Genomic DNA, 72,089 nt, shown 5'->3' with positions numbered 1-72,089 from the left:
ATGAGTATGAAGTGTCCTTCCTCATCCCTTTTGATTAATTTTGGTTGAAAGTCTATTTTGTTCGATACTAAAATGGCTACACCTGCTTGCTTCTTGTGACCATTTGCTTGGAATATTTTTTTCCAACCTTTTACCCTGAGGTAATGCCTTTCATTATGGGTGAGATGTGTGTCTTGGATGCAGAAGAATGTTGGGTCTTGTTTATGTACCCATTCAGTTAGTCTGTGTCTTTTTATTGGAGAATTGAGGCCATTGATGTTGAGAGATATTAATGACCAGTGACTGTTAAGAGTCTTAATTTTGATGTTGTTTCCAGTCGAGCGTTTGTGTAGTTGTGTTTTTGCCATGGGATAGTTATCTATTTCCTGGGTAGTTTTGGTTGTAGCTCGACCCTTTGGGATGGAGTTTTCCTTCTAGTACCTTCTGTAAAGCTGGGTTTGTGGATAGGTACTGTTTGAATTTGTTTTTGTCATGGAATATTTTGTTTTCTCCATCAATGGTTATTGATAATTTTGCTGGGTAAAGTAGTCTGGCCTGGCATCTGTGTTCTCTTAGGGTTTGCAGGATCTCTATCCAGGCCCTTCTGGCTTTTATGGTCTCTGCTGAGAAGTCAGGTGTAATTCTGATAGGTTTACCATTAAATGTTATTTGGCCCTTTTCCCTTGCAGCTTTTAATATTTTTTCTTTGTTCTGCATGTTTTGTGTTTTGATTATTATGTGGCGGGCAGTTTTTCTTTTCTGGTCAATTCTATTTGGTGTTCTGTAGGCCTCTTGTATGTTTATAGGCATCTCTTTCTTTAGATTGGGGAAATTTTCTTCTATGATTTTGTTGAGAATAGTTTCTGGGCCCTGGAGTCTGATGTCTTCTCTTTCTTCAATGCCTATTATCTGCAAATTTCTTCTTTTCATGGTGTCCTTAATTTCTTGGATGTTTTGTGTCAGGAGTTTTCCAGATTTGGCATTTTCTTTAATGGTTGATTCAATATCTGTGATTGTATCTTCTAGCCCTGAGATTCGTTCTTCCATCTCTTGGATTCTGTTAGAAAAGCTCACCTCTGTGTTGCTCGCCTTCTTCTCTGAGGTCTCACGTTCTCGTTTTTCTTCTGTCTGTGTGTTTATCATTGAATCCATTTTCATTTTCAGATCTTGAACTGATTTTTTGATTTCTTTCGTCTGATTTTTTGTATATTCCTGAGTTTCTTCCATTGCCTCTTTATAGGTCTTCAGAGCTTGAACCGTTTTACTTATTTCTTTCATCTGGTTGTTTGCATTTTCCTGCAATTTTTCCAGTTCCACTCTATGTGCTTCTTTTATGTCTCTCACCTGTTTGTCTGCGTCTTCCTGCATTTGATTACGAATTTTATTTGTTTCCTCCATTATCATCCTCATTACTAAGGATTTGAGGTCATTTTCTTGTATTTCCGTTGTATTTGAGTTCTCTGGGTGGTTTTCTTTGGGATAGCTGGAAACTGGAGACGCCATGTTGTTTTGGGTTTTTTTTGCGTATGCTTTTTCGTTGTCCTTTAGACATCTTGCCGTCTTTGTTTTTGTTGGGTAGCTTCCAGAGTTGAATGGAGTGTGTCTGACGATAGATTCACTTGTTTTCTTACGATTTCCCTAGGCTGCGAGCTCAAAGCTTCACTGGTGTGGATGTTAGGAGCTTAGCCCTGTTGTTCTGGTCTCTCACAGCCAGTGATCCTCAGTCCCCCTCTGCTGTGGGTCCTGCAATTGTTCTGGGTCTCTGAATGAGCGTTGGGTCAGGCCAAGGTATCCACAGCCTTCTGTGTTCCCTGCCAAGTCCAGCCAGGAGCACTGGGACCGAACCACGGGCAGAACTCAGCTAGATTCTCAGAGCCTGAACCGTCTGCCAAGCTCAGCTAGGGATTTTGGGCCCAAAATGCACACAGGGTCCAGCCAGAATTTTTGGGCTGGGACTACGCACCAAGCTCCACTAGGGCCTTTTGGCCCAAAGTGCGTGCTGTGGTCAGTTATTGACTCAGGGCCCGAACTGACCACCAATCTCAGCCAGGAAATCTGGATTCAAACTGCACACTGTTTCCAACCAGAGTCTTAGAGCTGGTGGAACCGAGAGCTCTGTCCAGCCTGTGCCACAGCAGGAGAACTGCGGCTGCTCTGAGTTAGCACCAGTGGTGGAACAAGTGCTCCGCCCGGACTGTGTCACCGCAGGGGAGCTGCCGCTGAGCTGAGGTGGTGCCTAGGATGGAACTGAGCACGTCACCAAGCCTGCGCCACAGCAGGAGAACTGCGGCTGCTCTGAGTTAGCGCCAGTGGTGGAACAAGTGCTCCGCCCGGACTGTGTCACCGCAGGGGAGCTGCCGCTGAGCTGAGGTGGTGCCTAGGATGGAACCGAGCACGTCACCAAGCCTGCGCCACAGCAGGAGAACTGCGGCTGCTCTGAGTTAGCGCCAGTGGTGGAACAAGTGCTCCGCCCGGACTGTGTCCCCGCAGGGGAGCTGCCGCTGAGCTGAGGTGGTGCCTAGGATGGAACCGAGCACGTCACCAAGCCTGCGCCACAGCAGGAGAACTGCAGCTGCTCTGAGTTAGCGCCTGTGGTGAAACCAAGTGCTCCGCCCAGACTGTGTCACCGCAGGGGAGCTGCCGCTGAGCTGAGGTGGTGCCTAGTGTGGAGCAGCGTGCTCAACTAAGCCTGCACCACAGCAGGGGAGCTATGGCCACGCTGAGTTAGTGCCTCAGGCAGAATTGTTTGCTGGGCCGGGCCAATACCCGGGACTCTGGGGCCGAACTGTCCGCCGAGTCCAGTCTGGGTCCAAAGGCTCCTCGCGACCCAAATCCTGCCCCGAGTCCCCTCTCCCGCAGCAACTCCCACCAACCACCACACCAATCGCCTCCACCGGAAGGCTATGAGCTGCAAACCTCAGCCGCCGCTGCTGGTGCCGCTGGTGCTGCTGCCTCTGCCGCTGCCGCTCTGATCAGAGAAAAACCACACTCCTCCCGTGTGCAGGGGCACGCAGGTCCTCCGCACCCTGGTCCCTCCGAACCGTGGAGCACTCCTGCTGCCGTGATGTTCGGACCTCGGTGTTCCTGGCTCAGAAATCTGTGCAATTCCCTGAATTGTTCACTGGAGCCTCCAAACGCGGTCCACACTGCTCGCCGCCATCTTGGATCCCCCTAATAGCGGCTAATACTTCTTTAAAATATTTTTTAAAAACATTTTATTTTGAAACAATTTTATGACCTGTAAACTTCTCTGAAGTTCCCAGTGCTTCTTTTACTAACAACTCTCAACATCAAATAATCTCTAAATCTTTTTCTGAGTTGGCCTTCTTCAATAATATCTAATAATCATCTTTCTAAAGTTTCTTCTTATTTTTCCTCCTTCAGGTAGGTCTCATAACCCTCTTTTCAAGAATGAAATACTTTGACCATTGTTTGAACCTCAGAAATCTTCAGATATGTCTGCCAACTACCCCATATTGAGGCCACAACTCAAGGCCCACAGCAAACCCACATAGCCCTAGGCAACACGAAGGGCAAATATCACATGACTCAAGGCTGGGTTCTTAATGGCTGAAGGAGAGCAGCATGCACTGTCAGTATTCATAGCTTGACACAGTCTAGAATTGTCTGGAAAGAGAACACCTTGGAAGGACTGTCTACACAAGGTTGGTCTATAGGGGATTATTTAGATTATGTTACTTGATGCAGAATGACCCAACCTAAAAGTGGGCGGTGTAATTCCATAGGTCCTGAATTGTATAAGCATAGAGAAAGGAAGCCAAGCAGTAGGTGCATGCGCATTAGTTTCTGCAAGTCTTGACTCTGGATGTGACTATCTACTTCAAGCCGCTGCTTTGACTTCCCCACAATACTGGGCTAGAATCTGGAGTTTTAAGGCGAAAAAAAATTCTCCCCAAAATTGCTTTTTGCTGAGGAATTTTATCATAGCAGAAACTAGAACAACTGAATATCTTTTGTCCTTGTCAATCAATAATATAGTCCTGTTGGTAACAGGTTCTCTGTGACTTATTATTAGAAGCCATTCTTAGTATGGCATGAAGGAAAATTTGCAGATGCCTTACTGCTGCTCATGCAATGAACAGAGAACCAGCCTTAATTGCTCTGTATATTGCACACACCTCATACAATTATAATGTTAGGACTGTATAAAGCTTGTGAGAAATTATGTTTTCAGAACAAAAGAACCAGACCCTGATGCTGGATCAGACCAGACTGGGTTCATTCCTCTCAGCATGCTTCCTGCTAACACCCTACGTCCTTCATGTTCCAGGCCCAGGTGCCTCAGTTACTGTTACCCATCAGAACAGGACAGCTTCCAGGACAGCTTTGTAGAAAGCTTCTGATCTCAACTGGTCCAACATCTCAGACTGTCCCACACAGGACTCCTAGTAAACCTGGAATTTCTCTACATTTAGAAAATAGACCACAAATGTTATCCCTGGCTTGTTTAACTGTTTTCCCCAATTTAGGTGGGGGGCTTCAAAGATATTATTCACCCTAAATCATCCTGAAGAAACCTTAAGAGATTGATGTCCCATTTTTTTTTTTCCTAAGGAGGGTTGGGTAGGTTTCTGTTTGCTGACTTGGTCTACAGATGCATATTTTCATTGGGAGTTGGCTATAAGCTAATTTTGGTCTTATACAGAGAGAAAGCTAGATTGGCCTCAGGGACATCTCTCTTTTCCTTTATCTTCCTTTCATAGGTAAGAAGATAGGAGCTGAAAAGAAAGAAAGGGGGATATAGAAATATATGGGGATGATAGAACTCAAGGCCTTAATTTTTACTCACAAATAAAGTTATTTTTTAAGTCGTTGGTATAGATTTTTATATATAGACACAAAATAAGTGTAATTCTGATACATTGGTATAGAATTCAAATCTAAGATTATTTTTCACACACACTCTACTCTAATATGAGGCACTATACGCATCCAACTCAATTATTATAATACAAGGTATACTTCCGATTCCTTGAAAGTGGTGCTGCAGCCTATTTAGGATAATTAATGAATACAGGTTAATTGTTAGTTGAACAAATCATGATTATGCCAAATACTAGTGTAATTTTAATCACAAGAATATACATCCTAGATCTAACAGATAGATATGATTCTATAGATAATAAGGTAAAATAGTTAAATAAGGTCTTTAAAAACCTCAGAGACATACAGAATATGGCATTTAAAGATGGTTTTCTTGTCCTAAAGATTATTTGACAACAAGACAAGTTAACTCCTGGCAAAACCCAGCCTATCTCAAAGATGATGAGCATCAAAGATCCTCCTTATGGATTTGGCTTCAAATTTACCAATGGGCAAATGGGCACTGGGCAAAATGGCCTTGTTTCTGCCACAGACAGAATTCTGACTAAAAATGGACAAGCTTAGAAGCAATGGCCAAATTGCCAAGACAGGGTAAACAAGTCCTCAATAGTTCCTGACTTGCCAATATGTCTGTTAGATATATTGGTCTAGAAAGCTGAAGATGACGCTCCAACGTTATAGAGAGTTTTGAGTGACTGTTCAGGCAGTAAATTGGCTCAGTCATTTCTTCATTTTGGAAGCTGCTAACCTGCGCTTGCGGTTCACTCAGGTAATTAAGTTGCATTCCTTCTCAAGTCTCTCATGAGACTGAAGATCAGAGAGTTCAGTCTTACAATTAAGCTTAGTTGGTTAGGGGTTAAGATGTTTTTAGATGAAGATAGTTGTTTTGAATTAATAGAGATGAGATATGATAGATACTGATTTTCATTCAGAAATTTAGACTCAACAAGATATAAAAAATGTTTACTTCAAGTTTGCCAAATACAAATAGCCAAATCACTATGGATGTAACATTTATATAATTCCTGATTGTCTCATGGTTCTTCCTGCTGTATGTAGTTTATTTTATTCATGTGTAATAATATAAATGTATATGTTAAAAAAGAAACATCATAAAAGAACAGAAAAAAGATATACTATTACTAATAGTGTCATATGAGAATATGATGAAAGATACTAGAAATAACAAAAAGTAGCCTATGTGAAAGTGACTCATTATGCCTTAACTCGTTTTATCTGGAAAAGAGGTCAGCTAAGTAAACTAACTAGGAAGTAACTTTAAAGCATTAAGCACTCCTGGTTCCTGTTAAAGAGGTACAATGTATCTTCTCTATTTGAGGTGTTTATCTCTTTGGATTTACATGGACTCTGTTGCCTGATTTTAGATCACTTCCCCATGGTGGAGCTCCCTCACCAGGCCACAGGGGAAGAGGATGTGCTCAGTGCTGATGTGATTTGATGCACTGGGGTGGGCTGGTTGGGAGTGGGTAAGGCTCCTCTTATCTGAGGAGTAGGGCATGGGGGAATAATGGGAACAGAGAAGGAGGGTAGGACTTGGGAGAAGAGGAGGGTGGGGGCTAAGATCGGGATGTAAAGTGAATAAATAAATAGATAGCCTACAGTAATTAATGTCAAGCTTTTTTCCTTGACTAGTACATGAGAGATTTATTTCTTTTTTTTCCAAAAGATGTATTTATTATTATGTATACCGTGCTCTGCCTGCATGTACACCTGTGGGCCAGAAGAGGGCATCACATTACATTATAGATGGTTGTGAGCCACCATGTGGTTGCTGGGAATGGAACTCAGGACCTTTGGAAGAGCAGCCAGTGCTCTTAACCTCTGAGCCATCTCTAGAGCCCCAAGACATTTATTTCATAAATTTAGAATTTTCTTCTTATTTGGCTTGTCTTGTTTTGTTAATCAATTATAACAAGAGCAGATAGTCTATAATTCTGATTTAAAAAAAATTATCTGTCATAGCAATTAACCTGTATATTACTTTTATGACAACTGATGCAACTGACAAAAATAAAGATTTTTAAAAGAGGTATAGAGTACCACAAATTATTTAAAGATTTTTTTTAAGCATTTCTGACATCATGGAATTGAATTGTCTCTTTGACTTTAAATGTTTGTCTTATTTCTTGTGATATTGAAGAGAATCAACCTATACTTAGCATAGACTTCAGCATCACCTACAACACTGGAGAGAGTATTGGCTTAATTATCTGCAGTCCCAGTACTCATGTTTGCACCTGATAGCCTCATGGAGAAACTATAACAACTACCAAGTGGGAGGAAAGAGGAAAAGGCTTACAAACTTCTAAACGCTCAAACTAGAACTAAGGAAATTCCACAATGACTTCAGGGTTCTGACTCATCCTGGATGTAGACCAGATATTCCTTAATGGGATCCCTTGGTCATGGGATAGTCCATGGGCTTTCCAGTTGCCCTAAACTATTTTGAATGGAAATAGTCTTTTAAATATGTTTGCTTATTACTTGACTTATCATGAATTATCCCGTTGGGCATAGTGAATTTAGGACATACCACCTACTGTAACAAGTTGTTTTATTTTGTTCCAAGTGACTAACAATTGATCTTTCAAAAGATGTTCAATGGACTTCTTTGAGAATGCTTTGAGTGATTTTTTTTTCAAAATGTACTTAGTTTTAGCTGAAACGTCTACAAGTTTTCATCTGGCATTTTGATGCAGAGCATCAGCTGCGACTGGTTTCTTCAATTTCTGACAAGTATACATACTCTGGGATAATCTACAAAGGTTTATTTAGGAAAATATATTCTCTTTTTGTAGCTATTCTTTATGTGGTCAAGGTGAGCCTAGATTATATTACCCTCAGGCTTTTTCTTTCCCAACTAAAATGTGTATTGGAGCTGGAAAGTTGACTTGGTAGTTAGGAGCACATACTTGTCTTTAGAGATGACCCAGATTTGGTTTTGACACTCACAAGTGTCAGTGACTCCAGATCCAGGGAATCCAATGGTTTCTTTTTACTCCATAAGTATGAACATGGTACACGCACATACATGTGTATAAAATATAATAAATAAAAAGTTTAAAAGGGTGTCACAAAAGGTGTACTTTTAGGACTATTTTTGTAATCAATAAAAATTGCATGTTTGCTTATCTACAGAGTAAGAACTATTGATAACTGTGGCTGTTATGTGTACTTGGTTGACTTTTATAAAGTGTTTATGGTAGTGTCTCATATGTGCTCAATATTAAGTGTTACCTACTGAATAACATTAACACAGATGCGTAAAATATAGCTAATAATAGTGCCTAACTACTGTCAGGCATATTGAATGTGAATTAAACAAGTAATATATTCCTAAACCAGTGAACAACATATATGATGATTATGCCCCTTGCAAAAATCAGGGAATGTGCTATATAAGTGATTGCATTTATGTTGAATGCTGAAGGATGTGTGTGAGTTTTCTGAGAGGAAAGATGAGGGGTCAGAGAGTTCTGAATGCAGGGGGCCCTGTGGATAATGACACAGAACCTCTGCTGTCTGCTTTTTTCATGAAAATTAGATACAGGTTTATTCCACTCTAAAACCCACTTTGCCCACTTTGAAACACGTGTATATATTTTTATCCTGCTCATCAATGTAACAACATTTCTGCATACAGTTTACCCAAAGCCTACATGTTTCTGCATAGTGATGAGCTAACATGATCTCAGAATAGCAGTTGCCCTCAACTTCCAATGTTGGTCCTCTACCTGTAATCATCTTCAGAGCAGGCTAAAGAAGTACTTGCACATGTGATCTTTTTATAGGGCCCTATGTCTGCTTGAACTTTCTCCCTAAGAAGTTTTGTTTGCAGTATATAGTCATTCTGCCCTTTCCTGCTCAATCCTCCACTCCCTCTGCTATGACTTTCGCTAGTGAACATCATTTTTTGCCCCTACCCAGCCCAATATTTATTTTCACTGTTCTGCAAGAAGAGTACCAGCGAGACCTGGGTGTGCTTTAGTCTACCCCTCATTCCAGCTATGCCTCGTTTGGCTAGATCATTCTCATAATTTCCACCTGCTTCACTACAGCACTTGCCAAGGCCTTTGGTTAATCGCTATAAGAAACATTATTTTTTTTCTGTCCTTAGATATAAATTGGGAACCATGGCTCTCTGCTTCTGCTCACAGCCATCTCAAAGCATGCAAGAGGATCTCACTGAAATAGCTTTAGGGAAATAGAGTTTAAAGACTGATCAAAATGGTCCTAAAACTTTGTTATTCACTCATGGCTAATGCCTCTTGGTAATTTGAGATATTCTGAGCTGTGTTTTCTATTGTGGCAACAAATTTACGTATCCCTAGCAGAACTGGTTAGTTATCCAAAGTTAATTTCCCAATTGGCTGACTCTGTGGTAAGGTCCCCTGGGAAGCTATCTTGTGGGCTGTTTCATCTTTCAACTTTAAAACAGGCACAACATTGCAAGGTTAAAAATTTGGCAATCCCAAGTAAACTGTACTATTTGTTCTAAAATTGAATTCCTGGTTCCCTCTTAATGTTTAGAGAATCCTACTGATGCAAAAGATCTCACAACTCTCAGCACAGTCAACTTGGTAACTCCTTTGTCCCCAAGCTGGTAACTTTCCTCATTTGCCCAGGGAATTCCCCAGAAAGGTGGCATCTACATTTGATACTAGATATTTGAGAACTGTAGGGTAATTGTCAATGGCGCAATGTAGTTTTATGGCATAGCAATGGGAAATAATAAATATTTTTATAATAATTACTACATATATTGGTCACTGGTTTAGGAATATATAATTTGTTTAATTCACATTTAATATTCATGACAGGAAGTACTATTATTATCTATATTTTACATATCAGGAAACTGAGGCAGAGAAGCTAAGAAACTTGGGTAAGATCAGATGTATCGGAAATAATAAAACTCTGACAGCCCATCACAGACTTTGTGCTAAACAAATACACTGATTTAACAATAATTCTGTATACTAAATATGTATTGGCAAATTCCTTAGAGGCACCATATTCACAGAGTCCATAAATCTGGGATTTTAAGGTTTCTTTGATGGCTTTGTGGTGATCTATTCACCCAGTATTTCACAGGCCTGGGTAATAGCCAGCCTCTGTTTTACAGGACTGCTAGCAAACATCAGGCATGCCACTTCTGTAAAAGAAGCTAGACAGCTTATTTGTAGCTTCAAACCAACTGAGCTTTGCTCTCAAAAGCACTAAGCTATGATCAACAAATAAACATGTTTAAAAAAAAACATGTGCTTTCTATTTGATAATGCTACATACTTATTATGAATAGCCAATATGAAAAAAACCCTGTAATATCAAGTATAATACTAATGAATACGTGGATTAATTATAATTCACATATACTGCAGATAGGTGTATATTTTGGCACAGTTACTTTGAATGACTACCAGGCATTATCTACAAATATGATCTTATTTGACTGTTGGGAAATTCCATTGACTGGTATATAATAAACACAAGTACACGTGTATGTGTGTGTTCACCAAAAGATAGTCACTAGAACATTTATGGAAGCAGCATTTATAAAAAAACTCCAAACTCAACACAGTGAGTGAATAAAATCTGTTATTTCTATTCAATTTAAATGCAAATACATGGAAAACATGGATTAGTCTCATCTGTACAGTGTTGAATAAAAGATATCAGACCAAAATAAGTATATAACATTTGAGTCATTTTATCTGAGTTACAAATTCTAGTAGGACTACACTATGATAGTAGATTCCTCCATATATGGGCAGTGTTTTGGCTAGTTTATGTCAACTTGACACAGGCAAGAATCATCTTAGAGGGAGCATCAGTTGAGAAAATGCCTCCATAAGACTGGGCTGCAAACAAACCCAGCAAATTAGTGAATGACGTAGGAGGGCCCAGCCTATTGTAGATAGTGTCATCCCTTTGGGCTATGGTCCTAGGTTCTATGAAAAAAGCAGCCTGAGAAATCTAAGGGGAGCAAGCCAGTAAGCAGCAGCCTTCTGTGGCCTCTGCATCAGCTCTTGCCTCTACTTTACTTCACTATTTGAATTCCTACCCTGACTTCCTTCAGTAATGAACAGTGATGTGGAAGCATAAGCCAAATTAACTCATTCTCCTCCAAGATTCTTTTGTTCATTTTCTTTATCTCAGCAATAGAAACCCTACAAACACAGAAGTTGGTACCAGGAGTGGGGTATTGATGTAACAGATTTGAACATGTTGTTTTGGGGGAGAACTGTGTAAGAACTTTGAAACTCTGGTCTAGAAATGTTAGTGAGTGTTGAGAGTTCAATGGGCTCTTCTGTAGGATTTTGGAAGATAAAAATGTTGAGAGAAGTGAAGACGATGGAAACCAGGCTTGTGAAGTTTCAGAGGAAAGTAAAAACCTTACCAGGCCATTTGTATGAAAAATATATGGTGTCTGATCAGGTTGATCTGAAGAATTGGCTGTGATTAACAAGATACCCGAACCACTAAAGTTAAACCCTTATTTTTCTGGAACATTGGATAATGATAAGCAGGGGCTGAAGAATCAGCTATGATTAAGAAGACACCACCATTACTGAGGTAACATCTCCTAGGAAGTGGTTCCTGAAAGATAGCACACATAGGCTGTGTTTTAGAGATGGCCTATGTTGTACCTTGTGCTGGCAACTGAACTTGGCACTGTGTAAGAGTCTCTCAGGTGGTACTAGATTTGAAGGCATAAAGGGGTCATGGAGAGAGCATCTGAATCTTGGCACTGTGGAAGGCAAGGAGAAGCCATTGGGAAGGTGGAGTCAGAGTAGCAATTGAAGATCCAGGATTTAAATGGTCATGAAGAGAAGGTGAGGCTTGGCACCATGGAAAGAGACTATGAGAGGCTATGGTACAACAAGTGCAGCACAGTTGCAGCAAGAGATATCAGAATTTTGGAAGTGCTAGTACCATGAAATGACTACAAAGAACAGCAGCAGAGCTGGTAGAAAAAGACAGGTAGGGCCTAGAAGACAAACTGTGTGTGCTACAGAGAACAGAGCCAAAAAAGTGGCCTAAGACATTTGGAGGAGCATAGAAGACTATAAGTTGATCCTAGACATAGGATATGGAGTTATTAACAGTCAGAGTTTGATTTTGCTTTGTTCAGATTGAGACTATCCTCTGGTTCTTCCCTCTTGAAATAAGAAAGTATTTAATTTATTTTTTATTTTATAGGAACCCACAGTTGAGTGACACTAGATTTAAAAAAAAAAAACTGGGTATGTTAAAGAGACTACATTTTTAAGCATTTAAGCATTTCAAGACATTGGGACTTTATAAATTTGTAAAATGTTTTACAATGTAATAACAATATTAATGTGTGATCTTGTGAATAGGCAAAACAGGAAAGGTTATAGCTTAACAGTGAGGTATTTGTGTGTCAAACTGATAAGGGGTCAGTTGAAATGGCTAGTTTTATGATAACTTGACAAAAGCTAGAGTCATCTGAGAAAAAAGAACTTCAGTTGAGAAAATAACTCCATATGGTTGGGCTACAGACTAGAGGGTCAGTGGGTTGTTCTGTAGGAGCTTGGAAGATGGGACTATTGAGAGTAGTGAAGACAATGAAAGCATTGCTTGTGAAACTCCAGAGGGAAGTAAAGAAATAGTGGAGTAAGATAGTTATAGTACCATTTAAGGCTGTGTGACTAGTTGCAGAAACCAGAATTACAATTGATAGAGTGGAGGAGGATCCAAGGTGGTAGTTCTGAGTACACACAGTATCTGAACATCAGGACAACAGTGAGTGCAGAGCGACCAACAGACCATGTTGGTCCCTACCATCTGTGCTTTCCAGGTGAGACAAGAGCCCATGGTAAGGGAAACTTGCGGATCCAGCCTCAGGTCAGGTCAACCACTAAACCCAGGATCCTCTAACACAACTGAAACACAAGAAAATGACATTAAATTGATGCTTATGAAAATGATAACAGAGGAAATGAATAAAATCCTTAAACAAATACAAGAAGGTACAGGTAAATAGTTTGAGGCCTTTAGAGAAGAAATGAATAAATCACTCAAAGAATTATAGGAAACTATAAACAAGTGAAGGAATTAAACAAATCATTTAAAGAAATTCAAGAAAATACAAAGAGGTGAAGGAAATCAACACAATGGTTCAGTGTCTGAAGATGGAAATAGGAACAGAAAAGAAAGCACAAACTGAAGAAATTCTGGAGAAGAACTTAAGGAAGAAAATAGAAACTACAGAGGTAAGTATTGTCAACAGACTACAAGAGATGAAGGAAAGAATCACAGGCATAGAAGACAACAATAGAAGAAATCAATGCATCCATCAAATAAAATGTTAAATCTAAAAAATTACTGACATAAAAACAAGAAATCAAGGACACAATGAAAATATAAAACCTAAGAATACTAGGAATAGAAGAAAGAGAAGATTCCCAGCTCCGAGGCCCAGAAAATATTTTCAACAAAACCACAGAAGAAATTTTACCCAACCTGAAGAAAGAGATGCCTATAAACACATGAAGCCTACAGAACTCCACCTAGTTTAGACCAGAAAATAAAATCCTCCTGGCACATAATAATCAAAAGACTAAATGTACAGAACAAAGAGAAAATATTAAAAGCTTCAAGAGAAAAAGGCCGGTAACATATAATGGCAAGCCTATCATCAGAATCACATGTGACTTCACAAGAAAGACTATAAAAGCCAGAAGGGCCTGAAAGACATCTCACAAACCCTAAGAAACAACAGATGCCAATCCAGAATATTATACTTGATAAAACTTTCAATGATTATAGATGGATAAAACAAGATACTCCATGATTTAACCAAATTTAAGCAATATCTATGCACAAACACAGCACTAAAGAAGATACTAGAAGGAAAACTCCCACCTGAGGAAGTTAACTATACCCACAAAACCAAAGGATATAAGTAATGTCACTATAGCAAAATCAAAAGTAGACAAGCACACAAACATATTTCCATAACCAACATCAAAATAAAAGGTTCTAACAATCCCTGGTTATTAGTATCTCTCAGCATCAATGGACTAAATTCTCCAATAAAAAGACACAGACTAAAATAATGAATGTTTAAACAGGACCCATCATCCTGATCCACACAAGATACATACCTCAGCAACAAAGATAGACATTGCCTGAGCCTAAAAGGTTGGAAAAAAGGTTTTCCAAACAATTGAACCCAAGAAGCAAGCTGGAGTAGCCATTCTACTATATAATAAGATAGACTTTCAACCAAAATTAATTAAAAAAAATTGAGGAAGGATACTTTGTGCTCATCAAACTAAAATCCCAACAATATGACATTTCAAATACAAGGGCTCCCACATTTGTAAAAGAAACATTAATAAAGCTTAAACTACATACTGATCCCCACATATTAATACTGAGAGACTTCAATACCCCACTCAACAAAGGACAGGTCAATGAAACAAAAAGTAAAAAAAAAAAAAAAGAAAGAAAGAAAGAATGACACTAACAGATGTCATGAATCAAATGGACCTAAGAGACATCTACAGAACTTTTCACCCAAACATAAAATATACCTTTTTCTCAGCACCTTATGGAACCTTCTCTAAAATTAACCATATTCAACACAAGTCTCAACAGAAAGATTGAAATAATCCATTGTATCTTATCAGACCATCTTGGACTAAAACTGGACCTCAATAACAACAGAAATACCAAAAAGCTTACACATGCATGGAGAATTAACAACTTTCAGGGACAACTGGTTCAGGGAAGAAATAAAGAAAGAAATTAAAGACTTCCTAAAATGCAATGAAAATTAAGGCACAGCATACCCAAATTTATGGGACACAATGAAAGTAATGCTAAGAGGAAAGTTCATAGCACTGAGTGCCTCCATAAAAAGTTGCAGAGGCCTCTCTCATACTAGCAACTTAACAGCATATCTGAAAGCACTGGAAAAAAGGAGACACACCCAAGAGTAGTAGATGGCTGGAAATAATGAAACTCAGGGCTGAATCAGTAAATTAGACACAAAGAGAACAATGCAAAGAGTCATTGAAACCAAGAGCTGACTCTTTGAAAAAGAAATCAACAAAATACACAAACTTAGCCAAACCCTCTGCCAAAAGGCAAAGAGACATAATCCAAATCAACAAAATCAGAAATAAAAAAGGGGATATAACAACAGACACTAAGGAAATCCAAAGAATCATTATGTCTTACTTCAAAGGCCTATATGCCAAAAAATTTGAAAATCTAAATGAAATGGACAATTTTCTTAATAGATTCCACTTATCAAAATTGAATCAAGATCGGGTAAATGAATTAAATAGTCCTAAAGAAGTAGAAGCAGTCATCAAAAGTCTCCCAGCCAAAATTCCCAGGGACTGATGGTTTAAGTACAGAATTCTACCAGACCTTCAAAGAAGAGCTAGTACCAATACTCCTCAAACAATTCCACAAAATAGAAACAGAAGGAACATTACCAAGCTCATTCTATGAGGCCATAGTCAACCAGACACCTAAACCACACAATGACCCAAAGAATATTTCAGACCAATTTTCTTTATGAGCATAGATGCCAAAAATATTCAATAAAATAGCCACAAACCAAATCTAAGAACACATCAAAAGTATCATCCACCGTGACTAAGTAGGCATGCAGGGTGGTTTAATATACTGAAATCTATCAATGTAATCCACCATATAAACAAACTGGAAAAAAAACACAATCATCTCCTTAGATGCTGAAAAAGCAGTTGTCAAAATCCAACACCCATTCATGTTAAAAGTCTTGGAGAGATCAGGGATACACGGCACACACCTAAATATAGTAAAGGCAATATACAGCAAGTCTATGACCAAAATCAAACTGAACCGAGAGAAACCTAAATCAATTCCACTTAATCAGGGACAAAACAAGGCTGCCCACTCTCTCCATTTCTCTTCAATATAGTGCTTGAAGTCCCGGCTAGAGCAATAAGACAACTAAAGGGGGTACACGTTTGGAAAGAAGAAGTCAAATTATCACTATTCATGGATGACTGGATAGTATACAGAAGTGACCCCCAAACTTTTACCAAGGGACTCCTACACCTGATAAACACCTTCAGTAAAGTGGCTGGAAATAATCAAATACAAAATTACAAACAATACAAAATTAACTTTAAAAATCATTAGTCCTCCTGTATACAAAAGACAGATGGACTGAGAAAGAGATTAAGGAAGCAACACCCTTCACAATAGCCACAAAACTATAAAGTATCTTGGTGTAACTCTAACCAAGCAAGTCAAAGGCTTGTATGAAAATAAAACTTCATGTTTCTTAAGAAAGAAATTGAAGAAGATATAAGAAGGTAGAAAATGCCACATGCTCATGGATGGGTAGGATTAACATAGAAAAAAAATGGTCATATTACCAAATGCAATCTACAAATTCAATACAATCCCCATCAATATACCAAAACAATGCTTTACAGACTGTGGAGAATGATTCTCAACTTCATATGAAATTTGCAGGCAAATTGAAAGAACTAGAGACAAACATCCTGAATGAGATAACCCAGGTCCAGAAAGACACACATGGTATATACTCACTTATAAGTAGATATTAGCCATATAATACAGGACAATCACACTATAATCCATAGATCTAAAGAAGCTAAGTAACAAGGAGGACCTTGGGGAGGATGCTTAATTTTCATTCATAAGGGCAAATAGAATAGACATCGGAAGTGGTTGAAAAGAGGGAACAGGACAAGAGCCTACAATAGATGTCTTCAGAAAGATTTCACCCAGCAGGGGATTGAAACACATGCTGGGACTCACAGTCAATTTTGGGCCGAGCTCACAGAGTCTTATGGAAGAGTTGGGGGATAAAGGAGCCCAGACAGGACAGGAGTCTCATAAGGAGTCCAGCAGAGCCAACAAATCTGGGCCCAGGAGGCCTGCAGAAAGTAACGCATCAACCAAATACCATGCACGGAGAGGACCTAGACCCACTGCTCAGATGAATTTGATAGGTAGCTCAGTCTCTATGTGGGTCCCCTAATATGAGGAGCAGGGCCTGTCTCTGACACGGACGCTGTTGCCTATTCATTGATCACTTCCCCATGGCAGAGTGGCCTTGCCAGATCACAGAGAAAGAGGAAGCAGGCAGTCCAGATGAGACTTGATATGCTGGGTTCAGAAGGTAGGGGAGAAGGGCTTCCCTTTCTGAGGACTAGGGCAGGGGAGAGGGGAGAAAAGGGAGGGAGAGTAGAACTGGAAGGAGATGAGGGAGGGAACTACAATCAGGATGTAAAGTACATAAATTTTTAAAATTTAATTTAAAGAGAGAGAGAGAGAGAGAGAGAGAGAGAGAGAGAAGCCAGACCAAACCCCAACCCAACCCCAACCCAACCCAACCAAACTAAACCAAAAAAAAAAAAAAACAAAAAAAACAAAAAAACAATTAACAGAGTGCTTTTGTTTTAGCCAGGCATGGTAGTATATGTCTGTAATCACAGCATTCAGGGAGGCAGCGGCAAGAGGATCTCTGTGAGTTTACCTGGCCTGGTCTACAAAGGGAGTCTAGGACAGTCAAGGATACACAGAGAAACCTTGTCTTGAAAAAACAAAAACAAAACAAAACAAAACAGTACAGATGTTTGTGTTTTATTTTCTAAATTTCTTTATCACATAACGTAACATCAATTAAGAAAATATCAGTGGTTATCATATTTATGTTTGAGATGTTAAAAATATTCATCAAGGGATAAGGCTATTTATTCTACATTTATAATGTGTTTATAGTTATACTAGGGATAGTTATATAATCTTAGGCATAATTATGACGTGGTTATTGCTTTTATTTGGAATTTAAATGTGACATAAGGTGATATGATTGCATGTCAAGCTGAAAAGGGGTGGACTTGCGATAACTCTTCTTGTCAACTTGACTACATCTGGAATTAGCCAAGACCCAAATGGTTAACCATGCTTGTAAGGAATTTTTTTTTTTTCTTATTAAATCATTTGAAGTGTAAAGACCCGTTTCTAATCTTGATCTTTGAGGTGGGAAGATACACCTTTAATCTAGGTCTTTTGAGATGAGAAGATCCACCTTTAGTCTGGATAGAGTAGACCTTCTGCTGGCAGTATATATAAAGGGCAGGGAAGAAGGAAGCTTGCTCTCTCTGCCTGCTTGGTCAAGTCTAGCTCTTCTCGATTCCAACATATAATGACAACCAGCTGAGACATCCAACTTCTTGGACTGAGCAACTACTGGATTCTTGAATCTTTTGTTGGTAGACAGACAGTCACTGTTGGACCAGCTAGACCACAGCCTATAAGCCACCTTAATAAATCCCATGGACAAACACAGGTGGTGACCGGAGTGGGTGTGAGAGAATTCTGAGATTGTGGTGTCCTGTTTCTTCTTTAAGGTCATGATTCTTAGCCTCCTACTTTAATACAGCCTCATGCTGTGGTGATCCTCAACCATGAAGTTATTTTCATAACTACTTCATAACTGTAATTTTGCTACTATTATGAATGGTAATGCAAATATCTGCTATGCAGGATATCTGAGATATGGCCCCTGTAAAAGGGTGAGGGGGTTGCGACCCACAGATTGAGAAGCAATGCTTTAAGGGTTGCTGGGCACATGGGTGTATCAGTTTGTGAAAACCTGTTGATTTGCATATTGATGGTGTGTACACTCTTTTGTACTTCAACACAAAATTATAAAAGTATAAATACACATTTTTCTGCACTTTCTCAGTAAAAGTGCAATCTGTCAATATAGAGTAAATTTAATCTTGCTTAGTAGATATCTTGTAACTCTGAAAATGAAACTAGACTAGATTGCTAGCACTTTGTCCACAGGACAGCTAAATAGACTATGGTGAATATTTAAAATACAATTTTATGATTTTTCAGATCCTAAATGTCTGAATTTTAAAAATATCAACACTTTTCAATTGGGAAGTTGATTTTTATTTTACCTTAACTTCATGTATAACTTACTTTGCAATAATGTTTTCTTTTCTGTATTCCTTTGGGGTATAAAGGTGTATATAGATTCACCTTTGGTGACATCCCTACTGCCATGTGTGTGTGTGTGTTTCGGAAATAATACAAACACTTTCTGTGGTTCTGTCCTTTTCAGCCTAAGTCTAGAAACATTTGCTGATAATTCTGCATCCCCATGTCCTTAAGTTTTGCAAACAAGTTTGTAATCAATTCACGATATTGCTTTAAAAACTCACATTAATCCTTTGTTGACTAGGGAATTCTTTTGTATAATGTACCATTCCTTTCCCTCACTTAATTTAATCTGTATTACAGCTATATGATGTGGATATTTACCCTCATTCCAGAGACAAGAATGTTATTGGATGACACTGTGGGGGTGGAGTCATCCAGCTAGAAGTCTAATGCCCAAAGGAGACCCTTTTCATAATTAAGAGTGGCTTTGAGAGATGGTCTTTTTATACAGACTATCAGAGTTGAAAAACTGAGGAGACAGGGCCACACACAATGTTCTCTCTAAACCAGTGTTTTACTCCTACACTTCTGCAGGTGTGAGGCCAGAAGGCAGCTATAGGGAAAGGAAATAGAGCTGGGAAAATTCCAAGCATCGGGGGAAAGCGTATCCTAGTGTTCCTTTCTTTTCCATTAAAAATGAGGGCTACACAAACAAAGGTCAGTCCAAGGTTGTCTTAACACTCCCAGGACTAGTTACAATTTGACTACCTAATTTCAGGGAAATTTAGGAGTCTTTTTTTCTTTTGTACAACATGTTGATAAGAAGGAATAAACTATCGGGCCCTTTTGTCCTGTGATCTTGACCTCTAGATTTCTAAAGAATGTGTTCATTTCTCTTTGACACCAGCTCTGCTGGAACTGAAGGGAACAGAAATTGAATTCTGTAAACAAGAGTTCAGAAAGACACAATTTGGTTCCAGGAAAGGATCCAGGCTGGCTGGCTCTCTTTTCAACATGGCTTGAGCTGGCAGTTTTGGATTCTCTGGGAAGCCCCTGAGTAGCTCGGAGAGCTGATTGTACAAAAGGATAATGACTGTTATTAAAAACAATTAATGTGTGGGCTCCTGAGTGATTTTATGAGGGGGAAAATATTTATTAAAGCTTGGTCTGTATACTTGAGCAAAAAACTAGAAATTCAGTGCTGGTAACAGCAACAAAGTGAGCAGTAGGAAAAGAGGAGAAAAATGCTCAGATGAATAGTATTTATTATCACTGGGATGGTTTATATTTTATCCTTTAATGCGACTTCTCTTTAAGACAGAGAATAACTTGGAAGAAGAATAGAGGAGCCGTGTAGGTACACAGAGGGCTCTGTTACTTGGGGTTACAAACCGAACTTCTGACTCCACTTCTGAATATCAGCCTGCATTGCTTGATTCATTTATCTCATCTGTCTGATGAGATTTTGGTTTTTTTCTTTCCATTATGAGCCGCTGTCTTAAATTTGAATTATGTAATGCCGAGACCTTAATGTAATGTTCACAGACTTCACACAAACAGCAAACACCTGCCACAGACAAGGGTTTGACTGTGCACTTCACAATAGCCCGTGCCTATCCTAAAATCGCAATTAGTGGTTTCATTTGCACTCTTTGTTTGTGCATGCATAATAAACACATATTTCTCTGAGTCTCAAATTTAGGCCGAGAGCTGTGTAGTTTAGAAAACATTCCTCTAATACTTTTTTTTTTTTAAATGTAGAAGCCAATCTTTTAAAAACTTCCTAGCCTAACTTTTACATCGCTGTGTTTCCTCCTGTGGTAGACATAGTTCTTTGTTGCTGTTCTAGTTATTTTATAAGAGCCAGGATGGAGACAAAAATCAATAGCTGTTTATATAAATCTGTTTTAATCACTTCATTTTTTTTCTGTCAGTGATTTTGTTTCATCCACCCACACTGGAAGCCTATCTAAGACTGCTGGTGTGGATAAAAAAAAAAAAAAAAACTAAGATGTGGGGGTACAGGAGCCCTGTGAAGGGCAGTCAGCCCAGGCACCTGGGTTCCCATTGTGTGGACAAGGCAAGCTGGATTCCAACATGAAGGCGAGGACTTGGGCCCCACAATCAGATAGCCATCGGACTGAGCCACTTCAAATATTTACTGGAAGGGCCACCTCAGAGATCAGGAATCTCAAATAGAAAGGTGCTCTCCTGTTAAGGTTCTCAGGCCTCAGATGTGGAAGTCTGAGGCCACGTAAGTGTTTCTGCCAACTTCAGTTAACACACACTTCATTTACCTCACACTAGGGAAAACAAAATCACGTTCCAATTCACCCTTGCAACACCAATTCACTCTATGTGTACACACAATGATTTACTTACAATTTTTCATAACACATAAATTCTGTTAATATAAAACACATGCAAGTCTTTGACTAAATAAGGTGTTTTTAAAAAATAAGTGATGCCATACATCTAACCCCCTAAATCAAGAACTAAAACATTATCATTACACTTAGCCCCCTTCCAAGAACTATGTAGGTATATAACAATATTATATCTTTATAAAACTGATAAATGCAACTTTTGCCACTTTATTTAATACATTCAAGAAAATCACCATCCATGTTGCACGTAGCTCCCTTAGAGTTGCTGAATGAAAATGTCTAACTTGTGTATTGATTCCAGTCATGATGGATGTTTGAGTTTATTTCACTTTGAGATTATTACAATTTTGCAGAAACATACATTTTTAATGCTTTATGCTGATAGGAATTTATGCTTTAGGGTATACAAAGTATGAGATTGACACTGACCTGGGCTACATAAACAGATAGGAGGAGGAAGAGGAAACAACTCAGATCAGCATGTATTCCCACCAAGAGTGTGGGGGAGTTCTGAAGTATCACAAACCCTTGAAGCATTTTGCGTTTTCTATTTACTTGTTGTTTTTTTATTTTAGCTATTTGTGGTTGTGGAATAGCTGAGCTAGTTTCAACTGGCATTGATCTTGTGAATGTGAACACCTCTTCTCTGCTGATTGGTCATTTGATTATTTCCTTCCTAAACAAGACTTTGAAGTAGTTTGCTGACTTTTAAATATTATATTATCAAATTTGTTTCTTTTTATTTCTGAATGTCTTTGGAAATACATATGTTCTCATGTAAATCTTGGCAATATCTGTGGTGTAAGCATCTGAATTGTATTTTGTGGCTTTCCATATCTTTGCCTTAATAATACTATTTCACAGTCTGACCTTAATTATGGTGTAGGTCAACAATACTGTTTTTTCTCTTTATGGTTTGTGTTTTTCAAAATCCTTAGTTTAAAAATTCTTTAACTACGGCAAGATCAGAAAGACATTCTTCAATGTTTTAACCCCCAAAATTCATAATTTGAACTTGGATATGTGCTCATGTGAAGTTAGTTTGGGGCTACAGTGAGAGGGAGGAAGGAAATCCCTTGTCTCCCTGAGAACATTCAATTAGTTTGTTTACAAATACTACTAAAACCATTTAGCTGCTATAGAATAATTTTTGATATCTATTAAAGTGAGCCATTGGGTTTTCTTTTCTTCCATAATAATTAATGGCTTCATGGGTGTCCAACCTTTAATTATCTACAACTGTTTTGGACTGGTCTTGTTAGTAATGTTTAGAATGTGGCACTTAAAAGTAATCCCCCAATTAGAATGTTATTTTCACATTTATGTGGACATATAGGGCAGGTAAGCATACAGGCAAAGGTCAGTGGACAGCTTTCAGAATTCAGATTCCTCCTTCTACTACATGACTTGCAAGCATGATACTCAGGTCTTTAGGCTTGGAAGCAAGCTCCTTTATCTATGATACCATTATGTTGGCCTGATTTTTGTACTTCAGGCACCAATTATTTGGGCATCTTGTCAATATTGTCATATATACACTCACACATGCACATATGCACAAATTTGTTTTGCTTTTGAGTGGATTTGATATAAATTTACAGATCAACTTTCCTGGTAGGTAAAGTTTTTCATGGGGACGTACCCCTTGGACTAGTGTCTCGATATAAGTGAGTATATACCATTTAACTCTTTTTGCTTCTGGATGAACTCACTCATTATAATAATTTCTAGTTCAATCCATTTGTCCACAAATTTCAGATATTCCTTGTTTTTAATAGCTGAGTAGTATTCCATAGTGTAAATGTACCACAGTTTCTTTATCCATTCTTCTACTGAGGGACATGTAGGCATCCTATTGAGACTTTAGGTGTGAGAAGCCTGGGAGAATGAGGAAATAGAAGGGTCCAGAGGGTCCTGTAAAACTACAGGTGGGTCTGGGCCCTGGGGTCCTCCTCAAACTATGGTACCAGCCAAGGAAAATATAGGCAGTAAACTTCAAACCCCTACCCAGACTAGCCGATGGACAGGACATTCTCCACCATTAAGTGGAGAAGGAGATCTGACTTTCACACAAACTCTGGTGCCCCATATTTGACCATGTCCCTTGGATGGGGACACCTGGTGGCACTCAGAGGAAGGATATTAGGTCATCAAGAAGAGACTCAATACCCTACGAGCATATACAGGGGGAGGAGGTCTCCCTCAGTCACAGTCATAGGGGAGGGGAGTAGTGGGGAAGCGGGAGGGAAGGAGGAATAGGAGGATACAAGGGATGGGATAACAACTGAGATGTAATTTGAATAAATTAATAATAAAAAAGGAAAAAATAAAAACTTAGTTTAAAAAATTTACAGATCAATTTAGGAAGAAATAAAAATTTCTAACATTGAGTCTCTTATCTATTAATGTATTTTCAGTATTTATTTATTAGGCCTTAGGCCTAATCTCAAATATTACATATCTCTAAAGGACTACCATCTTCACAAAATTTAAATGCAGGTCTTTACTATTTTGTTGTTTATGTATCACTGCTTCATTAATATACTCTTTTTCTGAGTACATAAAAAATAGTTATTTAATGCTCAAAAATTTAACCTTGCAAGAATGAAGAGAAAAATCAATAAAATCTATTTATGATCTTAAATGTGGCTCAGGACTCTAGCAGCTTTCCAAAAAGCCACACTGGCACTAAATACCTCAGGTTAGACCCCACTCACTGCCCACTAACTCTCCTTAAAGGCTGCTCAAACCACCCCCAACTGCACCCCCTTTCCTGAGCTGCATATTCTGGCCCACAACTTCTGTAGAAGACTTCTGCTGTATTAGGAACTCCAGAGACCAAGTAGGTACTTCGAACCCCAGAAGCAGCATGGGCAACCAGAACCCCAGATGTCACTCAGGCTTCCAAAACCCCAGCAGAGACACCCTGCTGGACCTAAAGACTTACTGGTCACCAGAACCCAGGCCATTTAGGCCAGAACACCAGAGAGAAAACCAGAAACCAAGGGGGGAAAAAAAGCATTCTAAAACAAGAACAAACAAACAAACAAAAATCCACCTAACAAAGATAAACTTAGAAGTCAGCACCTAAACTTATAATAACTCCAAACTCAGATGACTAAAGGCCAGCATTAGAGCACAATCAATAGTAGCCAGCCAGGCACTATGGCACCACCAGAGCCCAATTACCCTACTACAACAAGCCCTGTATATTCTAACACAAGAGACCAACCTTCAACCCAATCTTATGAAGATGATAGAGACCTTTAAAGAGGAAGTGAGTAAATCCCCTAATGAAATCCAGGAAAATACAAACAGGCAAAGGGAGTGAATAAAATTGTTCAAGACCTCAAAATAGAAATAGAAGCAATAAAGAAGACACAGAGACTCATAGAGATGAAAAAATCTAGGTAAGCATACATGAACTACAGACACAAGCATCACCAACAGAATGCAAGAAATTGGTGGGAGAATCTCAGACAGAAGATATGATAGAAGAAATAGACTCACTGGTTAAAAAATATGATGATAAGCATCTAGTATACCCATAAATATTTTGTTGCATGATATCCTAATAGTCATAAATATTTTGTTGCATATATTGTCTAATTTACTATAAAACATGGGCCATATGATATGTTTTTATATCTGCCCCCATCTCAGTATTGCAAAGATTATTATCATCTATCTAAATTTCCAGTTAAAGATGTTTCTTAAATAAACAAACTATTCAATAGCATTCTAGTATTGGTAATTTGGGATTTTTCTGTTCTTTGTAATCCTATGACAAATAATCCTTGTTAAATATTTTTATTGGATGGAGAGTGGCTAGGCTTTTAGAAATTTGACTCATATTTCCAACTGATTATTGCAAGATGTGAAGCCAGAATAACACAGACTACAGCATCATAAGGTGAATCTGTTCCTCTGTCTCAGCAGCCCCACATGTTAGTAACTGACACTTGGTAAGTGTTCTCAGAGACGCTAAGGCACATTTTCCCGAGATCATGAAAGCATTGAATTGAGTGCCATACACAACAAACCAGCCGGGGACAGTGCTTTACAGTGAGTTTTTCATCATATCATGTATCACTTTCATAACAGACTGGCCGGCTTAGACATTTCAGTCTTCGCTTCCAACTTCAAAGACAAAGAAGGGGAGACAGGAAAGTGAGATTTGTGAAGAATAAAAAGATGAATTATACTCCATAATGCCTAGAGTTGTAAGTAAAATTCATCATTGACTGAAATTTTATTTTCATATCACAATTTAAAAGGAATCTAATAGTGCCAGTGAGCAGCTAAATGTTTAAAATGCAGATTTTTTAAAAAACAATTTCTTTTCCCCTCTGAAGTTATTCATAAGAGGAAATAAATACTCATGAAACTGCTCAGCGCATTATTATTGGAGCCAGGGAGAGACGGGGAGCATAAGGAAAGTTTGGAGCCATAACACCACAAAGAGAAGGTGTCTTGCAGTTATTTCCTCACACAAACCAGAACATTCATCCAAGTTGCACAGTTAACCATGTAATAAAGCCTTGCTAGGGAACAGAGACTCTACAGTGGATTTGACTGGGCATGCTGGGTAAGGAGAGCCGGGGATGCAGCTTTCCTGAGTAGTCACATGAGTTGGGGGTGAGCTTTTGGTCATGCGGCTGTCTTTGCATCATCAACACACCTGTAAGCAACCTCAATAAACTCACTGCTTCATTAAACTTGGGGAAACAGGGGGCATAGACCTTTTTACTTATTCCAGCTGGGTAGTGTCGCCAGTTCGGTTTGGAGTACTGTGCCCATCTCAGCTATCAACGCAAATGCGGCAGGCTGTCTTCCATCAGTCTACTCCAAACTGCCCCCCCCCCCCGGCACTCCATGCACCCATGCACTGACTGAACTTGCTCAACCATTCCTGTTTTCATGATGCTAATCTGCTTCCTTTCCTACCAAGGGTTGGGGGTTGTAAGAGAGGTAGTTGGGTCCCAAGAACTTTGGCTTAATTACACGGTGAGTAGACAAAGCAAGAACCCTCTCCTCCCCATCCCTCTCTATGCCTCTCCTCATTGCTTGGTGATGAGGGTCAAGCTGTCAAGAGGTCAAGGTAGGTGAGCAACCCAGAGATGGAGGTCTTCTTTGGTCAAGTGCATATATACTTTGTATAGAATGCAAGTTGTATTCTTAATTATAAAAATTATTTGATTATACTTCTTCAGGACCAAAGTGACGTTTATTTTGAGGTGGACTTATAATCTTCTTGCTTCACATTTTAAAAAGAAATTGTTCCTGAGGGATTGGTCTGAAGTAGTGTATCAATTTGTTGCATGGTGGATGCTTTGTGGTGGCAGCTACAGAGTGTGGTTGGCTAGAGCTTCTGTTTCAGGGGAAGGCAATGCTAGGGCAGGCTAGCAAGGGCTTGGTATGTGTGTGCACATTCAGAGCAAGAACGTTCCTGATTCTGTACCGTATGCTTTTATTGCTTATGGACAATTAGGATAGGTATAAAAAGAAACCGGGGAGAGTCATTAGGAAATAGGTAGGGTAAAATCTGGAAAAGATTAGCAGAAGGTTCTTAATTGAACTTTGGCTAACTGTTTCCTTGGACTAACTGTTTTTCATCTTCTGTATGGCCTTTCCCCAGCCCTAAGTATGTGTTGTTAAAAGACCCCTGTTTTCCCACAATGTCACCTTCATTTTTACTTCTGATACTCATTATTATTATTATTATTATTATTGTTGTTGTTGTTGTTGTTATTATTGTTATTATTATATTTCTTTTTAACATATGCGTTTATATTATTACACATAAATAAAATAAACTACAAACAGCAGGAAGAACCACGAAACAATTGGGAATTATATAACTGTTACATTCATAGTGATTTGGCTATTTGTATTTGGCAAACTTGAAGTAAACATCTTTCTTACGGGCTGGAGAGATGGCTCAGAGGTTAAGGGCACTGACTGCTCTTCCAGAGGTCCTGAGTTCAATTCCCAGCAACTACATGGTGGTTCACAACCATCTATAATGAGATCTGGTGCCCTCTGCTATACAAAATAAATAAATAAATAAATAAATAAATATTTAAAAAAAAAAAAAACCTCTTTCTTATCTTGTTGAGTCTAAATTTCTGAATAAAAATCCAGAAGGCTGACGATGACGCTCCAACATAATAGAGAGTTTTGGGTGACTATTCAGGCAGTAAATTGGCTCAGTCATTTTTTTTTTTCATTTTGGAAGCTGCTAACCTGCACCTCTGGTTCATTTAGGTAATTAAGTTTTATTCCTTCTCAAGTCTATGATGGGGTTGAAGACCAGATAGTTTAGTCTTACAGATAAGCTTAGTTGGTTAGGGGTTAAGATGTTTTTAGATCTAGATTGATGTTTTAAGTTAATAGAGATGAGATATGATAGATACGGATTTTCATTCAGAACCATTTTTTTTTTTTTTTTTTTTTTTTGGTTATTGTCAGCAAATACACTTAGAAAGAAGAGCTCCAAATTGATTAAATCAATTCAATATTGTTTATTGGTGCTTAGTTTAATCTCAATGAAGCCCTTCTCTGTTTCTATGCTGTTTTCAGTTTACAAATGTTCATTTACTTATTCAAGATACAAATATGAGCAAAAGCAAGCCAATTATATTTGTCACTAGTATTCACTAAATATGTTGCTTTGAATTTAGAAACAAACAGCTAAGGAAGGTGTTGAGGGAGAATAATTCTTCAGTTCCTTATAAATGAAGTCAGAGAAATCTAGATTTTAACCTAGTTTGTTTGCAGTATTTACTTACTTGAATGTTATTGCATATTTAGATATTATAACTTCCTCCTTCAGGAAGAAACACTTTTTTGCTGAAGGAGTTAATAGATCTCTATAAGGAACATATGTATTTCCTAGGAATTTCCCACTCTTTCCTGTCGGTGACCTCTTACACCCTTTCAGAGGAAAAGATACTCCACTCCCTTTATGTCCTTCAGGGGTGGTTTGGCATCGGAAACGGTTTCCTCTAGTTCTGGTCACACAGAGAAAGCAGCCTATACTTACACAGCTGCATTGCGCTATCTGTGCTAAGAAGACCCAAATGTGTAGGCAGATTTTCTGAAAGCTGTACACAGTGTGACTGGATACGCAGAAGGACACCATCAACAACGTGGCAGGTACACCAAGAAATGTGCGTGGGTGGAAGTGCGAACAAAGAAGACAAACTAGGCATGATTTATTTAAAATAGAAATGCCTTGAGAATTTCAACAAAGAAAATGTACTGAATCTTCAGGAAACCAAAAGACAAGCAAGTTCCTATGATGTGTTCTAAATATAGATGTTTGTGAAAGACTATTATATGTGTATTGGTATAGCAAATTAAGCCTTTGTTCTCTGGATTTGTATAATTTTTATAATTATCCCTACTGAAAAGATTAAGAGCCAGTGGTGGTGGAGCATGTCTTTAATCCCAGCACTCTGGAGGCAGAAGCAGGTGGATTTTTGTGAGTTTAAGGTGAGCCTGGTCTACAATGAAGTTCCACGTCAGTCAATGCTACACAGAGAAATCTTGTCTAGAAAAACTAAAAAAAAAAAAAAATGTTTTAAATTAAGAAACTGAAAACTAATAAGATTTAAGTTTTTCGTTTGTTTGATTGTTGACTTACTTACATAAAAAAATTCTTTACCTCACAAGCATCCGAGAAGCACTGCCTGCCCCCATGATTCCAGACCATGCCTCTGACTTCAGGAGAGAAATGTTCTGACATCTCTACAGCTAAACTTTATATAATGTGTTTTCAAACCATGAAAATGAACATGTGTTTTGGCACATTTTATAAAGCTAAGCATGAACTATTACCCAACAATACATGATACAGTTCAATATAAAACTCATGGATTAAACATGTCAGTGCCTATGGCTTGGATGTTTCAGAGGCTTCACATGGAAGTGTGGACTTGAGTAGAGATCAATCACTTTAAAGATAGTTACATACAATTAATACAGAAAGTATAAAATACTATTTGCTCACATTAATGTTGATTTTAATTGAAAATTTGTGAAATGTGTAACTATCTAAGTCACCAGTGCCCACTAATCTAAATCAAATTATGACTCACTATGATATAAAGAAACTCAGTTGGAGAGAGAAGGTGTGAGATTGTACAGGGATTGATGATGACCTGGCAGGACTGTAAAGTTATGTGATAGGATGAATATCTGCATAAATGTATAAATCTGTATAAAACTGTATAAATGGAAGAAAGTGGCAACAAATGAGAGTGACGGTTGGCTAGACACAAAGATCAAAGAGCCAAAAAAAAAAAAAAAAGAAAAGAAAGAAAGATAGAAATAAAATAAATTTGAGCTCTTGATTACTTTAGAAGTTCTTGGGGGAAAATAAACCCACTGAGGGAAATGTCTCTTTTTCTCATGTGTGTGGTTGTTTGCATTCTGCGCATGTGTGCACATGTGTGTGTGTGTGTGTGTGTGTGTGTGTGTGTGTGTGTGTGTGTGTGCCCGTGCGCATGTGGGCATTTCTGAGCATGCCATGATTGTGTTTTTTCCAGAAAAGGCATTCCTGAGGTTGTGCTTTCGTCATCTTGTATTCTTTCTTCTGTAAATCATTTCCTGACATTATGAGAGGAAACTCATGTGATGTTTCCTTTTCCTCTTAAGTGCAGAGACTATCATTAAGTCCTTATTTCTGAGAGTTTGCACTGCAGTTGTCATTTTGCTTTTCCTGAAACTATAAATCTTAACTTCCTACTTGATTCAAGGAAGATTGATAAACTTTTATGGTGGAGATTTCTGTGTGATTGTTTTTTACAGTTTTTTCTCATATACTTAAATGCTCATATTTTAAAAGCTCTATAAATATACCAAATATAAATATATGTGTTATACCTGGCTATTTTCTATGTGAATATTTACATTGTATAACGTGCTATTTGTAAGTACCATATAACTATAAAACATATGCACTGTATTATACTTTAAATTTTCCATGTAGAAATAAACTTTTTTTCTGGAACCAGGCATAGTGTCGAGTACCTGTAATCCCAGCACTCATAGAGGCAGAGGCAGGTGGATCACTGTGAGTTTGAAGCCAGCCTGATCTACAAAGCAAGTCCAGGACAACCAAGGCTACACAGAGCAACCTTGACTTGAAAATTCAAAGAAGAAGAAGAAGAAGAGGAGGAGGAGGAGGAGGAGGAGGAGGAGGGAGAGGAGGAAACAAAGTTTTTCTGCACTTGTCATACTCCCCAAAGCAGTTTTGGGCAGCGTTCATCATCCAGCATGAGCAAATTGCACAAACCCAAGCATGACTAAAATCCATATATCAAAGAAGAATATGAAAAAATTAGCTTGGGTTGACAGTTACACAATTTTTTTGGTACAAAATGGAAGGCAAGATCCTACATGCAGTTTAATGAAATCAAATATTAAGGACAAAGTGATGTCACATGGGAGAAGGAGCTGAAAGAACTTGCTGGAGTTTCTTTCATTAGGAACAGGAAGATACAAGTGACGGGATAACAATTAGGATGCAATATGAATAAACTATATTAAATAATTTTTTTAAAAAAGAAACTACTCTCACTGAATTGGGATCTGCCTTTATAGCCCTGCCCTGCCCACACGCAGAGGCCTAGCCTGCTTGTAACATCAAACTGAGAACGTTGAGGGCGGTGGAGGCAGGAGTTGGATTTCACAGGACACAAACTCTGCCTATGACGATTGCACTCTCAAGCAAGAAGGAGGTTCTCTGACAGCTGATAGTTTGAATTCAGTTACTTATCTATCAAAAGTCTGGAAACATCACGAACAACTGAAGACTCTATAATTCCAAAATAATACTCCTTGAGCCACAGTCAGGACACTAAGTGCCTTCTTGTCCACCTTCTCCTGTAATTGGGAAGAGAACGGGAGAGCTCAAGCCAGTGCTTAGCAAGTGGGAATCACCTTCAGATCCTGGCCTCATATCTTTCTGAAATTCTTTCACACTGCATGATGTGGTTACAGGGCACTTGATAATCATTGCATTGTTTCATTAACTGACTAGTTTAAATGAATCTCTTTGGTTCTGGTAATATGGATAATGCATATTATTTTCTGTCATCCATAATTTGCATTATCCATATTCTAAGGGCATTTTTAACTACCAGTCATTTTTTTCCCTTTTAACTCTGCTACATCATTTTCCCCTTACTTTTGTATTGTAGGAAAATTAAATTTTATTTCTCACTAGGGTGTTTTATATATTTTTCACATTGGCTTAAAGTATTTTTAAGTTGAGTGTTCATTGCAGACTTTGCTCCATCTTCCCCATCCCTGTCCTCCTGTGCATTGACTTGTAAACCATCTGCTTCTTATAATGTCCATTGTAAGAGTTGATGTTGAATCAGACACATGAGCAAACACACACACACACACACACACACACACACACACACACACACAGAGAGAGAGAGAGAGAGAGAGAGAGAGAGAGAGAGAGAGAGAGAGAGAGAGAGAGAGAGAGCAGGGGGGTTGGGGTGGGGTTGGAGCCTTTTTGGACTTTTTTGGAGGAGACTCGTGAAATGTGACCTAAAATTGAAAGTAATTCTACCTCCTCCAGATGAGGTTGCCACTTAGATTACAGCCTGTTTGCTCTGCAGATGTCCAGCATGCCTGCTCCAAATTACTTAAAAAATATCTCCCATCATCTTTCCACACACATATATACATTATTGGTTCTGTTTCTTTGTAGAGAGCTAGAATCTAGATGCCAGTTTGGCTCCAGGTGAGAGCAACTAAGCCTGTTTGAGGAAGCAAGACGTCTTAAGGTGCCAGTTTTTAACTACTGCCCTGCACTGGTATGCTGCACAGAACAGAGAAGAGCTGCCTGCCCTCCACCTGCCCCTGAACACTGCCTACACTATACATTTTAAGGCAAACTAAAGAACCATTGCTAGTACAAGCCACTGATTCGGGGTGGATTGTAAAAAACGGTAGGTAACGAAAGACAGTGGAAGAGAAATTACAGATCAGCTTAGGTCAGGATATAGACCGATACTAATATCTCAAGAGACATATAGCAGCAAATGCTAATTTCCCACTTATATCTCTTCTTCATCACAGGTCAGCTGGAGGGGCCTCTTTCTGTGACTTGATGACCTGAAGTAAGAAAAGAAGCAACGATGAAGGAGGGAAGGAGGGAAAGAGAGGCGGGAGAGAGAGGGAGAGGAAGAGGAAGAGGGATCCTTGTGCACCCTTTAGTGGATAAAGTATTACTGCGGCCAAGATTGACAATTTACTGAGGCTAGGAGCTTACAATCCATCCGCAAGGGGTATGAAAGCTAAATGAGAAGCCATATATGACATTGCGCCTGCATAATTCATTCTCCCCTGGGGAGAATAAAGAATCCTTGGGATATGTGATCAACCTTGTATAAGAATGAGCAGCAAAGGAGTAAAGGGCCTGGATGCTTTGTAGTTTCAGAAACCAAAACCAAAACAAACCTTTGCTAAGATACAAGTGGCTGCCGTACACTTGCCCAGTATTTTCTCTAGAGTAAGGAGGCCTACTTCCCTGTTCTCGTAGCCTTGATACGCTCCTCCATGTTACTTATCACACTATTTAGAACTGCTGTTTAGTGCTAAGAAGAAAATGGGGCATGGTCTTAGAATGAGTTCAGGTTTTCTATAAAAGGCATAATTATTGAATAAGTATGAGAAAAGAGAAAAATAATCAGTTTTATGTCTTAGAAAGATGCAGCTGGTTATGATGATGTAGAAAATGAATTCCAGTAGGGTGAGACTGGAGGCTGCCAAAACAGCAGTTCTGAAGTTCTCATCCAAAGGACTCATGTATTTGAACTATGCTGATAATGAGACAAAGAGCAGAGAAACTGTTAGAAAAGTTGCATTGACTATGCTTGGTAAAACCCAGAAGGTGGGATAAGAAAGGGAGGTGAGGATTATTGAGTTTAAATAATTCTCCATTAAGGGGAATAAAGGGGGTCTGGGCTTCTTGCTGTGTGTTGCTAGTTCCAGCTTTTTAGGAAACCCAGTTTTCTGCTAACAGGAACAGTGGCCCAGGCACAACTTGTGCTATTTATTAATCTGTCATCAGCACTTCTGTCATGAGCCTCAGATTCTAATTTCTTACCCAAAAGCTGAATGAAGAAGATCATGAGACCAAACCGGAAATGGATGGTGGTATTCTGTCGATCTGAACTCTGTCCGTGTGTCTGAGATTTCCTGGGAAACACTGATGCTTTGATTGACATGTAGCTGCCTGCTGTTTCATGAGAAGTCATCAAACCGCAGAGAGGACTTCGCAGGCATTTCTTCTTGGGCCATCTACACATGAGTGGCAAGGAGAGGCTACCCATTAAAGAAAATGAGAGGACTTACTGAAACTTCTCCCCATGGCTATTTCCTGGTCATTTTCCCTGCACACTTCTAGGTAATTCAATCCAGTTCCTTCAGTGACATCTAAAGTTACCTGATCTCAGACCTTGCTGAATGGTATTCTAATGAAATTAAGAGATCAGAATCATCAGCTGTAAGTGTAGATGGCCAAGCCAAAGACCCAGCATACCCAGGCCAAGTATCTTGAACACTCAGGAAGAACGATTAGGACTATGCAGAGCTTTTGGGACAGCTAAGACAGATGAACAGTTGTGGAAGTAGGTAGAGTTTATGGAATATGAAGGGCTGTATACAGTTTGTATCCCATACACAATCCTTCCTTGTCTGTAAATACTATAGGTGCCACATTAGGGGCTTTAACTAAAACAATCCTATACATCATTTTACCCTTAAAGAGATTAAGCCTCAGAGATTTTATGTGTGTTGATCAAGGCTGCATTGCTATTAACTGTTGAAGCTAAGGTTTAAATTGAGATTTCCTTGGTCCTTGTCTTAGTCTATCTTGTGGTGTTATCACAGGATACCTAACATTGGGCATTTCTTTTTTTTTTTTTAAAGCATGTAGGAGTTCCAAGATGACAATCCAATGCACAGCAGAAAATCAGAAACTGTGGATAGAGCAAGTGACCTGACTGCGAACTCCACAATGCATCTGTGTTTCCTGGACAGGAGAAGGCATCCCAGGGACTGGGGACATACATCTCCAGCTCCCTTCCCAGGTCTGTTGAAGGATTATTAATATTTAATATTGATTTATTCTTTTAATAAATCAGAGGTTACTCCTTAACCAGCTTTATACCCAAATAACCACACAAAGAGACTAGGATATATTTAATTAACCTATAGCACAATGCTGTGCAATAATTACACCATCATAAACTTCCAAGTTAGTATAGCTTCCTCCCATTCAAATTTCCAACAATACACTTGCTTTTTACTCATATCCTGTGTCTGGCACACTCCCCCTGGTGTTTCCTGGTCCTCTCCACATGCATCCCTCTTGCCCTTTCTGCTCTTTTTCCTCCCTTCATTGCAGGAGGAAGTCCCACCCTACTCTCTATCTTGCTCACCATTGGCTAGTTTGCTTCTATTGTCAATACAAAGAACAAATGATAACATGTTTATACAAACTTGAGACAAGAGATACTTGGCATAAACATCACAATACAATGTCCTAATTGAAACTAGATAGTGGGGTAGAGAAATCAACATTTGAATGAACAAGGGTAAACTGTACACAGTCCATGAGAGCATTATACCAATGCAGGTTAGATGGTACTGGGCCTTCTGCCCACTGGGGAATGGCTCTTGAGTTCTAACCCCAGACTCCCTGAGGACAACTCCTAGATACCAGTGACAGGGTCCCAGCCTCTGGTCTACAGTTCTACTGGTCCCTCTGTGGAGACCAGTTGGAAAATAGGAGCACAGAGAGTCCCCATTCCAAGATGGTGGCATCCAGTTGAGTCTGAGTACCAGTGTCTGTTGGGCAAGCAAGCTGCTGTGCTGCTCATTCCAAAGCTCCACCATCTGTTCATGTTCCCTGAAGAGGAGGGAATCCTGGCTGCCAGACGTGAACACTGCCACTTTGGACTTCCTGACTACCTCTGCCCTCCTGGAGACCTGAAAATCAAGCCTGCAGTTCACAGCTCTACTGACTGTCTTGAGGAGAGTTCCAGGACTTCACTGGATCACACAGGTTAAAAACCCACACTCTAATTCCCTGCCTATAGGTCCACCAAGGACACAACCAGCAGAGTAGAACTGTAACCTATGGAAAGAGATTCAGTTCCCAGTCTATGACCTAGGGCTTGTCCTGCACACCTGAGAAACCCATCATGTTCCTAGAACAGCCAGCCAACACCACAGACTAAAAGCCAGCTTAAGAACACAATCAACAAAAACCAGGGCTGTATGGGTATACCAGAACTTCCAGTAAACAATGCAGCTGAGATCCTAATGAGGATGAAACACAGGAAAATGACCATAAATCACACAAAATGACTCTTGGTTTCTACAATTTTTAGGAATTTGCAAGACAAATTTTATTTCATAGCATATTTCCTAACAATCAATAGCATAAAGTATTTAAGTAATATATTTGACTGCTGGTGGTTGTGGGGGGAAATTATTTTAATTTGTTTCTATAAATTGACTAGCTTTCTGAACTATACTTTACTTGTATTGTTTTTAACCCTCTGGCAGCTATTTCTGTGCTTCATGTCAAGGATTTTTCTCACAGAACACTTCAGGCTATAGTCCTATATATAATATAATTGGACATCAGCATGGAAGTTCTGTACTGTAGCAAGTAGTATAGACTTTTCATCACCTCATCCAGTCGATTATTTGGCAATACTGTTTGTTAATATGTCTCTGAGTTTGTGTCCTTCTGAGGCTCATCAATGATTACAGTCTGTTAATTAATATTCATCCCCTCTCACTCCCTCCACACATAGTACCAATGTCATGGTATGCTCAGTTGTACTTGGCAAGATTACTGGACTTCTGCAGTATAATCGTAAAAAGCCGTAAATTCTGACTCTATTCCCCCCCCCCCCTCCAACACACAGACACACACTGATTGGATTATTCAGTCTGAGGAAAGCCATCTGCCTTGCTGTGCCGACATTCTGGAAGCCTGGGGAGATCCCCGTAGAGAAAGGACCTGAAGTTTGTCACTAATCTGAGTAACTGAAACTTTTCAGCAGTTATGTGATTGTACTTAGAAATACTCTCTCTCTTTCTCTCTCTCTCTCTCTCTCTCTCTCTCTCTCTCTCTCTCTCTCTCTCTCTCTCTCTCACACACACACACACACACACACACACACACACGTGCGCGCACGCATGAGCTTCCATACAAGTTTGCAGCCCTGACCTTATCCTAGACTAGAACTTAAGCAGACAATTTCCTTAGGTCTCAGGTTCCTGACCCTCACTATGAAGAGAACACATTTGTTATTTCAGATGCTGCATTGAAGGAGAACGCTATTACACAACAGTGGACAACTAACATACTCAGGCTAGGTACAAAGGGTATAAAAGGTGATCAACATTATTCTTGTTGTTGAGAGATTTGCACAAAATGTACATGGTAATGAGTATTTCTTGACACACCGATGGTGTTGAGTGGCTGTTTCCCTTGTGTTAGACACAATGATTTTTATTGTTTTCTTGCATCCAAACTGGCCAAATACCCCAGGTCCTCACAAGACTGAGCCTCTTAACATTTACAGGTGGAGCTGGGTGTGGTGGCACATGCCTGTAATCCAAGCACTTAGGGAGGCAGGGGCAGGTGGATCTCTTCGAGTTCAAGGCCAGCCTAGTCTATAAAGGTAACCCAGGACAGCCAAGGCTACACAAAGAAACCCTGTTTTGAAAAATAAACCAAACCAACAAAAAACAAAAACAAAAACTCTAAACATCTTCAGGTGGAGAGCAGGCTGAAGCTCAAGACGTCCTCTCCTTCCTGGAGAACACAAGCAGTAAACAGTCGGTGGGAGAAGGCTCTGGTGTTAGAGCGGCTAGCATGTTGCACAGGGGATTCCTTGGCATTGCGGTTACCTTCCAATGGGGGCATGCCTTTCACTGTTTTATCAAGGCAGCTGCAGTTGGTTCTGACACTGCCTTCTCTAGCCAGGCTGGATAGACATAGGCTTCCAGGGAATAGAAAGGAGTCTCCTAATTGATTAAATGGACGAATGAAAATCTTCAAAGAAAAGACCTCGGTTTGAGAATTAAAATTCAGTAGTGACTGGATTTCAGTTTAGATACCGCTGCTATTTCCACCTGCTTCTCCAAAGATTTTGCCAGTGCTGAAGAGATTTCTCTGGGTCTACCTGTGAAATGTACTGGGATCATTCATAAGGTGCTTAGCACCCGTCTGCCAATATTCCTTTAAACCTCCATAGTCTATCATCACGAGCCATTGGATTATTTCTGATTAAGAACGATTTGGGCTATAAACAAATACTCTCCTCTTTGTGAATCCATACGTTAAGACAATACTTGGTGATTTATGCATCTTCATGTTCCCTTTCTCCTTCTAGGGATCTATGTAGACACATGCACACAAACACACACACATAGATACACACTTATACACACATACACAGAAACACACATACAGACTGTACCCTGTATGAGAGAGAGAGAGAGAGAAAGAGAGAGAGAGAGAGAGAGAGAGAGAGAAGAGAGAGAGAAAGAGAGAAAGAGAGAGAGAGAGAGAGAGAGAAAGAGAGAGAGAGAGAGAACGCCTTAGTAACTGCTTTCTCAGTATGCAATTTCTGGCAACTTCTTGATGTTTGTCGAACTTCCCCTTTGACATCAGTCACATGAAACTGCATGAGGAAAATGCATGCAGAGACATTCAAGGAAGAGTATGGCTGTCTATCTCGTGGCTTTCATCTTCACCCAATTCAAATCAAAGTTATAGCTACAGAAATTACAAAAGTCAGTAAGACAAAATAGTGCATTTTCCTGAAACATTTAGTTTGATTGAATATTGGCGCTACTGTAAGGAAGCCAAATAAAGGTGATGCTTTTGTAATGAAATAAACATGCAAGTAATTGTGAAACTAAATGAAAAATCTAAATGTAAATAAATTATGAAAGATGCACCCACCAGATCATGAGCAATGGAAAGCATTTCTGTGCTTTGGAACATTCCGGTGCAATAGTCAATATGCACGTGGCCTTGACCATGGTCCATGGCTGGTCTACATGTGCGTAAACACGAAGTGTTGCACTTTACTAGCAGGGTGCATTATTGCTGCTCATGACTTAGAGGTGAGAAATTCATATTAAGGAGGAATGATGGGAAATTGGAAGAACCATCTGAAACATTAAAACTGAAAATGACTCTACCCAGTTTTGTTTCTAATTCTCTGTTTCAGTTTGGCTGAGAAGCATAGGCAATGGCATGGAGAAAACCTCATTAATTACTCACCAAGCTGCAGTATTTGTCTTAAATTTGAAGTTGAGGTAAGGGAGATAAAAACAAAATAAAGTTTAAGTCTCTGACCATTCTTAGGTGACAGAAGAAATGAAAACAGGAAGCTAGGAAATTTCTTTGATACACCCAATTTAAAAATGTAATTGAATGGATGCTGCAGCCACTGAACACTTTCACCATCCTCTCCCTTTAAGTCTTCACCTTTTACCACGTGAGTGCCCTTCCTCAAGCCAGCCTGTGCTACCCACTGGAATGGTATTTGCCCAGGAAAAGAAAAAGAAGTCCTGAACTGCTGCAGCCAGGGGAGTCTTGAAGACACGCAAAGTGAAACAAAATCGTCACAGAAGTCCAGAAGTCGCATTCCATTTCCCTGTTGTGTCCAGATTGCTATGTCTGCATCCCCAATATCAAGGGGTCCATGGATGGTGATGTTTCAGAGTAGCTACTTAGCAATGAAAATATGGGTTTTTTAAATTTTTGCATGTGTCTTATTATATGCTGAAGAACAGGACCATATCTGTGCTCTTCATTTGGACTGCTCACGGAACACGAGCACAGCAAAGCTCTGATTCGAGCCTGCGTTGTTTTTGACAGGTTGGAAAGCAAGTTATGGTGACTCTGAAATGACATGTTGATGCCATTACCAATGTCAACCATTTTCAGAGTCTTAAAAACCCTAGGAAACAGAAGGGCTCAGACTGCACCCCACCCCCACACATATACATGCATTTGACATTTCAGAAGCATTACAAGCATTTTGTCTCCATCCTGTCACTTTGTAAATTTGGGGAAATCTGAGAGCTTTGACCTCTGTCGTCAATGTCATAGTTAGTTGCCGTTACATGCCCCATCTTGATTGTAGAGCAACTAAACTCTGCAACTTTCACATGACCATTTTTACTGCTGAGTAATGTTCTTTTTTGAAAAGTGCCCCACATATAAGGCTATGCAGACCATGCCTGTTCCTCTGAAATACTCTGAATAGTTAAACCCATAGGCCCAGAAATCTGAGTACTGACTCCTGATGCTGGGTTGGGATAAGGGGAGAGCAGGGAAAGCTGCTTAAAAGACACCAGTTTTCCTTCGAAGCAATAAAAGTGTTTGGAACTAGATGCAAGTTGCTCAATGTTGTGAAATACTAAATAGCACTGAATCGTATACTTCCAAATGGTTAGTTTTTATGTTATGCGATTTTCATCCAGATGAATAACAAAAGGGACGGGAAGAAAAGGAAGGGACTTTCCAAATCCCGAGTTCTTAAGAAAGTCCTTTCTCAGTGAAAGGATGAGTAAGGTGTGATGCATAGGTCAGTCAAGGGCTGAGGCCGCGAGAGAGGGATGAAGAGACAGCCAGCCAGGCAGAGTGTGCCCTGCACAAGATCGCCCTCAGCAAAGAGAGTGGAGAAGGTGCTGCCTCAGGACTCTTTCACATGCTAACCCAGAGGCCTGCTGATTCAACCAGTGCTCTCTGCAGACCCTTCAACCCACACTGCTTTCTTTCTTGATCTGCGTTGGACACATTTCCAAATGAAGCCAGTATCACAGCAGCTTCTAAAGGCTCGACTGTTTGTGTGTGCTGTTGTTACCTGAGATGGGATCTGACCACACACATGGAGGCTCTGAGGATAGCACTCTGGCCTTGGACCTGGTGATAGACTTTAAACCTTTCCCACGAAAATTTCTGAGGACTAGACTGAGAACCCTCTGAGCTGGAGGGGCAGGAAGAGGAGGGATTAGGAAAGTTCCACTGGCACTAGCCATCAGGCCTTGGCAGTCTGTAATACTTTTGGTGACAGAGAATTCCAAGAGGGTTATAGAACGTCATTGTTAAATCTTCTCATTCCTGGCTATACTAGAAGACACCAAGTCACTTGTTTATAGACAACTATGAGCACATCACTGTCCAAAGGCAAAGCCCAGGGGGATTCTGCCAGTTCTGTCAAGGTCCTATAGCATGACCATACCTGTGAATCAGCTGACGTCCAGATATTCTACACCTGGCCATGTTATCTGATTGTCACCCAGGAATCTAAGGGGTTAGGCATATACACTGAATATACTTATGGTATAATATAAATTTATGCCTTTAGTTAGTCTAAAAATGGTGGAGCGCTTGTTCAACTTTTAGTTAAGTAGTGAATTAATCTCTAAGTTGTAAACAACTTCTTTCCGTGGGTGTTGGCATGGTCATTGTGACTTGATGCCTCGCACACTTTCACAATTGCAGATTATATATGTGGTATATGAATATCTCCAGTCTCAAGCCTACTGAAGCATGGCTGGACCTAGGGTTACGGATTTTAGAGTGCTGTGCATCAAACCAGGGACTCATGAGTGTGAGGCGCATACTCTACTCTCAAGCTATCTCATCGGCAGGAGTACACACTTTCCAAATATCCTTAATAACCAACATCATAGCATATTACAACTTATCACATGTTCACATATTCATCTCCTTCTTGTGTTTTACAGTTACGTGAAGGACTGATGAAATATGACTTTAATTTACAGATTTGGAAACCAAACTTTCAAGATGTTAAGTCTAAAGTTAAACAGCTAAGTCATGAAAAGTGGTAGACTTTGGGCCAGAAGTTTCTTTAGTCTAGATACAACTCTTCTTTTATTCTATTCTGTTTTATTCTTTGGTTGCCATGTTGATTGGGAGAGTCCAAACTATGGCATAATTTGAATGAACTTTCAACCAGGATCTGAGTCAGTGCTGGAGACACAGTGCCATCTTGTGGCCGTATGTGGAGAAACAGCACCACTTTCCTCCAACTTGTTGCATATTTCAGTGATGGATTTGTTTGGAGCCAGCTTCAACCTTCTCTGTTGCATTTTATTGACAGATCCTTGGGCCTTTGATTTTATATCTGAGATGTTTTATCCTACAGCACATGAATTTAGTCATGTAGAACAAGGACCACAAGGTCACTGGAGTCATGTGATAGTAGCCATCAGTCAAGTGATTCTGGTGAAAGGCTTAAATATGGCATGTCTCTAACCAAGATCCTCACTTCTTAAAATTGCTTATTTTTCTCCTTTCTTTATTCTGGACTTGTGGCTCAGGTAGATGCTTTTATCAGGTAACTGGAGGCATCTTCTAATGAAGCTCAAAGTATCAGAGACGTGTCTTCTCTCACTAAAAAGCAACATTCTTCCCCCTCACATGCGATTATAGTAGAAACAAAGTTAGACATTGACCATGATCTTACTGATGGTGAGTGATTCTGGAACGAAGATCTTGTCCTTCTGACAGGAAATTAAACATGTGATATTAAAGCTGGATTTTTTTTAAAACTCAGCATGTCTCCTTGTAGTCACTTGGTTACAGAACATCTTCTCTTCTTATAACTTATTTATTGTGTCTGTGGTGTATGCAGATGTGTGTGCATGCATGTGTGTGCATGCATGCGTGTGTGTGTGTGTATGTGTGTGTGTGTGTGTGTGTGTGTGTGTGTGTGCTTGTGAATACTTGCCTATGTAGGTGCATATGGCACCCAGGGGTTGACTTCAGGATGTACCCCTCCATCGCTTTCCACCTCTTTGGTTTGAGATGGTCTCTTACCCTGACTGTTTGGGCTACACTAATGGTCAGGGAAGTTCTGGCATCACCAGTCTCTGCTCTCCAAAACTGGGGTTGCAAGTGCATGCCACTATCATCCTGAATCTTTTCTGATATGTGCTGGGTACCCAAGCTAAGGTTGTAGTGTGTGTGCACCAAACGTTTCACTCATGAGCCACTTGCCTATGCCCCATCCCAACTTCTACTTTACAATACAATGTTGGCTGTATCTGAAGAAAACCCAGATCCCCACCTTCCAGATCTGAAGAAAACAAATGTGACATCTTCATCACAGCTCTCCAAAGTGTTTCATGTGACTGCATAGCCTCCTCTGGTGTGTTTCTATGCTGGGGTCTTCCACTGCAGGGTGTCTGGAAGAGCTTTGACACCCACAGAAATACTATGCTGGGTCAGCACTTTACATAATGCAGCAAAACAGCTCTTTAAAACTTTTTATGGCCGTCTTTCGGTTTAGAACCAAGGTATTCATGCATGCACATAACTGCCAAGAGATGTAAATAAACATTTAAGCCAACAAAAATGTAAGCAGACAAATGTGACACATGGCCTCCGACATCTTTCTGTCCATGTGATCTGTCCTCAGTCAGATCTCTGGAGACATGAGGACAAGCCACAGGTATTACAGAGTTAAAGCCTTAGCAGGATCCTTTAGTTAACAAATGTTTGACTTGGTGCCAAAAGACAGCTTAAACCAAGCTCCTGACAAATACTGCCACTGTGTAAAAAAAAGTGGGACCAACGGGAGAGTCTAACTTGTCCTGGTCCATAATTCTGTTATAACCCTGAAATTACTGAAAGGCATCAGCTTCAAGATACTAAGAGACTCTGGCTCAGAACAGGAGGAGTTTGATAAACGAGCCCATAAAACTGCTACGCATGAAGCTAGTACAGATAAATAGAAAAGATGTCAAGAGACCTACAGTCCAAGTTCAAAAATGCACCGAGAATGTCACATGAGTGTGCTAGAGATATGCTCCAATGGGTAACCTCAAGTCATGTAAAGAAGCCAGGTGTGGCATACATTATCTGGAACTTCAGCAAGGGGAAATGGGCAGACGGCTGGCTGGCTGCCAGTCTAGGCCCAAGTTCAGTGAGAGTCTATGTCTCAACAGAATAAGAACGCGAGGGCAGCACACTTCGTTTTCCTCTAGCCTCCCATTCGTGCACATAGTCACGTGGACCTGCACACACACATGTGTATACAGTGCACATGTGCGCATGCATACACACGCATGAACACACAAAGTCACATGGGAATGTGAGCTTATGATTGGCAGCATGAAATCATAACAAATAAAATGTAAGTTTTTTTTTTTTTTAGGAAGGACTTTTGGAGAACTGTGGACTGGAATTGAGATGACTAGTCTTCTTTGCAGCCTTGGCTGGATTTAATGTCACCAAAGAGACACACAAGGGTGTTCTGGGTCGGCTTAACTGAAGAATGAAGGTCCATCTCTTCCCTCTTCAGAGGGAAGCAGAAAGCTGGCAGCAGCATCCCACAGGCCAGGGACCTGGCGTGGATAAAATGGAAACAGAGGAGGCTAGTGGAGCACCAGCACACCTCTATCTACTTCCCGACTGCAGACACAGTGTGACCCACTGCCTCACGGTCCTGAAGTCATGCCCCCCTTGCCATGATGGGCTGTACACTCAAACCACAACCCAGGCGTTCTTCCTTTGGTTGCTTCCTGTCATATATTTGTTTACAAATAGGGAAAAACCCCCACATAATATTAAAATGTCCATGGAAGGCAACTGGAAACAAAATATGTACACATGAGTAGTTACAAATAATTAGAAATGTGAAGAAAAACAGACAAAACAAGACAAAAAGAAGCGGTTAATTTTAGAAAAATAATGAAGTATCTCCCTGCATGAAATCTGTATATACAACTATAATTAAAACAATTCTTTTAGGGAGTAGAGAGGAGCCCAAGAAGCTTCACTTGGTGCTGCCATGCTTTGGGAGGAAAGAATGGAAGGACTCATACAGAAGCATGCTCAAAGAGGAAATAGTGGAGTTTTCGCAACAACAACAGCAACAACGAAAAGAAGATAATCCCATAAGTTTGCCTTTCTTATAAGAGATAAAGCTGTGATATTGTGCCTGTTATGAATGTCCAAAGCTACACTCGTGAGGTCTCACCAACACCACTGCCTAGACATGACCCGAAGGAGAAGGATGCTGGCGGACATGCTAATGTGGATCAAGGATAGCCCAGGAGGCCTCAGCCCTACACACAGGACAACAGGCAACCATGGAATGCTGAGGGAGGGAGAAACAGCCTTCCCCAGGGAGGGTCATGCCAATTGATTAGTTATGCAATACTAGATGGTCAGCCCTGAAAACATATGCATCCAAGTAACATTAAGCAGGCTAAGCAGGTGGTATTTGTGTATACTGGAAAATACATGGATATATACGCATGTAACGACGTTAATGAAAAAAGAGGCCATGAGTTTGAAAGAGAGGAAGTATGGGAGGGGCTCGGAGAGAGGAAAGGGAAAGAGGAATGATGTAATTATGATCTCAAAAAAAAAAAAAAAAAAAAAAAAAAAAAAAAAGCCAACCCAATTTTCAAAAGTGGTACTGCTTAGCAAATGAGTTAAAAATAAGTTCACTGTAATCCCATCAATTAGGAGGTTAGGGAAAGTGGATTGACCCGAACATCAGCCAGACTAGAACACAGAGGTAGGTACAGGTAGAAAAAACAAGGAGGATGAAGGATGAGGAAAGAAGAAACAGAGAGGGGAGGAGGAGGAGGAGGAAGAGGAGGAGGAGGAAGAGGAGGAGGAGGAAGAGGAGGAAGAGGAGGAGGAGATAAATCCACGTTAAAACTCTTTTAAGTTAAACTATAGAGCACCAAATAAGCATGGTAGAGAAAGCTTCAAAACCTCCTAGAGGAGAAAGGGATTAATTAGAAAGGAGTATTTAGACCAGCAGTGGACATGCCATCAGCAGTGGGCGTGCTGTCAGCAGCGGGCGTGCCGTCAGCAACAAACAAGAAAATAGAAGATTGATGGTATTTAAAGAACTGGGGGGTGGGGGGGGCTGGAGAGATGGCTCAGAGGTTAAGAGCTCTGACTGCTCTTCCAAAGGTAATGAGTTCACTTCCCAGCAACCACATGGTGGCTCACAACCATCTATAAAGAGATCTGGTGTCCTCTTCTGGCTTGCAGGCAGGATATTGTATACATAATAAATAAAGAAATCTTAAAAAAAAAAAGAAAAGAAAAGAAAAAGAAAGAACTGGGAAGAAACTACATAGATCTTGCATTGCATAGACTTCCTTTTCCCTTCCATCCTTCCTTCCTTCCTTCCTTTCTTCCTTCTATTTATTTATTTATTTATTTGTCTTAATAGTAGCAATTGATCCAAGGGCCTCAGGGGTGCTAAGAAAGTGGTCTACTACTGAGCTGCGTCCCAGGTTCTGACATCAAATTCTGACCCAGATAAATTTCCATTTAGAGGAGAGCATGAAAACATTAAGTGTAAATAATGCTGCATTGCATGCCTTATCAAGATCACTGTACAGAAATTGACAATTCAGTACTACATAGTGCCTGGCAAACCAAACACCAGCGAACTCTGTGGGCTTGCTAATGAAGAATGCCAAGATGTTTAAGTATGCAAGCCCTCGAGGTCTCTGACCTTTTCTAGTTAGCCTTTTTCGCCCCCTGTAGCCCACAACCAACTTTTGGGTGACAGGCTTGCTCAAGATGTCTACCACGAACAAGATATAGATCACTAAAACAAGTAACTTCAGACTAAGCAGCCACTTTAAATGCAGAACATAGCTGTGATTGCTGTGGGAGGGGCCATGCCTGGAGCCTCTGGGTGAAGCCAAAGAGAAAAGACTCACATCCTCAAGTACAAAGGCTTTTCAATGGGACTCAAAGTTCTTGGTTCCGGTTCAAAGTCATCAAAGTAGGCACAGAATGTTTTCAACTTAATTTCACCTTGAAAAGAGGGAGTCTCATTGCTGAACTCATTGCCCTCTGCTCTTTCCAAGTAGAAAGCTGGATGGGATGACCCAGATTGTCATCCCTCAGAGAGAAGTGGAAACAAATCCCCAGCCATTCAATCTTTCTGTCTAAAGGTACTTTTGAGACCACAGTGGTCAGATTCCTCAAAAAAAGCAGACATCTGCCAAGCTAAAGCACATGGATGGAGTTCAGGAGGCTGTCACTATCTGACTTGACTTGATAAAACAGAATCCTTGGGGGAAGGAGGCTACATGGAATAGGTTGTAATCTATTCATAGGTTCACTGGAGTCTGAGACAGAAGGACTCCAAGAGTCAACCAGAGGACAATTTTATTTTATTTTTTAAAAACTTATTTATTTAATATGTATACAGTGCTCTGTCTGCATTAGATCACGTTATAGATGGTTGTGAGCCACCATGTGGTTGCTGGGAATTGAACTCAGGACCTTTGGAAGATCAAACAGTGCTCTTAACCGCTGAGCCGTCTCTCCAGCCCCAAAGAACAACTACTGATGAAGGTAAGCAAAGCATTTGCCAATGGTAACTAGCTCATGGGTGGGAGATGCTGGACTTTCCACTGCCTAGAGGAAAGCTGGCTCAGGTGACATTCCCTGAAAGTCCGACTTTAGTAGTATAGCTATCTGGCCCTAGAGCTACAGTCATTTGGGGGCTTATATAACAAAGATCAAGATAAAAATTATCTTCTGCTGTAGGCACTGTCCTCATGTGGCCACCAGATCTATGGAGTGTGGATAACTAAAAGTGAGATGTGCTTTAAGTATGAATAAAACACAAATTAGAGCTTTAAGACTTTGTAGGGAAGTGTAAGCTGTATTATCACTAATGCTTTGTTGGTAGTCGCGTTTTAGGGACGGGTTGCTTTGTTTAATTGTGTTCTTGGGGACTGAATCTATGGTCTTGCTGTTCTTCTGGCTCTAATTAACAGTTTTTAATACTGATTACATGCTAAAATGTCAATCCTTAGAAATATTGAGTTAAGTAGAATGTACTAGTATAATTAAGATTTTTTCTAAACATGAAAGAAAAGTCAATGATAGGAATGGAGGATTGTTTTTTCCAATATTGAAGATGGGGAGGGAGGGAACACCTTCCACACATACCAGATCCTGCAGATCCCCTTCGCTGGTTTGATATGGTAACCTATGAGCCACACGCACACTTCTCTTAAATACTGCTTTTATTATGCTTACTTTGTGTGACTCTGGTAAGTAGCTTCAGCTACATTTAATTTCAATATAAAAGGTATTGTTTAATGGAATGTATGAGTTCATATGATACTCTTAAAAATAGAAAAGAATCAATACATTTTAGGAACTTCTGAGAGAGAGAGACAGAGAGAGAGACAGAGAGAGAGAGAGAGAGAGAGAGAGAGAGAGAGGGAGAGAGAAGGCCTAGTGATCACCAATTAGCTAGAGTATTTGGACTTTCTATTTTTAGCTCACTTACCAAACAACAACAGCAACAACAACCCTCACCCCTTAACATTTGTTACCAGTATTTCAGTGCCTCTAGTATGTTTGATAAATAACTGTATACTGTTTGAGAGTATTCTTGGCAGTAACAGCCATGGAACGAACAGTTTAAAGGGCTTTACAAAAGAATTTCCTCATAAAAGTTCAAAGCAAGCTTTAACAATTTGTTTAAGTAGTCATTAGAGTAAAGACTATTAAAACGGCAAGCAAGACAACAGAGATCTAGAAATGCAAAAATTGATGCTTTAATTTAAAAAAAAATTACTTCCCCTATTATACATTTCCATAGAGAGGAATTGTCCACCAGCAGCAGGTGTTTAGGTAACTGCAAGTGTTTGTTTCCGTCTATAAGGCTCCTCAGTTCCCAGGATACGATGAATATAAACACAAACACTGCAGATGCCAGATCACACTCAGTACAGCTTTCATGAGGTTTGAGTGTAAAAATAACAAAGCAGCGGCAGATGGAGCAGATGGCGTGTCTCAGACCTGCAGAGTATAACAAAAGCCATCTCTGCAACCTGCTGGTCATTTTACCTTTCCTGGGCACCAGCTGTCATTTGCAGGCAAAGAAGACACACCAAGAGTGAGCCATGGCGCTAAAGTAGGCTTTCATTTTGTGCCCGTCATTGATGGTAGGCTCTCTCTCTCCTCTCTCCTCTCTTTCTTCAAAACTGGAGCTGAGGTAGTTTTCACCCAAGATTTTGTCTTTCGCTCTCATTTCTGACGTCTGAACATGAGCTTTCAGGATGCTCCTGGATCATGGTCCGAATTCCTTCCACCACACTGGAGCAGTTGGCTTCCTTGAGACCTTTAACTAAAGCACGGTATGCATCCTTCTTCCCATGAGACTGATACCAGGACCGGAGCAGCTGTATCTTCTGCTCAGCTGTATTTTGCATGTGGTCATTCTTGATCTCATCGATCTTCGCTTCAGGAATCTTATTCACCCGAGCAAATTTTTTAACTTCATTTATTGTCATTTGCTCAGCAATACTCGGGATGTGTATACTCAAATCAACATCTGAAAAAAACAGAAAACAGGTCTCTGGAAATGTCTTTCTAAGTGGGATTGCCGTCGCTGCAACCACGTTTATTTCTCACCTTAAAATTCAAAGTACAGGTGAGCCCTGTAGGTGTAAAACAGAGGAGGCTTGAGTTGTGCACCCAAGCTTGCTGCAACTTCTATCGTTTACTCTCTGAGCTGAACATGATATGTGGCATCGTTACGTCTTCTTATATCACTTATGAAATCAGAAGCTTAAAAAAAAAAAAAAAAGATCACCTCTAATGACCTCCAGAGACTTGATGAGCAGACCCACACACCTAAAAGGGTCAGTTCATCCTGTCTCTGAGTCTCAGGTCAGTGGACAAGACCAAAGAGAACTGGACATGTTTTTTGCAGTGGTGAGAACATGTGTAGAGTTTATGATTCCACTTGACGTGGACATCAGTTTACAAGGAGTCCTGTGATACAGCTAACCGATTATGAATTTGTTCTTAACCCTCTCATAATGTAAAACCTCTCATAATGTACTGTCTTATTTTAATTTAAGACTGTTATGAATTTAAGCTTTTGAAAGAAGTGACAGTTCAAATAACAGGAAAGCTTAAAGTGTCACTGAAATGTAGACATTTCCCTCTAAAATCTTAGCATCTGTTCTGATTTAGGCTAAAGAAAGTCACTTCTGGGAAATAAAGTGATAGAATGACTTACCTGATACATTTATTGGCACACTTTCCTGGGAAGACTAAAAGAGAGAAGAATACATAGTATCATTTAATTCTTTCTGAATTCAGAAGGAATTATTACATGACTGCCTGTTAGATACACATAATTAGGAAACCAGACTTTGTGGTAACGAGTTCCTTCAGCCATTCCACTTTAATTCGGAATGGTTGCAGCCTCCTGTGTTAGATCCACCGAGCATCGGCTCCACGGCCAGCTGCAGAGAGCCATACTATGGGTGTTAAGTGGGGTTGAAGGGCAAAGTCTTTGCTTGGATTTGGAATCTGAGTTCCATGCTTTGGACAATGGCACTTCTGTGAAAATCGCAAGGGGAAAGCCTGCACTTTGCGTATTCCTTTTCCAGCTCACACTGGTAGGGCTTCCTTCATACGCACGTCCTTATAGCATCTGTATAAAACCTTGTAAGGATTTATTTTATTCTGGAAATACCGCTTGTAATTCAATCCTACCTTCAGAAATACAACCTTTTCAACCAAGTTAGTAATATGTTTTGAGACTATTTAAAACTGTCAATTCAACCTGTTTCCTTACATTTAATCCACCTTTGAGAAAATAATGCAACCAATCCAGCTATGCCTTGGACTCTCCCCCTCCCACACACACACACATAACCAGAGTTTTTACAAGCTAACTTCAGTGCATAGCTTTAATCTTAGACAATGCCCCATAATCATCTCCCTCACCCACAATAATGCTTGTGTGCATGAGTGCTGTGATAACACAGTCTAATGCCATTCTGTGGAAGCAGCCAGTAGGTTCACAGCAACCTTGACAAATATCCACTGAAAGCGCTGAGGACAACATGTGCATACAGTTGGATTAAATCTGCAGGTGGTTTAGAGTGCTCTTCTGGGCCAGTAGGGGGTCAGAAAACAACTTCTTCCCTTGTTAAACTCTGCTAAAAGAGCCTCAAGCAGCAATTCCATGTTCCTTTTCACTCCCTGGCTTTACTGTGCTGCTCAGCAGATAGTGGGGATGCTATGCTATTTGAGAAAGGAGTGGACAGGTCAGATCCACCTCCATCTAACCTCAAATGACCATAAGAGGTGGATACTTCTGTGTAGCACCTCACAGAAACTAACAAATTAGCTGTGTATGGTGTGTTAATTAATTATTAATGTTGTTCTAACCTGTGCATGGACAAACACATATTAGTTTTAAAGAAAGTGCTAATTTGTTGTTGTTTGTGGTGGTGGTGGTGTTTATGTTTTTTATTTTTAATAAAGATGATGCATATTTGCATACTCACAGGATTCCAGATTCCAAATTCAGGGTTGTCATGACGTTTTTTATAGTACTTTTTCCACAACACTGAAGATCAAAAGGATTTCTGTTAGCCTCAAATACCATTCTGATAGGAAATCCTCACACAAAGAGAACTGGATTGACAAGACAGTTACTTGTTTCCAACAAAGAAGCAAAGCGTAGAAGATTCGGAGCCACTTTAAGTTGGCTTTGAGGTGCCTTTCCAGAATGACTGTCATGGTACCCAGCTCTCCTTTAGCTACTGACTTTATTAAGTAATGTCTGAACAAAACACGCTGTCGTAGATTTGAAGTTAAAGACACAAAATAAGAGGAAGTAATTTTAAGAAGTAAATAAACAGAAAAATTGTATACACATTAAAGCAAACAGTTTGTTGGGGGGAAGGCAGGCACAGAGGTCAGTGTCACCATGTGCTACCATGACACTCTGCCTGGCTTTCTGTGTTTTTTCAGTAGGCAAAGCGGCTACTTCTCACGTCACATCAAGCTACAGTTCAAACAGATTGAGGACTTACCATACAGTATTATGACCAAAGAAATGGGGATGATCAACAGCCACAGGAGATGAGTTCTGGAATCTAGGGATATTGGATATTTTCTATGAAGTTACACAGTTTTTAAGATAAAGCAGAGTTCTTTTCTTTCCATCAATAATACACCAATGAGCTCTTATTCTGACATGTGATGATGAGGACGAGAAAGAAACGGAGTCATTAAAACAAATGATTACCTTTCTCCTTGCATTTGGTATTGCTGGTTTTTGTGCACGGTTCAAGGATTCCATGTTCACACCTGGGGGGAAAGGCAGAAGACAGTCAGAAGGCATTGGTGGATGACTTACCCGTCTTTCAACGTACATTACACACTATGGTTTGTCTTATTTGTCCTTTCCTCTCTGGCACTTGTTTGCTGTCAGATATGGTACAGGCTAAGAACTGTGATGGGGTGTTTGGTTGGAAAATGATAGTCTGCTCTAAGATACAGGGACTGGAGAAATGGGTCAGTGGTTAAGTGTGCTGACTGCCTGTGGAAAAGAGCAGCATTCAGTTCCCAGAACCCACAGCAAGCAGCTGACAGCTCCAGCTCTAGGGTCTCCAACAGCATCTTCTGGCCTCCCCAGCACTGCAGTCACATGCCTATCCCTGCATCCCCATATTTAAAAAAATCAAAATGCAAATCTTAATATTAATAGTTTTTAGAAGTAATAAACTACTGATATAAAAAAGAAAGGGATAGGCAAACATAAACTTTCAATTGGTAATACTTGAATTCTTAAGATACAAGAGCTTCAAATAGCTGTGCTTTTTAAATATAACTTACCAAGAGCAATTTCAAAAAAAGTCTTATAAACCATTAAAATAGCCTGAAGGTAGCCACTGCCTAGAATGTTGCCCAGGGCCCCTGCAGAGAGTAATCAGGACAGTCAAGTGTCACTTGTGGCATTTTTTTCAGCTAGCTGAACTCTGACAGCTCACAACCCACTTCTTCCTGAAGCCTCAGCAGGTGAGTGCGAGAAAGCAGCTCACCTCGAGGAGCCTGTCACCTCACTGACAGCATGGGGATAATGACACTATCTACCTCAAAGAGTACCAGCGAGAAGGAAATTAAATCCTGAGCAAAAAGCATACTGACCTATAATTGTGTTATTACTTGACTAAGCCAGCTACCTCCCCACAATCCATACCTCGCCTCTCAGCCTTCTCAGACACTTGGGGCTGGAGAGGAGACCAAAGATAGTGACACAAATGTTTTCCTAATGTGTAAGATGTAAAGCACCATATCTCTGCTTTTCACACCTATTAGATGAGTGCCCAGGAGGTTACAAAAATGAGTTACAAGTTTGAGGAATGACAGAGAAATAGCAGCCCTAAGCATTCTATACAAAAGCAGCCTCTTACAAAACAAAAGCTACTTTTCTTTCTTTTTTTTTTTAACACATTTTTATTGAAAGATAAAATAATTCATATTACATCTCATTTCTATCCCATCCCATACATCCTCCCATTCCTCCCTCCCTCCCACTTTCACCCCAATCCCCCTTCCCTCTGACTGTGACCAAGGGGGACCTCCTCCCCCTGAATATGGTGCTAGGGTATCAAGTCTCTTCTTGGTAGTCTGCTATCCTTCCTCCAGATCTAACCAAGGGACAGAACATTCTCCACAGTTAAGTGGAGACTTGGGACTGACTTTCACAGGATCTCTGGTGCCCCATATTTGGCCATGTCCCTTTGTTGGGGAGGGCCAAAAGCTACTTTTCTTTCAGTGCTTGGAATTGAACCCAAGACCTTGCGCATGCTGGGCAAGTGTTCTACCCTGACATATACCGGCCCCTTTGCAAAAAGCTATGCTTGCACCACGCAGTACCTAATGTGATCTCCATGTGGCAGGTGTGTGAAGCTAATTAAATATTCTTTCCCATTTCATGAGTGAGAAAACTGAAGTGCAGACAGGTTAAGTGGTATGCTCAAACTAGCCCAAGTAACCAGAAGACAAGTGAACCAAGATGCGTAGGTCTGGCTCTCAAGCAAGCCCGTCAGCATGAAGGCAAAGTCGTCCCAAGCTTTTCTATCCTCCGGCAGACATGGGAGCATCTTACACCTCTTTAAAGCAGTTGTTCTATGCCTGGACACACTTGCCACCCACTTTTACCTGCTAATAATGCTGTTTCTTTCCTCCTCAGGACTCCCACCTTTCATATAGAGTCAAAAGGTCTTCCTGTATACCTTGCCCCGTGCTGAGAACAAATGTCTTACGCTTGCCATACACCATAAAGTGTTGAAATGCAAGCATTGGGGGTTTTTGTTTGTTTGGTTGGTTGTTGTTGTTGTTGTTGTTGTTGTTGTTTTGCTGTCTTTGCCCCTAGAACCAAAACCTTGATGATAGTCATGTGTCTCCCATCACACATGTAAGCAGCCAGCAGTGTCCCTTGAACAGGATGATGTTGGTAAGGTTTAGAGACTGGAAAGTGCTCAGTGATGTTCGGTGCTGATTGGTGGTAACTGAGCAAATGGAGTAAAGACAAGACTAGAACTTAGTTCCTAACTCTCATTTCAGTGTGGCGCTTCTCTAGAAGGCAGGATCTCCCCATTGTAGCTAGTGTTTCAAGCACTGAATACTAAAACTTACGAGATGCATTGTTCACAGTGTTCACAGACAGATGCATTGCAATAGAAGTTTTCCTTGCATTTGCACTTGGTATTCTGGGTCCGGGTGCAGTTTGTTTCCACTTCTAAACCTAAAAAGCCAGTTTATAAAGTTTTCATTGTAGCAGCTAGTTAAAAATACACTGTGAAAATAATGGCCAGGAGCTGCGTGGATTTTTTTTTTAGAGATCTACTGCATATTATCAACGGTTTCACTATCACACCTTTAATAACAATGTTTACTAACGAAAAAGGTAGTACCACCTTGAAAGGACCAGCAACCATTTAGTAGAGCTGTTAGTGGATGGATAACCCAGAAAGGCAGACACTCTCCACCATTGCTTAGGTGGCTCTTCTATTCCTTTAACTGAAAGCCTCGAACCTTAAATACATGACCTGGAAACTGTCGTTGTCATTGTTGCTGCTGCTATCATCATCATCATCATCATCATCATCATCATCATCATCCTTATCCTTGTCATCATGTTACCATGTTGAAATGTTGCACAATAAGCCTAACCTTGGAGGTTCTGATTTAACGCTGAGCTGATACTTAAGCATTAGGATTTCAACAGTTCCTTGCGCAGCTCTAATGGATAGCCAGGGTTCTGCATCATTTCTTTATAGTCTAATATAAGAGCCTTATGCCTTTAAAGGGGAGAGGGGCTCTAGCCAGGCACAGTGGTGCACGCCTGTAATCCCAGGCTCAGGGAGACAGAGGCAGGCAGATCACTGTGAGTTCGAGGCCAGCCTGGTCTACAAAGAGAGTCCAGGACAGCCAAGACTACACAGAGAAACCCTGTCTTAAAAAAGAAAAAAAGAATTTTAAAATGTGATGCCCAGAGTTTTCTTAGTATCAGTTCTTTCTGTCTTTTTTTTTTTTTTTTTTTTTTTTTTTTTTTTTATTCATCCTGGCCTGGAGAATAAATTGAGATAGCTACAAAAATTCAGGTCCCCGAGCAGGATGATGATAACAGATACGATCCCCAAAGATGAGGGGGCATCCTCGCCACATCTTGGGTTTCTTTGTATAGCCATAAACAAGAACCACAGACAAGTTTAAATAAGTAGGAAAAAAAGACAGCTTTTGTGGGTGGCTTGGATTGCAGTTAATTAGGCCTTTGCCTCCACCTGGAAGACTTGCTGAGAAGACCTTCAAAAGTGACTACTACCTTATGATATGGCTGCGCATTACCCAGTTAGCCTCACTCTGCTCCTTCCTGTATGCCAGCAGGGTACCAGAGTAGGCCCCAGTCTCAAGTTGTATCATGTATGGTTCTACATGAAGGACCCGGATCAGCCTTTTAAAATTGTTTTCTTAGATACACACCATGCTCTCCATCACAAAGTCCACATCTTTTGCACTTATCAGAATAATGTTTCCCGTCCATGTACTCCTTCCCTTCTGTGCACGGACGGCAGCTTGGTTTACCCTCATTGAATGTGCAGTCAGAAACTTTCCATTCACCTATCATGGGAAAAAATAAAAAGAAATTGAATTTCTGGAGCTGGGGCCAGTCACCATGCAACAGCATGGAAAGGATACAAGGATGACAATAAAGAATAGTAAAATCAGGGGATGCATGTTAGGCTGATTATATGCAAATACAATGGGAAAGACAGATAGCTATTGGGGGAAAAGCTCATCAAGAGAAATACCCTCCTCTCCTCTCACCCTTCACCACCTTACAGCAGGCAGGAGGACTAACCCTGGGGTTATAAGAGCAGGAGAGCTGTCCTTGCCCTTCACCAGCTGCAGCACTCAAAAGACCAAGCCCTGCACCAAGTATGGGCAGCACAGTAGAACTGACTCAGGATGTGGGGGTGACAGGTGACCCGGCTCCGAGGCTATGAGTGTGTCAGAGCTAGCCTTGCCTCTTGTCTGCCTTGTAGGGGCATTGTTGAGGGAAAGAGCAACTCCTCTCCCTTTCGCCCTCGACACCAGAGGTGGATGGGAGAATTGTTCCTGATGGGGTCATGAGAACAGGAGAGCTGGTCCTGTCTCTCACATGTTGCAGCACTTGGGGGTAGCAGGCCCTGCACCTCACCTGGGCAGCATAGTAGAACTGACCCTAATGGCAGGGGTGTAGGGGTGCCAGATCTGAGGGTGTGAGCATGGGAGAGCTAGACCTGCCTCTTGTCTGTTGGGTGGCAGCATGGGTGAGGGAGGGGCCCTGTTGTCTTGAGAGCAGGAGTACTATCCCAAGCCCCCTCACCCCTGCTGCAGCACTCAGGAGAGCAGGCCCTGAACTTTACCTGGGTAGTACAGGAGAGCTGACCCTGGATGTGCGGGTTGTAGTTGAGTCAGAACAGAGAGAGACACCCTTCCCTCCCATGTCCTTTACCATCTATGGCAGATCAGAGAGTGGGAGAACTAGCCATGTTCCTGGTTGTAGGGGTCGCAGGTAATCTGTTCCTGAGGGCATGAGAGCATGTGGGCTGGTAGGTTGACCATCTCTGATGCCTTTTAGGTCCAGATCCAGGGCTGGAGTACATGAAAGGGCTGGTACTACACATATAAAACTAAAAAATCTCCATGACACAGGACAACTACAAGATATCCAAGAAAAGGCCCAGTGAGGTCCTAGTGTTGATAGAGTAGAAGCCAAAGGCCTCCTACCAGAACAAAGAGTCATTTCAATGAACAATTGCAAGAAATAAGTGTGGACAAAAGGAAATGCTGTAGAACACACTGTGAATTGCTAGAGTTTCTACAATGAGATTTTTTTCTCTGTTGTGGGGGAGGTTGCAAAGGTGGAGGGTGGAGGGCAGGTATGAGGCGAGGAGGTGATGAGTGGGATTGGGATACAAGATGTGAAATTCACAAAGAACCAATAAAAAAATAATGGGGGGGGGGGCGGGGAGCAAGCAAGCAAGCAAGGAAACCTTCCCAACAAAAGGACAAACACTATTCTTATAAAAGTAGGGTAATTAAACTGGTGGTGCACGCCTTTAATCCCAGCACTCAGGAGGCAGAAGCAAGTGGATCTCTGTGAGTTTGAGGCCAGCCTGGTCTACAGAGAGAGTTCTAGGACAGCCAGGGCTACACAGAGAAACCCTGTCTCAAAATGGAGGAGAACAGTTAGCCACAGAAACACATGAGGAAAGGGTCAGTTAGAGTGACCAAATGCATTTCTCTGAAGGGCAGGAGAGACTAGCTAGTGGAGATGGCTGTCCTTGGCCACTGGGATTACCAAAGAAACTCAATTTGTACTGATTCTCATTTTAAATTTCCAAGTCCGCAAATCCTCATCATGTCACTTATCCTGGTGATGCAAAAACCCTGCATCCTTCTGCAGTTTAGGCAAAAAAATCGTTGGAGTTCTAGAAACGTTGATCAAAAATTTAGTAGCTGTGAAATCTTTAACAGAGTGCTTAGTGTCTGTGAGACTGGGGTTTTTCATGCAAATGACCACCTTCCTTACCGTCAGAACCAATGCACATGCCACCAAATAGTCACAGTTTTTCTTCTCTCCTTTTTCTATTTGTTTTCTGCTCAGAAACACAGTGCATTTTTGTAGACAAACACAAATGTCTTTCTAATAAAGTTTGCTTATTATTTGTTTGTTATTATTGCAAACCATTTGAAATTATATTCATCTTTGCTTTGATTTATTAAAGGAAGTCATTCTATTTCTACAACTAAGCACTACAGAACAATGCCTTCTGGAAAGGTCACGTATCTAACAAGTGTTTATTATATGCCTATTGTGTGCTAAGGGATTTATAAGCGCTGACGGAAATCCTGCTGGAAGGAAGACAAAACAAAGGCCTTTACAGAGATGCTAAGTGGCAGGAAGTGCAATGGAAAACTAGTGTCAGTGGTGGTGCACTCAGAGAAAAGGTCTGAAACATACACAGGGAAGTGTAGCAGAAATGCATTACTAGCAAATCTAGTCATTAACGTGGAGCTAACAATTAACTCTACTCATTAATGGTGTAAATAATTATAAAAGACCAGTGCAGTCAAATCTGCTCAACATGCACAAACCAGCAAATGTAATCAATGCTGTGTTTCCCAGCACATGACTCGTGACTTACCTCAGAAATCTTGTTCATGAAACACAATATTTACTATCTTTTAGTATACAAAACCAAGTCTGTTTTAAAAAGTAAACCATGAGAATCTAGAGCGAAATTAAAATAGCACATCAGAGCTATCCAGCCTTAGGAGCAGTACTTGAGAGGGGGCAGGGCAGAGGAGGCACTGTACTGCCTGCAGGTGGCATGAGGCTGTGGGTAAATGAACTGAAATATCTAACGAGCTCATTTGTGGAATATGCTTAGCTTTGTATGGATCCAATCAACCATAGATTCTCTCCTCTAAAGTACACAATCTAAATGTACTAAAACAAAAAAAATAAAAGGTTGTTTCCTTGAACATAGGATTTCAAAATGCATCATTTTCTGATAACCATACATATATGCTTATTGCAGAAAATCTGGAAAAGGTGAGAACTTATTAAAAGCACCTACACAGCAACTACTTTGATATATTTTATTGTCTTATTTTGCCACGTTCCTATACGTACCAATATACCATAAACATATACACCATATATACACACATATATGCAATAGATAAATGTAGTATATATGTATATGTGTATATAATATATACATATATGAAATGCACTGTTGGATTCATCCTATTAGATCAAAATGTGATGAGGACTTTTCAAGTATTTAATTTTTATTTATTGTTTTGAAATGTCTGTCTATGTATACAGCATATCTTAATGGATCAAAAACATCATAAACGGGACCTGATGAAACTAAAAAGCTTCTGTAAGACAAAGGACACTATCAATTGTACAAAACAGCAACGATTAGAATGGGAAAATATTATCACCAACGCCACATCAGAGAGAGGTCTACTATCCAAAATACATAAAGAACTTAAGAAACTATATATCACAAAAACCCAAATACTGCAATTTAAGAAGATCTAAAAAGAGAATTCTCAACAGAAGAATCTCAAATGACTGAGGAAGATTTAAAGAAATGTTCTACATCTGTAGCCATCAGGGAAATGCAAATCAAAACTACTTTGAGATTCTATCTTCCACCTGTCAGGATGGCTAAAATCAATAACACAAGTTACAGCACATGCTGATGAGATAGGGGAAACACTCCTCCATTGCTGGTGGGAGTGCAAACTTGTACAGCCACTATTGAGATCAATATGGCAGTTCTTCAGAAAATTGGGAGCCTACCTACTTTAAGATCCAGCTATATCACTCTTGTGTCATGCTCTATCCTACCACAAGGCGACTTGCTCAACTATGTTCATTGCAGGTTTATTCTAACAACCTAGATGTAAGAAAAAACATGTGGTGCATTTACACAGTCGAGTGTTACCCAGCTGTTTAAAATGTTATCCAGACAAATGCATGGAACTAGAAAAATTCATTCTGAGTGAGATAACTCAGACTCAGAAAGACAAATATGGTATGTATTCACGTATAAGTGGATATTAGTTGTTAATTAAATGATAATCAAGCTACATACAACTCACAGACCCAGAGACATTAAAGAGGAGGCCTCTGGGGTAAACACATGGATCCTGGGAAGGGGATTAGAATAGCTTTTGCAGGTGTGCTGGGATGAGTTGGGGTGGGAGCAACAGGGGTCAGATTGAGGGTAGGAGGAAATGGAGGGATAGAGTACTGGGAGAGAGAGTGGAATTGGTGGATATTTGGGGGGCGTGGTATGGAAATCTAGTGCAATGGAGACTCCCTGGAATCTATGAGGGGGAGGACTCTAAGCAATGAAGGATATAGAGTCTGAGCTGGCTACCTTTTCAAGCCAGGCAAGGCTTCCAGTGGTGGCACTGGATTGTATACAGTTGAGTTGTTGGCTGAGGGGCTCCCATGTTAGATTCCTCAATAGCCCAGGCTGATGCTAGGACAGAGGTCATTCTCCAAAAACTGACAGTGGGGCTCCATTACCAAGAACAACATCTGTGCAGCTCACTGAACAGACAGGTTAAACTGGTACCTGCATGGGGCCTTTACCCTTACATTCTAGTCTCTTTGGTGCAGGAAGTTACTCTGCAGGCTACTGAAAGAGAAACCTGGACACCAACCCAAGCGCAAAACCCTCCACTTACATGTATGTATCCTGCCTGCAAGATGTGCTGGGACAATGGTGACACACAAATTGTGGGAGAAGCCAGCCAATGTCTGGTTTAACTTGAGACCTACTCCATGAGAGGGAGTCCATGCCTTACACTGCCTAGATGGTCAGGAATCAGAGACTGGACAGCCCAGAGAGGTAGGGTAGAACCAAACAGAATAGGTTAAAAAAAAATCAACAAAATGTCATCAAAGAGACTCCCTTTGGGAGCAGATGGAAGCAGGTACAGAGACCCACAGCCAAACATCACGCAGAGAGAAAGAGAAAGAGAGAGAATATAAATTAGAAGTCTTCGTTTAATCCCTCTCCTTGGAGCTCAGAGAACCTCACAGAAGAGGGAGAATAAAGATTGTAGGAGTCAGAGGAGATGGTGGACATCAGGGGAATATGGCCTACTGAATCAACTAAGCAGGGCTCGTGTGGGCTCACAGACATGGAGGAAACAAGCATGGAGCCTGCATGACTCTGCACCAGGTCTGTGCATATGTTATGGCTGTTAGCTTGGTGTTTTTATGAGACTCCTAACAGTGGGAGCAGGTGTGTCTCTTGATTCTTTTGCCTGCTCTTGGGATTGTCTTCCTCCTATTGGGTTGCCTTGTCCAGCTTCAATGGAGGGCTTTTGCCTTGTCCTGTAGTGTGTTATTTTGTCCTGTTTGGTGGTTGTCTCTTGGAGGCCTGCTCTTTTCTGAAGGGAAGAGGTGGGGGAGTACATCTGGGGAAGATTGGAAATAAGAGGAATGGAGGGAGCGAGAACCGTGGTTGGGTTGTAGTGTATGAGAGAGGAATCTATTTCAATAAGAACACTTCAGTATAAGTATACAGTGCATTTTAATCAATCAAAAACATCAGTTCACATCTGCAATCACTGAAAAAGTCTACATTTATTTTCATTTTAAAGAGTCTCTAGACAAGCATTTCAACCATTTGACACAGAGATAAGCCATAGACTCTTTCCACTTAAGTCACATCCAAAATGCATCACCCACAGTTTCCATTTGCCTTCCCTCCACCCACTTCTCCCACTCCACTTCTTTCTTGTGAGAAGAAAGCAGAACCACTCCAACAGTCTACAAATTCCTGAACATCTCCAAAATAGTCAGCCTATGCTTCTTAAAGATAAAGCTCATCACTTCCCAATATTTGTTCTTCATTGACTTATGTCATCATTAATGTTACGTCAATCTATCAGATCATCGATGCTATACACAGATTTGAAACTAACTTGAATACATGTAAGCCTAAACTTCAGCTGGAGAGAATCAAGGTGGAGAGAGTATCAGGTGTGTGTTGAACGGCAGCTGAAACTCAGTCGTGAGGTGGCCGAGAACAACCTCTTACACGGCCAGAATGCCAGTTAGCAATTGCTAAAAAAAAAAAAAAAAAACCGTACAACTGAGGGTTGATTTAGAGACATATGGAAAATGCTGATGCACTTAGGCTTTCATTGATACCAAGTATTCCAGCCTTTGATTACTCCAGAATTTACATGCAAAATCCTACATTGTTGGGTATCAAAATGAAATGCCACACACACAATATTTTTAAGGCATTTTTCTATATTTACTTGCTGACATCACTGTGTCAGCAAGTGAAAACATTGTTAAAACGTGTTCCATTTTCCTCCTTAAAAGTTTGCACTACCTACATCCCACAGTGGTGTGAGAACCCGCATATCTAAACACCAAGCATGCTATTCCCTCTTAAACTGCAAACAAGATAGAGTAAAAGCACAGACTGTAATTTTGGACACCTTAATATACAAAATACATCATCTTTGCTTTATCCTGCACTTTACAATGTAAACATATAAGTCCAAAATTTCAAACTATAAACACAGATTTCAACTCATAGGATAAGTTGATTGTCTTTGGCAACTTTTTAAAAAAGCCAGTAGACAATTCCCAATTCCTGTTTGGAAAAGAGTAACTGTAGGAACTTAGGCACTAGTGGGTTGTGTCACGAGGGAAACTATCCTGCTAGGCTTAGTAAAATCTGGACAGGAGGGCACCCTATGGAGACCCTTGGAGTCTTCATTTGTGCATGACCTGGGTCTGCTTTGTACTTTTGAAGCCAAGGATAAAACCTACAGAAGTCTTTTGGGGATCTATGGGTATTTCCTGAAACCTGCAAACAGTCTTATATGCCATTGGGTCAACCTTTTTTGTTGTTGTTGGTGGTGTTTTTTTTTTTTTTGTTTTGTTTTGTCTTCCGAGACAGGGTTTCTCTGTGTAGCCTTGATGTCCCAGACTCGCTTTGTAGACCAGGCTGGCCTTGAACTCTATTGCAATCCACCTGCCTCTGCCTCCCCAAGTCCTGGCTTGGGTCAATTTCCTATCCTCCCAATTGCATGGTCCGCATTTGTATGTAACTGTTGTCAACACCAAAGTGGAAACTAAGCTTACAGAATTACAGTTTCCTTGGCCTCTCATTCGCTGATGCTGGCACCTCAGTTCCAAACTAAAATTGATTTGCATTTCAAAATACCGATTTTGGAAAAACTGTTGGTTGCTGTTCATTGCTTTTTTACTTCATCTGGTTATTCAGCTGAAAAATGCAAATGTATTTTTGCAGGCTTCAGTGCTAGGAAGAAAGCTTTAGAGGCAGGCTGAAGAGAGGAGCTGAGGCACACCCCTGAGGGTGGAAGTCCCTTGCTGAGCGAGCTCCAGAATTAGTCAGGCACACCCAGGTTAGCTCTGAGGTGACTTAGGCATTTTTAAAATAATAATTTATTTATTTTTATTTTATGTGCACTTGTGTTTTGCTTGCATGTATATTTGTGTGAAGGTTTCAGATCTTGAAGTTACAGACAGTTTGAGAGCTGCCATGTGGGTGCTGAGAATTGAACCCAGGTCCTCTGGGAGAGCAGCCAATGCTCTTAACTGCAGAGCTATCTCTCCAGCCCTAACTTAGGCTTTTAAATCCTCACAAATGAGTTTTCCTTAGCTCGTGAAAAATCAAGTTAAATAGACAGATCTTCCTATTTCAGGCATTTATGTCATCTGTAAATTATGGTTCTTCATAAGCACTCCAGACAAATATGATACAGATGATAAAACAATTAGTGTTTGGAAAATAAGTTTATATATAGTCTTTCCCCCCTTCTTTGTAATGCTATACACTATAGGACAGCCAATAGCTGTATAACTATCCAACACACTCTCACATATAGGACATTAGAGTCCCTCAGCCTGATTCTCACGCTCATCTCCGGATACCCCACATGACCTACCAGGTTGGCATGGTTGACAGCAAAAGTTGCCCCCAGGATAGAATCCTTCTGAGCAGCGTGTGTCGGTTTCACGAACACCTCTCCTCAACTCCAATCCCTGGGAGGTGTTTCCATTCTCTTGGGTCTGCACATTTAACTGGGATCCAGCAAACACCTGGAAAAGAAAATCATAATATGGATCAGAGTGATTTCCAAACCAAGCAACGTGGGAAACATGTGTCACTCATCCAGAGTGACTGCATCTGTGTACAGGTTAAGCCAAAGCATGCTGATGATTGCAGGGAGAGGGGTACCCTAGGGCCCAGCAGGACCAACTGTATGCTTTTTCTAGCCGCACTAGAAACATAGGGAAGCCCTGCCTCCGCCTACTGTTCCATGTCTGGAGAGTGAAGGAAATGACAGGCACTTCCATGTTGTCCCCCAGTCTCACGTTCTTCATCTCACCAGTGGAAATGCCCCTGCCTCACAGGTCTGTAGGGATAAATTAAATGGAACCCTGCATTTGAAGCTCTCGGCACAATGTCTGGTACTTAGGAAAAATGTTCTCTGTACGTGGTGGTATTACTACTGTTACTATTAAAGTGAAATTCCAATAACAAAATAGAGGGGAAAACAAACTCAAAGCAGCATTGGAAACCTAGTTTCTGCCACCAATAGGGACTGACTAACTTTTTCTGTGCTATAATTCCCTCACCTGTTGATGAGAATAGTATTTTCTATCGTTAAAAGTCAATCATGAAGATAAAAGTGGTAAAAAAAAAAAAAAAAAAGAAAAGAAAAGAAAAGAAAGAAAGAAAAAGAAAAGAAAAAAAGAAAAAGAAAAAGTGCCAGGGAGTGGCACCTTTTGAAAGGATTGTGACATGTGGCCTTATTTGGAGAAAGTGTGCCCCCTGGAGGTGGGCTTTGAGGTTTTAGAAGCCCAAGACAGGCCCAGTGCCACTCTCTTCCTGCTGCCCGAGTTTCCAGGTGTAGAACTCCCAGTTACTTTTCCATCACCAGGACTGCCTGCATGCTGCCATGATGCCAATGGATTAACCCTCTGACACTGTAAGTCAGCCTAAACTAAATGCTTGCCTTTATAAGAGCTGTCGTGGTCATGGCGTCTCTTCACAACAATAGAGTACTGACTGGAACACCCTCTTAAACATAGATAAGTGTAGGTCATTCCTTTTATATATGATATATAGAGAACATTATCAATCATAAATTCCTTTGGCTACTGCCTCTGAATTTGGTTTTTCTCATGAACATTTCCCACATTTTCCTGGCGTGCGGTTAACTTTAGTGGCATTTTTGAGTCAAGAAAGTTTAATGTTCTACAGTCACAGCCACAGATGCTCCCAAGTCCCTCTCAGGCTTTTCTTCATCACTAAAGTCTATGACCCCTTCAGGTCATGGGGTACCATGGAACCTCTTTCTGAGAAGAAGGGAGGAAGTGATGAAGTGACCACATTTTCTCCTGGGATAGATATAGTTTAGGATGCATCTCTGACATCCAGGCTTCTAATAGGGAAAAGTGGCACCAGAATATCAGAAAACACTTGACTTGTCTGAAATTTCTCACTAGCAAACAGTATAGCTAGGTGTCTCTAAAGTTTTCCAGTCCCAGTATAGTGCTTTTTTTCCGTGGACTCAGAAATGAGTGTGGGCATAACACGGAATACTAACATAGGATACAACCGACTTTCTAGGGTTCCATAATTATGTGTAAAGAACTATGGTAAGTATTACAAAGATGAGAAGAGTTGAGCCTAAGTATGCTGGCATCACCCCCAAAGTATTGCCAATTCAACCCCAACAGACATATGTTAAGACAAGTTCTGATAACAAATATAAATATAATGAACTATTAATGGAAAATATGTAAGTTCCCAAAAGAAGTTATGTTTTATAAAAAAAAAAAATCTTATACAGGGATGTTTCACACATTATATTTTCTTGGCCTTTTTCTTCCTTTTGTGGAGCTGGGAGTTGAACACAGGACCTCATGGGGGTCTAGCGAGTTATCAGCCACCAAGCTACACCTACAACTTATGGCTCTTAAAACATGCTCAAAACTCTGCTATTTTCTCTAAGATACCTCTAACACAGGAGCTTAAATAAACTATATTTATTGGCATCAACTTCTCTTTTCAGAATGGCAATTTCTGTCTCTTGCTTTCCCAGCAGCAATAGATAGTGGCCTAGCTCAGTTGATGTCAGTCTTTCTTTCAGATTGGACAGCCACCAGCTATAGTGACAGAACTGTGGACACCAGGGAACCATAATGTATTTGGAAATATACCAAAGGATTAATTGTTCAAATAAGAGAGGTTTGCACAAAAACCATTTAAATTCTTATGGCCCCTTACGCTCTGACATTCCAGAAATTGGCAACACTGTGGAAATTCCCGAACTAGGGCTGGGAGATGGCTCAGTTGGTAAAGTGTGTGTGATGTAAGCATGAAGACCTGAGATGGGTCCTCCAGAACTCATGTGGCAAAGCCACGTGGCAGCACTGAGGACAGGGAGACAGGATAATTCCTGGGGCTTGCAGTCCAGCCAAGCTAGGTGGGTCAGCAAGCTCAAGGTGAGGCCTGACGGAGGGAAATATCGAATGTTGACCTTCAACCTCCACGCACATTCAAGAGCACACATGGGCAGGGTGGGGATATTTGAGAAAGAGGGAAAAAGACTTCTCAAGTCAGGGAACTCTCTCGCAAGCTAGAAGCAACCAGTAAGTCCTGTTGGTAACAGTAATCAAAACAGAGTCTATACAACCACCCGGAGGAGCAGCAATTCCTCCCCCCACCCACGCTGATTGCTGTAAAGAGTAACATCAGCATCAGTCAAACTTGCCTTTCTCTCCTGTCAATTCTGGGTTTTTGGTAGAAACAAGAAAATGACAGAGATCGAAACTCAAAGAGATGGCATGTATAGGGTTGGGGCTCGGGCGAAATGACAAGTCTAAAACACTCAACCTTCATGCCCCAATATATACATGTGTGTGGCCTGTGGAGACGCAGTCTGTCCTGGGTGTAAGAATTTAACCAACAGCTGAGAGAAACTATATGTGCACTCCCTTGGTTCCCAGAATAAATGGTCAAGTAAGCAGAACAGAGGGACACCTTGCATTTATGGATTGTTGCCTCTAGCACCTTTCAAAGAAAAGTATGCATAGATTCTGCCTTTTGGAGCTTTCTTAAGGAATGTGCCTCTCTTCCCTACTTTGTTTGCTTTGGTTTGAAATCCTGAACTGGAATTCAAAACTCATCCAGGAAAGCCTGGTAGTACAGATTCAACCCTCGTTACTCAGGAGGCTGAGGCCAGCTGGGCAATCAGGGAGACCACCTAAAAATGAAAAGGTTGCTCTTGTTGCTGTTTATTAAAAAAGCCTGGGGGGGGGGGTGTAGCACAAAGGTATCACACTTGCCTAGATTTCCTGGGGTTCTACTGTCCCAGGACTGAAGACAGGGATCCAAAATCCAAAATACATTCAGAATAGAGAACTATCAAATCTGTAATCAGGATGAGTAAAGAGACACAAGGCGACAGGAGCTACCTCCTTTCAGATGTGGCCACACGCACTTCAGAGATGATTTTCTCAGGGGCTGTTTCTTACAACAAAATCAAGAAGTTGTGTCAGGTGTCAAAAAGAAAGACGATCTGAAGGGCCTCTCATGACTGTTTGCAGAGGTGAGGCTCGCCACGCTCCACATAGTTTGCATTAAAAAATATATTTGCACTAACTCATTTTTGCAGAATGCAATGATCTAACGGAAACTATGTAGGGTGAGGCTGAGGCATTTCAGCTAAGATCCAGCAGGAAGCCCACACCAACCTAAATGTTCTGAGTGGAGTTTTGGTTTTGGTTTGTTATTGTTTTGTTTTGTTTTGTTTGAGAAGCAGAAAAAGAATTAATGATAGGGAAAGTAGATAAGCTATGGCAAATGATAGGAAGGGAAAGCAGGAAATACAAATACACACCTTTCTTAAGTAAAACATTTTAAGGTCAGAGAAACCTTGATAGTACAGTCTACTGAAAGAAGTATTAAGTTATCAAATGCACTGGTGAGGACCTACTGTGTGTTGGTCATTGTCTGGTAGATACCTGAGAACAAACCAGTGGAAAGAGAAATTTTTTTTCTAGCATTGTAAATTTAGGAGTGTGTGTGTGTGTGTGTGTGTGTGTGTGTGTGTGTGTGTGTGTGTGTGTGTGTGTTTGACTGTTTGCTTTGGTTTTCATTTCTGTGTTCCTGTGAAAGGTTTTGTTGTGTGTGTTTGGAGAGGCAGGGGGTGGGAGAGAGTGAGACAGGGAAGAAGACCTGAGATCAGCTGGGTGAAGGGAAAACATGATGACGACATCATATGCAAGTTTTTAATGAAAAAGAAAAAGAAGGCCACTAGGAAGTTACAGACCTGATGGTATATAAGGGAGAGCCATGTTGGGGACCAGCTTTCTAGGGCTCCTAACCCATGGAGGGAAGAAGCACTCTGGTACCCTGGAATGTCAAGTTAGGAAGAAATCGTGGCATCTGCTCAGCTTCAAGCCAGATTTAAATAAATTTAAAAAAAAATCTCCTTCAGCCTCAAGATGGATCAGCAGTTAAAATTCATGCACTGTTCTCGCAGAGGACCAGCGTCTGATCCCAGCATCTGGGTCAGGCAGCTCACAACCCCTTGTAATTTCACTTCCAGGAGGTCTGCTTCAGTTCTTTTACATATACCACGTCTTCGGTTACAGTAAAGTACTCACCAAGGACCGTTGATTGGCCTAGCGGTAGTTGAAGCTGAGCACAATGTTTGAGAAACGACTCTCCCCAAAGCCCAGATTTGGGAGTGGTTAGCCAAGGACCCCAGTTCAGCACTTCTGTTCCAAACCTGGGCTGGGCTCTGGTGCAAGCCTGTGAGGATTTCCTTAAGTACTTTTGCTTTATTTAGGCACACTAACAATTGCCTTCAGACAACTCTGGACAAAAGCCAGCGTGTTGGTTTTAGGAGGAAACTTGAGAATAAAAACATGCTGGGAGGAAGAGAGGATTTTTAAAAGGATTTCCCTCAGACTCAGAAGTCAGCTTCATGAATCTAGCTTGTGTGGAGTGTGTGTGTCAGAGGACCACTAAAGCCAGGGCTGTGGCCACTAGGGAAGACAAAGTTTGTCACTCAACCTCAGTTGGCCAGTGCTCCCCTCCCAGTCGGGCAGCATTTGTCTGAACAGCCATGGGTTTGCTGCAGTGTGTCTGGTAGAGCCGTGGATCTGGAATTCAGATGCTGAAATTTTGACATTTGTCCCTTGGAATCCCCAGAAGAAAGGATTGTGGGCTCCTATCCCTGTTACCAGATTATAAGGCACAGAGAACAGGGAACGATTCCTTGGCACTTTTCAGAGCCACTCAAGTTATCAGACAGAAGACGTGGTACAGGAATGCGCACATTCAGAAGGCAGGGCCCTTGCCCCATGTCACCTGCTAGGACAGGCTCAGCACACCCTCCCAGGAAAGGTCAGCACTCAAGAAGTAACAAGGCAAAGACCAGCAGAGTGAAACCCAGGCGACTGAAATAAACTACTCACTTAAAGAAGCTGGCCCTCCTGGTAAAGCCGGTGCCGGAGGAAAAGAGTAGCAACTGGTCTTGAGGGTTGAACTAGATTTTTTTTTTAAGTAAGAGAGGGGGGAGGGGGGAACCACTTTTTTCCTGTTCTCGGGTTCAAAACAAACAGGAGAGGACTTCTTTAAAAGTATAAATTGGGGAAAGGTGTCGGGTCAGCCCTCTAAATGGCGAGAGCGAGTTGCTAGATGGCTGACGCAGCCGCACCGTTCGGCACTGATTGGCACTGATGTCGGCAGCCCCCTGAATGCCATCTGTAGTGGCACAGTGACACCTCAGCTCCATTGTTATCATTAACTTCTAGTCTGAGCCACAAGGGCATCTTCTTCAGTAAGTGCAAAGTTACCATAGGAGAACATGGCTATGCTATAGGTGTAGACACTGGGGAACCGGAAAAGTAGAAGGAAGAGGTAATGCCCGAGCCATCCATAGCAACCTACATTTATAATTTCTGCTCCTGCAGAGATTGAAGGGCTAGCCTGGCCCTCCTACATTCGGAGACACTGTTCACCAAAAGGAGAGGGAGTGGGAAACAAACAAACAAAGACAAGAAATTCTCTTTAAACACACATCAAAGTCTGAATAATGCTGGTTGTAGAGAGGATGACTTCATTGCACTATAACAAGTGAAAGACCGTGTTAATTCTAAAGTTCTGCAATGGTTTCTGCTCTGTGTCCACTGATAAGATTAGGACGCTGCCAGATACCAGTCATGAATCTGTACCAGGAACTGCATGCTATGGCAGAGACAAAAACAGTTCGTGTTTGAATGAGTAGAATTTTAAAACTTACTTTTTTTTTTTTTTTTTTTTTTTGGTTTGGTTTGGTTTTGGTTTTGGTTTTCTTTGGGGTTTTTGGGGGGGAGGTGGGGGGCCGATTGTCTTCTGGTTTTGATGGCAGTCCTATCAGTTCATTGAATCAAGGGTTCTAAATACCACTTGTGTTAGGTGATGCTATCTACTCAACTTAGTGTTCCGTGTGTTTCATGACCCCTGGTGCTCTGAGGCCTGCTAGGCCGCCATTTGACCTTTGCTTCATCCCAAGGAAAAGACTGTCTTATTTAAAATAACTAGACAAAAAGGGTGGGAGCTGTCTAAAGGTCTGTTGAAAGGAACTGTTGGCGAAATACATCACCACAACCTTGTAGCTCGTGGTAAGCCATATTCCGGATGGATCTCTAGGTGTCCATCTGGGTTTTTGTTGTTGTTGTTTTGGTTTGGGTTTTTTTGTTTTAATAGAAAAAATAAAAGAGAAAATCTAACAACTTGAAGACCTTAGTTATCTAGAGACTAACTACTTTGGGGAAGTATTGGAAAAGATTCACTTTTTAAATGTACATGTTTTAGAAAATTGCTTTTAAATCTACACTTAATTTGAAAGTAGATGTTTTTGTTTGTTTGTTTGTTTGTTTTTTTAAACTCCAAAGTTCAAATAGATGGGTGAACACATGGGTTCTAGGGTAAATCGTGTCCCTTTCCGTTTGAGTTGTCTGTCTGTCAGATAATTCCATCAACATGCATTTGAGTTGTCTGTCTGTCAGATAATTCCATCAACAAGCATTTAAATGAGGTAGAGACATTCTTATGTGTTACCACACTCACGTATTGGGGTTTCAAGAATACTTACATAATAAGGTAAAATTTTCAAAGCATGGTACAAATAGAAAACAATATTACAGGTGATTTAAAAGCAAGCTTTTTAAAATGGTTCCCAGAAACACTGATAGGCATCAAAAATCATAGAGTAATACATAAAAACTCTAGAAAACACCAGAATCATCCCCGGAATATTTTGATAAAAAGCTTAGGCCTTAGCAGCATCCCGGAGAATCGGGTATTCGAGTGGGATTGGACATGTGAAGCCGGACTGCGGCACCCAGACCCCAGGGCCAGCCCGGCTGCTGCACCCAGACCCCAGGGCCAGCCCGGCTGCTGCACCCAGACCCCAGGGCCGGGCACCCAGGGCCAGCCAGGCTGCTGCACCCAGACCCCAGGGCCAGCTGGGGCTAAACTGTATGGAGCAGCCCTGTGTGCTACTTTAGCCCAAATCTGTTTGGCAACAGACATCAAAAATACCTAACATGTAAGTGGCCCTACTAACAATAAACATGAATGATAAATAAATGTATATCTATGTATTATATGTGCCAGTAAGACGTGTGCTAAATAAAACATACTCTCGAACAATGTGCAGCCTATTTCTTTGACAAAAATTTTGCACACACACACACACACACACACACAACACACGAACACCTTCATTGCCTCACATGCTTTATGCCATGTGGCCAAGGCCAACTTGGATCCTCCTACAGACCCTTACTATAAGCTAGTCAATGTAAAGATTCTGCCTTTATAAAAGGTGTCACATGTAATCAATCCATAGAACCCATCTTTCTGGAAGATGTCACCTGTACTTTCAATATATGTAGTTTCAATGTTGTCATGTTTTAAGCTGTGTTGTGCACAAAAGACTGAATTAATTATCACAAGGAAAGTTTTCACCCATTTTGCCACGCTTAAATGTGCCTAAAATAAACTACTCCGGGTCAGACTCCCAAAGTATAAGCCAACACCAGCTGCTTAGTTGTGTTAAACCAAACTGCCTTCCTTCTCACCTTCCTGGAATCGTTTCTATGCTGGCCACGGCGGTCACATGGAGACACCACACTGCTGCCACCACCGCGCATCTCCACTGACCTTGGACAATTGTTTGAACAAACTGTGATCGACACTTTTAAGTTGTCATGAATGGGGTGACAGGGCTATGTACAAGTACACGAAGGAGTAGGGGTTAGAGAAGATGGCCAGCTCACTTCCTTCCTAAAAACGAAATGTTGCTCAGTATTACAATGACCAGCTTCACACCTGCATAGCAGTTTCCCTGATGGAGCTGGCTCTCTCTCCAGTTCCCTCTCCCATTTTAGAGCAATGATTTTGCAGGGGAGGGTGGGGCAGGGGGCAGGGGGGGGGGGGGGCAGGTAGTGGAGTGGAGAATGGCAGGCAACTCAGTGAGTTTTCTTTTTGTGTTGTGGATTATACAAACACACCATGTGTGCCCCAACAGCAAAAATAAAACAAAACTATAGTCTGTGATACTTAAAGGAACCTGTGTGTGGGTGCCTGTGTGAGTGCATGAGTATCTTTGTGTCTGTGCATGTCTGTGTGTGTACCTGCACAAGTGGAGGTTGGAGTGAAATATACAAGACTGTTCTCTTTTACACCTTGTGGGGCCCAATGACCCAACTCAAGCTGTAAGGCTTTCCAGCAAGCACCCTTATTCACTATTTTATATTTTGTGGAATTTATTTGTTTGTTTGTTTAGTTGTGCTGGGATCAAACTCAGGGCATAGCACATGCTAGGTA

The 72,089-nt window shown here is 40.7% G+C and overlaps 1 protein-coding gene across 1 annotated transcript; it reads right to left on the bottom strand.

Annotated features, from left to right (window-relative positions):
• Positions 1-48,305: 48,305 nt before the first annotated feature.
• Fas (Fas cell surface death receptor) lies at positions 48,306-69,009 on the bottom strand. Its single transcript, XM_051146947.1, has 9 exons — positions 68,932-69,009; positions 63,139-63,292; positions 55,102-55,239; positions 53,755-53,863; positions 51,359-51,420; positions 51,120-51,206; positions 50,613-50,674; positions 49,331-49,364; positions 48,306-48,694 (listed from the first exon to the last, which is right to left on the bottom strand). Exons 1-9 carry the CDS (start codon positions 69,007-69,009, stop codon positions 48,306-48,308), a joined length of 1,113 nt encoding a protein of 370 aa, XP_051002904.1.
• Positions 69,010-72,089: the final 3,080 nt, after the last annotated feature.

This window comes from Acomys russatus, chromosome 5 (assembly GCF_903995435.1).
Source record: "Acomys russatus chromosome 5, mAcoRus1.1, whole genome shotgun sequence".
NCBI lineage: Eukaryota > Metazoa > Chordata > Mammalia > Rodentia > Muridae > Acomys > Acomys russatus.
This window is presented reverse-complemented; position numbering and strand designations above follow the sequence as displayed.

What these genes read in the sequence shown, in the direction of transcription:
- Fas (XM_051146947.1), bottom strand. Translation starts at nt 69,009, where the DNA reads ATGGAGCTGAGGTGTCACTGTGCCACTACAGATGGCATTCAGGGGGCT. An exon ending in TACCAAATGCAAGGAGAAAG is followed by an intron (nt 51,207 to 51,358) that starts GTAATCATTTGT and finishes CAATATCCCTAG; the next exon opens with ATTCCAGAACTCATCTCCTG. An exon ending in AATTTGGAATCTGGAATCCT is followed by an intron (nt 49,365 to 50,612) that starts GTGAGTATGCAA and finishes TCTCTCTTTTAG; the next exon opens with TCTTCCCAGGAAAGTGTGCC.